Source organism: Camelus dromedarius, chromosome 15 (genome assembly GCF_036321535.1).
Source record: "Camelus dromedarius isolate mCamDro1 chromosome 15, mCamDro1.pat, whole genome shotgun sequence".
Lineage (NCBI taxonomy): Eukaryota > Metazoa > Chordata > Mammalia > Artiodactyla > Camelidae > Camelus > Camelus dromedarius.
In genome coordinates, this window is record NC_087450.1 from 50001757 (window position 1) to 50073392 (window position 71636).

Sequence of the window (71636 nt, forward strand, 5' to 3'; positions counted from 1 at the left end):
ATCAGCTAGAAGTGCTCTGACCCTCATTTCCTTAAAATGCGGTGTCATATGTCACTAACCCCTGTACTGTTCGTGCAAGCATTCATTTCTGTCCCTCTGTAGCAGCTTGTTCAAAAACAAGTAAATCAGAGGTAGCCATATTGTTGTGCAATGCAGCCAGTCCCACTGTATGTGCCATTATTGTGAATGTCCCTCCGATTGCTGCTGTTGAAAACATGGAGAGAAAAGACTGTGTTGGCTCTGCCGTATCCAGCCAGGCTGGGACGTTTCCTGTTGAGCTGGCTCACTGCAGTTCAGAGTCCCGTTTGTGATCACATTGTATATGTACAATCTGATTTTTTAAAATTTGTATTTAAGCAAGTCTTAAGTTTGTTCTTTGAAATTGGGATGTTTCTCTTCTCTTTTGTTGTGGGAGAGGCATTCTTTTCTTTAGTGCTGAGGATCAGAGAAAAAAGTTTACCTGATGTCCTCTGAATTACTAAGTAACTTTTGCACAGGTGTGTAATCTGATTCAAAGTGTTTTTATCAGAAGATTAACTGTGGCCTAATTTCACAGCTTGCAGCTTTCCTGAGTTCGAGGAAGGTTAATTCCATGCCTAAATTGGGATTGCTTCTTTCTCTTTGTATGAAAATACCTAATTATTTAAGTATTAAGCACCTTGCAGATAATTAATACCAGCAAAATTTATTTGTTCACTTGTAAAAGCAGTGATCTGACAACAAGTGAAAAATTCAGGCTGTAGAAAATGTAAGTTGTCCTCTAGTCATTCTTCCCAATCTTCTAGATCGATAACTATCTCTGTCATAACTGAGTCATTACTGGTGGAATAATGAAAAGTAGGGAAGGTTAACAATACTGTGTGACTTTGGTTATGTAATGTTGATTTTGGAGAGTTGTGTAAAGTTGTATAAAAGAGGCTGTGGTTGGCTGCTAAAATAATAGAAAATAAAATCAGAGAGCTTTATGACCAGTGAAAATCTAACATGACAATTTAAAAATATCCGTTTAGTTTATGATGCTGCATTTCAAACACACATTTAGATGGTAATGGGAGAGATGATTAAAGTTGGCCCAGTGACATTTTTCAGATAGCGGAGAAATGAGAAATGCGTTCTTCTCTTCACAGCTTTATGTTTCACTGGTGTGAATTGATGGGTTCTTGTGCTGAAGAAGTGAGCCAGTGGTCCGTGTACCGGAGCATTTATATTTCAATTCCAAACTACTTCATTTTTCTAAACCCCAAGGAATTTTACTGCAGTGAAAATTATACCTCATTACTGAATCATAAAAAAAAAGAATTAAAAAATAGGCTCTGTTCTTTTGCTCAGAGTAGAAGAATGTTTTATAAAGTGTAGAGCTAGACGACATTTCACGTGACACAGAGGAGGAACCTTGTCGAAGTCTGACCAAGCAGACAGTAGAAATGGCTAAAAACCATCTACTGCACTAAAACAATGTGGATTTTTCCCCTTCTTTATTCACTAAATGTTTTGACGTTTGTGAATGAAGTGTGTGTGTGCATATGTACAAAAACAGAACTTTTGCAAACAATTCTGCAATAGAATTTATCTTGGCTAATCATTTAAAATGCATGCCAGATAAAAAGAAACTACACTCTTGAAATACCAGTGTCCTGTTTCAATCCAGCTGTGCATCTAGGAAGGACTCCTGTTGACACTGTGCTTTAATTCAAATAGTTATCTTTCCATGGAACAATGAAGGTAAATCATTGGAGGTAAAACAGTCTTATCTGTCACATCTTGTTGGAAACTGAGGCTTGGGAAGGAAATGAATTGTGAGTGCCAGATGAGAACTAGGTTTTGAATTTCCATCAGTCAAGACTTGTGATTAAGTATTTGCCACCAAAGGTTATGAAGATGCCCACACTTAAGATACAGAGGATAAAAAAGGTATGTTCAACAAATTCATTCATTCAACAAATACGTCATGTTTGAGATGTTTGTGGGACATCCAAGTGGAGAGATTTTGGTATGCCTGGCATTAAGATGACAAAAATGAAAAGGCAGGACGTCTGCCCTTAAAATGCTCAGAATAATGAAGAGATGGGAGGCCAAATGGACAATTACAATACAGTCAGATAGTACTATAATGGGAATACATACAAAGCACACAGGTAGCTTTAAGAGCAGCAACTAAATTTGTTGAGGATGTCAGGGAAGGCTACAGAGAGGATTTTAAGTTTGTCAAACTGGTGGGAGGAGAGCATTTCTGGCAGAGAGAATGGAATCTTCAAGGACTCAGAGAAATGAAAGACTTTGAAGTATTCAGGGAACTATACAATGAATTGCGTGGCTGTAGCTGGGGTGCAAGAAGGCTCTTGCAGTAATACAGGAGAGACATGTCCAGATCAGTGGCAGTAGAGAATGGGAGGAGAAACAAGTAAAGGAGATACTTAGAAAGTAGACTTGACTGGGTTTTGTGATGGACAGGGTGCGGGAGTGAAAGAAGAAGGCTCTGTGATGACTCCTGGGATCCTGGTTTGGGCACATGGAAGACACCATTTTCTAAAATAGAGAACATATATGACAGATTAAAATTCGAGGATGAGTGAGATGATGTATTCAGTTTTGAAAATGTTGTGTTTGAGATGACTGCAGGACCTCCAGTTGGATGGCAGTTATGTATGTGGGTGAGGATCCCAAATAAGAAAATTTGGATGAAAATATAAGTGAGGAGCCATCAGCATATAGATAGAGGTTGAAGCCGTAGGAGACGTGAGTTTGGAAGTAGCAAGAACAGAGCCCAGGAGAAGACTGACATTTAAAGAATAGATAAAGCAATAGTTGTAAAGTAGGTTGCAAAGATGCTGTATGCAGGATGGGAGGAGAACTAGCAGAATGCAGTGACATAAAATTCATCAGGAGAGTAAGACCTCAAGAAAGAGGCAACACGTGTCAGTGTCAAAAGTTGAAATTAGGTCCAGCAGAATAAAGATCAATATGCTGACGCTTGATCTGTTAAATAAGTTTTGGCACCCTTAATAAAACAGTTCTTATGGGTTTTAGTGGTGGGAGAGGCTCTACACCAGATTACAATTCAGCTGAGGAATGAATGGAAGTGAGAAAATGGAAGCGATGTATACGTGAACTGCATTTTGGAAAAGTTGTAGGAAAATCAAGGAGGAATAGGGAGTGACAGTGATTCAGTATTAAAAACTTTTTAAAGTTACCAGGGATTTGATAAGTTTTATATGTGCAAATAACATAGCATGTTTTCACATGCAGTGTGAATCATTTTATATATGCATTCTTGGTTAATTCTCAGAATAATTCTGAGACGATAGTAATATTTAACATTCATTGAGTGCTTGCTATTTCCCAGTGTAGCATATGGACACTTTACATCTATTACCTCATTTAATCCTCACAAACAACTCTTAGGAGGTAATTGGTAATATCGCCCCCATTTTGTAGATGAGAATATTGAGGGACAGAGAAATAAAGTATATCTCCAGGCATACAGTTGTAAAACTACAGTCAAAATTGAACCAGAAGCCTAATTTCAGAGTCTGTGAAGTAATGAGGTAATTCTTGCCACCACTTTAAGGATGTGAAACCTGAGTCTAAGAGGTTCAACAAAGAGGCTGCCCCCTGTTAGGCCAATCAGTGAGTTTCGAAGCAGGGCGCCCACAGGCTGCCTGATTCCAGAGCCTGGAACAACCATGTTGCTGATGGAGCAGAGTCTGGAGATAAGAGAGAGGGCACAATGCGCGCAATAAGAACCTCCAGAAGCAGAAGAGGATAACAACACAGGTGAAGCAGTCACTCAGTTATCTGAAACATGTGACCAAATCTAGTACAAAACACAGGATTGGAAAGAAAGTCTTCAAGGCCAACCCTGCTGCTTTCTTAACACACCACAAGCAAAGCCAGACAGGCAAATGTATTGCTTGCCCAGAGCAGGTCAGAGTCCAGGGGGGCGTGTGAAGAGGAATGGAAGTAAACTCTCTGTCATTCACCGGCTTTTTTGCTATCGCTCAGCACTTGAGACCACCAAGAGCCCTCAGTCCCAACAGAATGGCTTCCTGTCTGCACCTCCAAACACCTCTCTGCAGGCTCTCAGAGCACCAAGACAATATTTACCCCAGCATCCTTGCCACAGAAAGGATGGGGCTTGATGCAAGGATGGATGTCTCCAGTGGATTTGTCATTGGTAGCCAGCATCTTATCTTGACTTTCCTTCTTGGGAAGCTGGTGAGATCATTCCACTCCTCCTAGATTGTCAAATTCAACTGTTGGGCTCTTTACCCAGATACTAAGGAAAGAATAATCCCTTAAACCCTGAATAAGGAGCAAAGAAGAAGAAGCAGGAGCCTAGTATTCTCTTCTACTCACTGTTATGTGTTCTGATTTTTCAGGAGGGCAAGGACAGTGCTGTATATGTCTTTCCCATGTGGCTAGCACAGTGTTGAGTTCTCAGTACGCCCAGGAAAGAACTGTTGACGAGATGAATGATAGTCATAAAAAAGAGCATAAAGCTCATAAGCACAAGATAATCTTGCATTTTGCAGCTGATCTTTTAAAAAAGCTTCACCTTCAAACCAGAAAACTGATGCTGGGAAAACAAGCACCAGTGGGTCCACAGAAATGAGTAAACAGCTTCAGTCCTTGCCTCCCAGACCTCTCTCACTCCAGGGGTTTATCACTCCCAAGCCCCTAGGAAGCTTATCATGTGACAACTACAGGAGTTAGTTGGGTGAATTAAGTTATCACCTGAAGTTGAATGATGTGTATCTAATTCTTTTCCAGTCCAGGGCCAGGCCAGGAAGGTGGGAGGCGGGTAAGAGTGAGATGGCAGAAATTAGCAAATTATTTCATTTAACTCAGTGCATCTCTAGTTTCTTCAAGACCCAACATTACTGACGGGTGAAATGAATAAACATACATCTGTACATTCACTGTTAGCTAATAATGTGTGTGTTCCCTCCAGAGAAGGATAAATGTGCTTCTTGCATCTGGTTGGCCATCATAGACAATATTTGGTCTTTTTTTTTTCAGTGACTCTGGTGAGTTTCTTAGATTTTTTTTAGTTCTCATTTTTTTAAATTAGGTGTGGTTTTTTTTTATGTTTTTAATGGAGGTCCTGGGGATTGAACCTAGGACTTCATGCATGCTAAGCACACACTCTACCACTGAGCTGTATCCTTCCCCCAACAATGTTTAGTCTTGAACTGTGAGCGTCACAGAGCTGTGTTTATTCATCTTGGACATTTCTGGAATCATAACTTGGGTTTTTCCAAGGTGTGCTGCCTAGCTTGCCCACTTGGCCACTCTGGGAAAAGAGCATGGCAGTTTCTTACAGAGGTAAACACATGCTTACCATATGACCCTGCAGTGTCCTCTTGGGCATGTGTCTTAGGGAAATAAAAACTTACGTTCCCACAAAACTCAAAATGGCTCAAAGTCTTAAACATAAGACAAGACACCATAAACCTCCTGTAAGAGAACCAGGCAAAACATTCTCTGGTATAAATCGTAGCGGTGTTCTAGAGCAGTCTACCCAGGCAATAGAAATAAAAACAAAATAAACAAATGGGACCTAATTAAACTTACAGGCTTTTGCACAGCAGAGGAAACTATAAACAAAACAAAAGGACAACGTACAGATTGGGAGAAAATATTTACAAACGATTCAACTGACAAGGGCTTAATTTCCAGAATATACAAACAGCTTATACAACTTAATAATAAAAAAGCAAACAACCCAATCCAAAAATCAGCAGAAGACATAAATATTTCTCCAATGAAGACATACAGATGGCCAATAGGCACATGAAAAAATGCTCAATATCACTAATTATCAGAGAAATGCAAATCAAAACTACAGTGAGGTGTCACCTCACACTGGTCAGTATGGCCATCATTAAAAAGTCCACAAAGGATAAATGCTGGACAGGGTGTGGAGAAAAGGGAACCCTCATACTCTGTTGGTGGGAATATAGTTTGGTGCAGCCATTATGGAAAATGGTAGGGAGATTCCTTAAAATACAGGAAGTAGACTTACCCTATGATTTAGCAATCCCACTCCTGGGCATATATCCAGAGGAAACTTTAATGTGAAAAGATACATGCACCCCAATGTTCATAGCAGAGCTATTTGCAATAATCAAGTCATGGAAGCAACTTAAATGGCCATGGACAGATGACTAGATAAAGAAGTTATGGTACTCTGTGGTAAATATGTGGTATATTTCTACAATGGAATACTACTCGGCCATAAAAAAGAATAAAATAATGCCATTTTACAGCAACACTTATCCCTTATAAGTGGAATCTAAAAAAAGGACACAAATGAACTTATTTACAGAAGAGAGACAGCCTCACAGACGTATTAAACAAAGTTATGGTTACCAGGGAGGAATGGAGATGAGGAGAGATAAATTGAGAGTTCTGGATTTGCAGATAAATACTACTATATATAAAATAGATAAGGTCCTCCTGTATAGCACAGGGAACTATGTTCAATACCTTGTAATATCCTATAATGAAAAAGAATATGAAAAAGAATATATATATAACTTAATCACTATACTGTACACCAGAACTAACACAACATTGTAAATTGACTATACCTCAATAAAAAAAAAGGACATATATAAAAAAGGACTTGAAATAAGTCCTTGTAATGGACATTTTAAAAAATGATGTATTAGTGTGGTTTTGAAATGGTAGTGACTTTCAAAAAATAACTAAAATAAAATTACAGAAGGTGAGAGCAGAGGGAATAAAGAACGAGAGAATCAGATTATTTAGTTAAACTCCTGTAATTTGAGGATGAGGTAAAAAGAAGATCCTTAGAGACCAGGAGAGTTACGCAAGGTCTGAAAGCCCAATTTATTTTCATGGCTGTATCTGGGAGAGCCACAGCCTTCAGAAGCTTTGGAACAACCTATTCGATTAGTGGAGAACTAGACGCATTTTGTCCTCTAATATTAATCTTTTAAGAAACTAAAATTTTGCAAAATATTTTTCTATATAACAAATCACAAAATCATGAGTTTCAATTCTGAATTCTTCAACATAAGAATACTCTTTATCACACCTCACTGTGAGGGTTTACTTTCCACCTAACTGGAGACCAGGGACCTGGTTAGCCCGTCTACTTCTACACTGTTCAGAAGGTTCTAAGGCAACTCAGTGTTCAGCCCAACCATGGATATTTTAATTGTATTGCAAACTTTATAATGATACTTACAGTGATATTTTTACAAATTAGAAAGAATTCTTTGTTTTTCATAAATGTTAAAGGTAGATGAAGGAGCTGATCTGATCTGAAAAATAATTTGAGAGTTTCAAGATTTCTAAGACCCTCCATTGAAAGCATAAAGATACCAAATAAGAAGCTGAAATTCATTTTACGAAATGAAAAGTTACTGTTTCTACCTCAGATGAAAAGATAAATCTCACCTAATAAAGAAAATATCATGGACATCCTTCGTGTCACGAAAAAAAAGTCTACTGGCCATTCAGTTGGCATCCAAGGAAACTTACTGCAGAAGCCCTCAAAGGTTTAGCTCTTTCATCACAGCACTTCATCTCCTTTAACCACCTCCTGTGACCCCAGCAGTTGCTGCATCTCTTCTCGGGCAATAATATTTGGTCTTATAGTTTGGCTATTCCTGTAGGTCTTACTTCCTCTACAAGAGTATAAACTAGCAGGAGAACTTTTTATTCATCTTGGGAAAATGTCTGAAGTCGACATGGTGTGTGCGTATCAGAAGATCACAGACATTTGGGAGAAGAAAGGGAACTGAATGTGGAAGTATATAATGACAGACCAATGACAGTCATACTTATGAACTGTTTACCATGCACAAGAACTATGCCCAGTACCTTATCTGTATTAACTCATTTAATAATCATAAAACCTTATCAAGTAGGAATGGTCTATTTTGATCCCCTTTTTACAGATAAGGAAACAGAGGCATAAGAGATAAAATAACATGCCCCCAGTCACATAACATGTAAGTGACAGAACTGTAGTGTAAGCCCAGACCTCTGGCTCCGGAGTGTGTGCGCTCTTAACCACTCTGCTAACGCACTTCCTAAAAGCAAGAGACACATGAGCGAAGGAAGCATCGGTACCCAGCTCTGAAAAACGTGGTGGGTTTCTGGGTCTTCTGAGATCAGCTTGTTCTGCAAGAGTAAGTTGCTCAATAGACCATCCAACCTGTGGACGCCCACCTGCCTTATTGTTGGTCTATATTGTTACCTAAAACAAAGTCTGGCTAGCCAGAGGAATTAATGGAACACATGAAAATCTTTAGAAAGGGAAGTTAACAAATATTTCAGTATATCACCACGAGCCTGTACACATCGATTTCACGCATGATATAAACACCCAGTTTTCTTAACTAGACCCATATCATCTTTCTTTCACCACTTAATACAGGACTAAGAATGCTGAAAGTCATCAATAAATCCTCTTTTGCTGTTAGTTGATTTATTGACTGATGAATAGGAGGAAGCCTTATTCTGTTTGTTTCTGAGGCCCAGCTTCGTTTATAGTCGGTACTTCGACACCCTACTCTCAGCAATTCATAGAACAAATGAACAAAATCAGCAAGAATATAAAAGAACTCAGCAACACCATCAACCAACAGGATCTGATTGACATTTATAGAAAACTACACCCAACTCAGTAGTATATACATTTTTTCAAATGATCATTGAAGCATTCACCAAAATAGGCCATACTCTGGGTCATAAACAAATCTCAGCGACTTTAAAATAATTGAAATCATGCAGGCTAAATTCTCTGACCACAATTGAAATCAGATTACTGTTGGTTTCAGTCAGACTACTCAGCTAAACAATACTATGTTATTTTTGCCTTTTTTTTTTTTTTTGTCATTTTGACCAAATATGCTGTTACTCTGCCTTTCTTCATAGCCTGGTTGGTGTTAATGGTGTCACTTTAAAAAAATCTCATAATTTCTCCCAGCATTTCTTTGAGAAGCCTGGTATCTCATGTAAAAGTCTTTTCTAATTTGTGGATTACTGCACCTATTCTTTTCTTGCAAGAGACACTTATTTCTCTGTTTCCACCCAGAACATTCACAGTATCAAAGCATCAATCTGCCCTTCCTATTTAGGCCAAGGCTGCATAGTTTCCTGAGCTAAGGGGATTGCTGGCCCACAGTTACAAGGGAGTTCAGAGTTCTCTGGGAGTCTGCCTTTGATCCCTAAGAGACAAGTTTATTCTGCTAGGAGAAAAATAGCCCCTGGAGAGCAAAAGTCAACAAGCTTTATCATTCTTCTGGGTTATTTTGCATTGTTGATAGGCTGTCAGTGTCCCAGGCCAGTTGTTTTCTGGATTTGTCCTACCCTTGGAATTACCACAGTATATCATGGCTGCCCAGAGATACGCCTTAGAGGCAGTTCTCCAACAACATCCTTCCACTGCAGCAATCGCATGGCCAAAGCCCTTCTCAGGATGCTAAGGAAGGCACTGACTCAGTGAGGCAGTTCCAAGACCATCTGGACCATAGTCCCTAGTCAGCTACTCGGTTAACAGGGTCTTCTCGAAGTTTCTCAGAGTCCTTCTCAGGAAACACAGGAAGTTGGATCTGTATCACAGCCCACTGTAAGGAGATCATATACCTTTGTTTATAGAACCCGTTCAGACTATAATGTGGACTCAAGTGTATCCCCCTAAATTCATATGTTGCTATGAACTGAATTGTGTTCCCCTCAAAGTCATATGTTGAAGCCCTAATCCCCAATGTGATAGTATTTGGAGAGAGGGCTTTGGGAGTAATTAGGTTTAGACAAGGTCCTAAGGTAGGGCCTTCATGATGGGATTAGTTTCCTTACAAGAAAAGACATCAGATCTCTCTCCCTCTCTCTCTCCCCTCCTCTTCCCACCTTCATCCCTACCCTCTACTCCCACTCCCCACCATGTGAGGGCACAGGGAGAAGGTAGCCATCTGTACTCCTGGAAGAGGACTCTCACCAGAACCTGACCATGCTGGTACCCTGATCTCAGACTTCCAACTTCCAGACTGTGAGAAAATTAATTTCTGTTGTTTAAACCCCCAGCCTATGGTATTTTGGTATGGCCGTCTGAGCAGACTAAAGCATACTTTGAAGTTCTAACCTCCAGTATCTCTGAATGTGGCTGTGTTTGGAGACAGGGTCTTTAAAGGGGTAATTAAGTCAAATGAAACCATTAGGGTGGGCCCTAATCCAATAGGACTAGTGTCCTTATAAGAAGAGGGGATCACAACCCAGACAGACACAGAGGGAAAACCACGTGAAGACGTAGAGAGGAGGAGGTGGCCACCTACAAGCCAAGGAGAAGGGTCTCAAAGGAGGCCAGCGTTGCCAAGACCTCGATCTTGGACTTCTAGCCTTCAGCCTTGTCATTCAAGTCACCCAGTCTGTTTGTTATGGGAGCCTGAGCAAACTAATACACAGGGTGTGTTGGGAGTCACTGTGGCATGTTCACTTATATGCCAACATCCCAGCCCACTAAATAACTCGAAATATAAATTAATTCAAAGATAATGGGATCTTTAAATGGTGGAGGTGATAAAGCAAATGTGAAGGAGAAGGAGGAATGGGACAGGCAACCTTAATAGAGAAACTGGAGGTTGGGGCTGAGGTTTGGTGACCAGGGCAAGAGAGTGAGTGCACTGAGCGTGAGCGCAAGAGTGAGAAGGAGAGACGTGGAGAGACTTGGGGTGAGAGAGTGGGAGGAGGAGGAGGTCCCACCCAGGAGCCCTTCCTCTCCCTCCTTGGAAGAGCTTCAGGGAGGGGAGCGCTAGCAGGGTGAAAGGAGGGCCTCTGCTCTGCCCTGAAGATGGCAGTGCGCTCACCCGCGAGTTGACCTTGGAAGCTGCTTGAGTTAAACTGACTCCCTCACCCTTCTACCTCCCTCCTCTCAGGAAGGTTCTAGCTTCTCTGAGCTGTAAGGGTGCAAATATCTCATCTGCCCTCTAACACGGAGACATGGCTCTGTTATTAGTGAAGTGAGAATGAAGTAATTATCTGGATAATTCCAGCATCCATCACCATTTTCAACTAAGATGCCCAGGTAAAAAAAAGTGTAAGAGTCAAGAGGAGTAGATGGATTTGAATTAATTGCCTCAATTTACCATTTTATATTGGACTTGTCCAAATTTAATTAGCATAAATGGCCTTTAGCTTTGCCTGTGGGTCAGCCAGTGATACAGAACACTGTCAGCCAGTGTTCCGCCAGGGGACTCCAGTCCCAGGACCTGGTTTGGAATAAGAAGACAGACACATCGTTTCATAACTGACTCATTCTTGGAGATATTTTCTGGGTGTGATACGGTGCCTCACATTCCCGAGTGTTAATCCACAGGAGTAACCCTGCAAGGCCACTGTGTGCAGGGTAAGTGTGGAGAGAGAACTGAGGTGTCTGAGCCAGTTTGTTGTTTACCTACTTAGGGGAAATGCATGAAGGCATTTAGAAGGGGGAAGTTGCAATAAACAGTATTTACATTAAGAACACATCCAAGGAGCATCGACCACAGGTGTTTCTGCGTGTCTGTGCTTCTCCCCGAAGCACAGTTCACCGGAAACCTGGATGTTACCGGAGGCGTACCCTGAGAAATGCCGCTAAGCCCCAGCTCCTTCCCTGGCAGGGGGTCGCTGCGGTGTTTTCATGTTTGCCTCTCTGAGCATCCTCCCTGGGGGTCCTCAGCTGAGGCTCAGTACCCCCATGTCATTTCTCTAACAAACGCCATAAAGAGTCCTGGCTTCCCCAATCCTCTCATTAAGAGTCAGGATGGTGGAGTATGAACCACTTGAGATGTGAAGTCAGAACACCTGCCCTTGAGTTCCAGCTCAGCTAGTTACATGCCAGGTGATCCCAGAAAGTCATTTAACTCCAGGGAGTTTCAGGTGTCTCTCCTGCGATGCCTAATATAGAACTCACAGGGTTATTAAAAAGATTAAAAGAAGTAATGGATACCAAATCCCTTCACAAACCTTAAAGCAACATGCAGCTGCTGCTCTTGCTACTGACACTCGCTCATTTCCCCAGACAAAGGTTGACGGTGTATGCCCAGCGTCACTGAGATGAACCTGATCTTGTTCACTTGCTCCTCTTACACGCTCATAATCGCCCCTTCTAGGGATCTGTAGTTGCATAAGGAAGACAGAACTCTGTGAGTTATGTAGAATTTAGCCCCAGCTTCCTTGTTTGTAAGAGTTGAAATACCTGTTTTGCAGGGTCTTTTCTTTTGAATATTAAGTCAGATAATTTATGAAAGTTAACAATCACAATGATACACTTTTGGTGCTTGATAAATACTAGTGGTTTTTTTAACGTTTATAATGACACGACTGCTGTTCTGCGGCTCGCTCCTCGGCACCTGGCAGGACTGCCATTGGTCTGCGGAGGCCCCGTCTCATTTCGTTGGTCACCTGTTTACTTCTCATCCTGGCTCCGCATCCCCACCCCCAACTCCTGATCTTCTCTTCACCCCCAAAGCAACCGTTCTAATGTGTTTGATGTCTCCTTATTTTATTTATTTATTTATTTTTATTTATTACTAGGTTTGTATGTTTCCTTGTAAAAACATGTTGAGCTGTTCTGGGTACAGAAAAGCCTCACTATCTTTAACCCTTGGATACTTTCTGGAAAAAAAAAAGGAACCATGATGCCCAGAGCATTATGGACTTTAAAAGGAACTTGAGATTTCAGCTTCAAAAAACATCTTTTTTCCTTCTGAAAAGATAAGGGCTTAGGGCTTGTCCCCACAGTGACTGTGACTCTCAGTCCCTGGTGACTGGTCACTGCCTGGAAAGCACCAGGGAGGAGCAGCACCTGATAAGGGACTGACCCTGCTCATTGAGCAAGAGGACTGATGTCATCCTCATTGGGAACAGGTCACGCCCTATTAGCAGGGAGGCAGAAGAGGTTACCCAGAGTAGAACCTAGAAATTTCCAAAAGCAAGGCTTAAAGGGACACTTACATAGACAAAACTTAACACTAAATAGATTATAGACATAAATATAACACCCCAAAGTATAAACCTCCCTGAAGAAAATATAGGAGTGAATTTTCTTGACCTTGTTTTAGGCAACGTTTCCTAGATATGACACCAAAAGAACAAGTAACAAAAGAAAAAACAGGTAAAGTAGACTTCATCAAAATTAAGAATGTACTTCAAAAGACACTGTCAAGAAAGTGAAAAGACAGCCCCCAGAATGAGAGAAAACATTTGCAAATCCATATCTAATAAAAGGCTTGTATCTAGAAGATATAAAGAACCCTTACAGCTTAATAATAAAAAGTCAAGACAACTCACTTAAAAAGTTCAAAATCGAAAGGATTTGAATAGAGATTTATCCAAAGATACACAGATTGCCAATAAGAACACAAAAAGGTGCTCAATATCATAGCCATCATGAAAATGTCAATCAAAACCACAGTGAGATATCACTTCACACCCACTAGGATGGCTATAATCAAAAAGAGAGAAAATAACAAGTGTTGGCAAGGATGCAGGGAGAGTGGAACCTTCACAACTGCTGATGGGAATGTAAAATGGTGCAGGCACTTTGGAAAAGTCTGGCTGTTCCTCAAATGATTAAACACAGAATTACCATATGACCCAGCAGTTTCACTCTTAGATCTGTCTGCTCAGGAGGAATGAAAGCATATGTCCACACAAAAACTTGTACATGAATGTCATAGCAGCACTATTCATAATAGCCACTAAGTGGAAAAAACACAAATGTCCATCAGTTGATGAATAAACTGTGGTAAATCCAAACAATGGAATATTTTTTGGCAATTAAAAAGAATAACATGCTACAAGATGGATGACCCTTGAAACTGTTATGCTAAGTTTAAAAAAAAAAAAAACAACTGTCACAGAAGGCCACAGATCATGTTATCTCATTTATATGAAATGTCCAGAATAGACCTATGGAGGCAGAAAATAGATTTGTGGCTTCTGAGGGCTGAGAGAATGGGAAATTTATGGGGTGCTGGCTAATTAGCACAGGATTTCTTTTTGAGGTGTTAAAATTTTTCAAAAAATCAATTGTGGTAATAGTTGTATAATTCTATGAATATGCTAAAAAAAATTGAATTTTACACTTGAAATGGGTGTATTTTATGGTATGAATTTTATCTCAATAAAGCTGTTAAAAAAGAGGTCCTTTTCCAAGAGGGATCTCAAAACAGCTGAAGGTGGGCATTAATTTTTAAAATAACTATTAAAAGCTAAGTGCCACCATTAAAAAGAAGAAAGACAGAGAACCCCAGACAGTAAGCAGCACATGCTTCTGCCCACTTTCTGCTTTGAACTCTCCAAGACACCGAAGCAGACTGGGTTCTGGGGAAGGTCTGACTCCTCCCCCGAGGCTGATGGAGAGCAAAGGATGTACAGATGAAAGTAACAGCAGGCCATCTGGTAATTATTTGCCCTTGACTTCAAAATCTAGGTAAAGACAGTGTCGGAGAAACTTCCATCACCAAACTGGCCCCTTTCTCAGCTTTCCTTGTAATGGGTGGTCTGACCTGGACAGAGGACAGAAATAGAGGACACCCGATATGTGACCACAAAGCGTTGCTGTCCATACACAGGATCCATCTGGTCATCTGCAGATAAACAGGCTGGAAGGTTCCCTTGTGGGGACTTTTCACTGCTGTGCTGACTGCAGCATTATGCAATGTCACAGAATTCCACATTTAGGCAGCCTGCTGATCAGGTATTCCCAGGTTGACGGGATACCCATCCTGGGAGATGAGTTAGATGTAGTGACTTTAATGGCATGAATCTCTCTGTGATTCTGTATAATTAGTTACATAACAATATTCTGAATATAAACCCACAAAAATATCAATTAAGTTTTTCACTTTTAATGAGCAGTCGATTACAAGCAAATACACTGATATCAAAGATTCATTTCCATAAAGCAATTTCCAAGCAATTTTAGGTAGTCAACATAGATTTAGTGCAATTAGAGTAGAATGAATATTCTAGATTATAAACTAGGAGGCCCAGGTTCTTGCCCTGTCTCTGCCCTTGTTTGGAAAAAACAAGAACAAAAAACCACCTCTAGCTGTGTAGGCCTCAGTTCCTCCATAAAGTGAGACTGCTATCCAGGGTCAGCCTCTGAAATCCTCCGTATGTCTGACATTCTGTGAATCCCTGTGCCTCCATTTCCTTTCACAGCTCTGGACAAGGAGAATCCAGCCCAATAATCATAGCCTTCTTTCCTACCTACAGTTATCATGCCATAGGTACTATATTTAATGCCAAATATATAATGTGCAGTTTGTAAGGTAACTCGCAGTTCAATCAAAGACTGAGTTAGCTGGCAAGCTCTGTCTCTATCCCAGGCTCAGCAAACCGTGCTCCCTCCTTTTCCCCACTTTCCCCAGCCCTCTCCGTGGACTCAGCTGGCTGGCGGGGTTACAGACTGTCAGCGCATAACACACGGTCTCAGCTTCCTGCCATTGCTCTTCCAGTGCTGCCACCCAGTCCAGCTACTCAAATCCGGCCCATCATCCAAGGTCTGCTCAAGTCCCACCTCCTGCAGGACCTCGGAGACCCACTCTGGACCACTGCAAGCCTGGCTGTGTAGACCCCACACTGGGCACTTATCTTTTTATTTTTTTTTTAATTAACTGTGATGTGTCTTTAGGCCCTTCTCATCTATCAAGCTCTCAGAAGAGAGTGCTCAGGGGCTCCCTCAGTACCTGAGAGAATCAGCAGTCACGTGGGGAGAGCGAGGCTCGCTTAGCCAGCCGGCATCTCTCCAGCAGCAGCCACTGGTCAGCCCTTTGATAGCAGTGCATTCTGAGCCTTAGTTGTGTAAGAACACAAAGCAGACTTTAAAAATCAGTAAAGAGCAGCCGACCAAAGCCAGGAAAAAAGCTTTTCAAAGGAAAAGCTAAGGTACCTCTAAGGAAGCTTATGGGTCAAGGCAAGGATGAAGCCTAAAGCTATACATGAGGAGGAACTTCCTGAGAGTCCCCAGTACCCTCAGGAGGGCTTGACCTCCCCTTATTTGGAAATCTGTTTACAATGGATGAAGGCTTATATTTCTTGCGCAGTATGAGGGCAGGTCTTTGTAGAGATAGATGCCGTCCCAGAAAATCCATCCTGCCCCGTGCCTCCAAATCCTCAGCCACAGCTCCTCACCACAGTGAAGTCTGAACGCAGGATAGCTTATGTGTCGTTTTCTTTCAGTTCCAAAGCCTTCACAGAATCAAAGTAGTCAGATTGCACTGGTTTTTAAAGGTCACCTTGTCCGGTCCACTCATCACACAGACGGGGGACTGACCCTCGGAGAGTTTGAGACTATCCCGTGATCCTGGCCTCCTGGACTCTGCCTCTCGCTCCTACTGATTCAAATTCACCACACATTTTAAATTAAGATATAAACATATGCAGCGGCACCCAAAAGTAAAACTGAGTTGCATGCGTGAAAAAAGACCCTGTGTCACCAGGACCATCTCACATTATAATCCCAGTAGTTACTCCTTAGCTACTGTCCGCCTGGCCTAGTGCGGTGCTGGTGAGAGAGAGGGAGAGGAATCCAAAGGTGAAAACTACACACCATTCTTGTCCCCCAAGCTTGTGTCTCCAGTTGGCAAGATAATATGTAAACACGTGAAAAATTAAATAGTATTAGCGGAGACAGAGGTTCAGGACAACAGTAGAAGGTCTGTAATGAAGGTCCTTTAGGATCAGTTGCCCTATGAAGAAACTGACTGATAAGAGAGCAGGGTCAGAAGCCATGAGTTTAACTGGACTGGAGCCAGAGAAAGGCCCCTCTAAGTAGGTGGGGCTGGAGCAGAACCTGGAAGGGCAGATGGGTGAGAGCGCGTAGTCAGGGAAGTGATAGCCGCAGAGCCTGACTGCACGTTGAACGGTGTTGACTTCTGACTTCTCTCCCCTGGTAAGAACTGCTGCTCAACGTTCTGACCTTATCTCTTGCATAGCAGAATAACAGGGTAGGAAAGGTTCCTTTTGCTTCCTCACCGGAGGTTAATCATCCATCAGTAGTGGCTTCATTTGGTTGACCCTGGCCCATCCCACCATCTTCCACTTGTGCCATTCACCTAAATGGACTATTTTTTTTCCTTGACACTTATTTTGTGTGTGTGTGTGTGTGCGCACGCGCATGTGCGTGTGCACTTTGTTTGTCATTGGCATGCAGTGCACTTTGTCATTGGCATGCACAGACCACACTGGGCATGGCTCCCATCTACAATTCTTAAAGTTTACTTTCTAGCTTCTGGGCATTATTTGCAATTACAATGCTGTCATGGGCAGAAAAGACATAGGCTAATTAATCATTGTCAATACTGGTTCCTATTTGCCAGATGAGGTTTTTGAACAGTAAAGCTGGAAATAATTTGTATCAGATTGTATTTCCTTGTTTTATGTCACCAAAAAGATTTATTTAGCATCCTGGTCACTGTACATAAATATCCTGGGAACAATGGGGTATGACTGAGTGGCATTGATGCATTCATTTGTATTCAGCAAGTGTATACTGAACACCTATATCAGTATATGAACTACATTGAACTCAGAATATTGGGCTGTTTTCATAGTTCCCTGAACTTGTTCAGGACCCTTCTGGTCACCTGCAGATAAACAGAATGCATAGTTTCACTTCTAGAGACTGTAACTGGGATATTCAGCATTATCTAATTCCTCGGTATTCCACTAATCAGGTGGCTTTCTAATGGTTACCGAGAGATCTGTGATTACTCAGACTGATGGTTTACCCGACAGGACTTTGCTTTCACAAGCTGATAAGTCATAGCCACTAGCTGAGATTAATCTTTGTGACATCAGAATGTGTCTCTGTTAAAGTCACTAGTCTGCTTGCTGTAGGAAGACCTCCATCCACCTCTGAAAGGACAGAATTTCAAATACCCAGGAAAGTTAGGAATTGTCAGAGACAAATGGATGCATCGTCTCAGCTATGCCTAGACCTCAACAATGCCCTGCTTCATTTCTGTCCTCTTTCTTTAGCCTTATTTCCTATTTTTGTTCTGTTAATCTCTCTTTCTATAGCCGTTGTGATTAGCTCGCTTAATAGGTACCCTACAAATATGCTTCCACTCTAATGCACACACATAATAAATGATCATTTACCACTTATTGAGTGGCTTTCTTTTTTATGAGGCATCATGCTATCAATGCAGTTATTTACATAATTGTTTCATTTAATTCTACAAAAATTCCTATGAGGAAGGTTGGTATTTTTAATCCTGTTTCAGGGATGGCTAAACAGAGATTTTGGAAAGCGAAATCACTTACCCAAGGTTACAAACCCCACGAGAAACCCAGCTAGGACTCGATCCCAGGTCTTCTTGAGTCTGACATTCCCACTGGTTTTCTTTACTTCAGCTGACCTCTCTGGCCCTGGGTTTTCTCTATTCAGTGAATACTTACACTAGAAGATTTCCAGACTCCTGACACCTTTCAGTGTCTCAATGAAGACAGGTCTCTATCCTTTGAAACTTTGAGTGTGTTTGGGAGAGAGAACTGAAAAATCTTCTACTTAAAGGAAAAGGGATGAAGGGTGATATCTGTGGTCACAAATCATACTATATTTTCAAATAGCTTGTGACAAAAGATCTAAGTGGATTTAGTAATTTAAGAAAAGAGTCTACACATTAATCCTTAACGGTATTTCTGTAAGTATACTCAGGGCAGCTGAACAATCCAGCATTTGCTCTGTTGTGCTTGTGAGCTTGTCCTTGTCAGAGGATGAGCACTGCTGGCTGACACCAGCACCAGGGTGACTCTCTAGAGGAAAGCAGGGAAAGAAAGAGAAGCTGACTCCCATGCTTCTAAGTTCTCAGGCTTTCTTCTTTAGAGATGGTGACAGCTCAGAGGCACCTAAACAACCCCCAGGTTTTCCCTGCACCAAGTTAGCAGATTCATTTTTGATTCTCAAGTCATAAAAATGATGTTCTCTATTTTTCTACAACATAATGATTCAGTATTTGTATATATTACGGAATGATCACCACAATAAGTTAACATCCGACACCATACATAGTTACCAAGAAGAGATTTTTTTTCTTTTCTTGTGATAAAGACTTTTAAGATTTACTCCCTTAGCAACTTGCAGATATGCAGTACAGCACCACTGACTGTTGTCACCATGCTGTACATTACATCCCATGACTTATTTAATGTTCCCTACTGACAGTGACTGCAGGACGGTGACTTCATCTGTCATTCAACAGAGAAAGCCTGGACTTGTGCTTAGAAATTGAAGTTAAGCATCTCCTTGTGGTTTCTTTGTAACTAAATATTTTTACCCATTCTCCTTCAAGTGAATATGCCTGGGAGCTGAACCGTTTCCTGAAATCCTGACAGCAGCTCCTCCTGTGGAAAGACAGTCCACATAAAAGAGTTCGAATAAAATGTTAGGGAAATGGAGTTTGGGTGCTATTACTATTTCCAGACACTTCACAACTCAGTGGTGAAGATATGACCAGCCTTGGGTTGAAACCTCTGTAATATCCACTTTTAACAGTATTAATATACCATGGATGCAATGCAGCTGATCACTGAAGGGAGTTTAGCTGCCCAGAGGGAATGCCTGGCTAAGGACCACAGTGCACGAATGAGGACAACTGTGGAGGCCCAAGTGCCAGGAACAAGGCAGACGTGCTTGGGGGAGTCTCCTCTAAGGGAACGGGGTCTTTATATACTGTTATATAGTATTACTGCTTTAGAACATGACCCTTCTGGAACTATCCGTGTTGGCACCAGAAGATGTAAATAACATCACAAGTAGTTTGTGACATCTGGATGCATCTCATAAATAACAAACTGTAACAAGTCCTTCTGCCGCGGGTGCCTCGCGTACCCCGGAGTCCACAGTCCCCCTTCACTGCTCCGGGCCCCCTCCCCTCCCACGCCTTCCTTCACTCTCCTCCAGCGGTTACCCCCCCCCCCAACACACACACACACACACACACACACTCTCTCTCTCTCTATTGAGCATTGCCTGCAACCTCTGTTCCCGGCTCCCCGGCAGTTTCCTGTCTACGCATCTCATCTCGTCTCCCCAGCCGGATCGGAGGTGCCTTGTGGACGGGGCCAGCCTCAGACATGTGTCCGTCCCGTCGCAGCACCGTCCCGTCAGTCGCCCTGTGGGAGTGCTCCCGCGTCAGTGAGACAGCGTTGCTGAACTAGCTGCCCGGTGCCGCGTGTCCTCCGGCAGGGAGGAGGAAGGCTGCCTCGGCGAAAGCTTCCTGTGGGAAACGGGCAGCACCTAGGAAAGAAGGGACGGCTTCGTGGAGAAAGTTCCAGGATGTTTGGAGAAACGTGCTGTGTCCGTTCATTACTCCGGTCTCCTCGCTGGCCTCCCAGCCCCTGAGGAAACCCAGAAGCAGTTCACGTAGGGAAAAACCTCCTCTCCTCACCTTCCCAAGAAGAAATTGAGGGCGGGGGACTCAGAGGCCCCAACTCACTGGGGTTTCTGGAAGATCGGGGCTCCTGGATTCCTGCTGCGACTGGGCCACGGTCCCTCAGGGAGGGTGGGGGTCAGTTCCTCACCGGGCCTCCCTCCTTCCCCTTTCTGCTCCCTCCGGATGGGCTGAATTCAGGGCAGGTGACCCACATTCACAGGTACTGGTCTGGATTGGGGTGTCCACACAAACTCGAAGTCCTCTGAAATGGCAAAGAATGAGTAGGAAGGTGTCTCCACCAAGACGCTCCCGGTGACTACAAAGTCTGCGCAGGGAGCAGGGGTGGCTCTGGCCCCTCATCTCTGGAGGCACCCCTGGGTCAGCGCAGGCTTCTCGGGGACTGAGACCCCGGGGACAGGCGAGGCCCGGAGTGGCCCTGGCTGAGTCTGAGCTGAGCCCCTCGCCCGGCCCCTCCTGCGGCTCCGAGCCGGGCCAGGTGCGGAAAAGCAAACAGGCCCGGACACCGCCCTTTGGACCTTTTGCAATTCGCCCGGCGCTCTTTCAGCCCCGGTGCCGCGGCCCTGGCCGGGCGGCCTCCCATAAATAGGGCGCGGGCGCTGGCCGCGCATTCCCGGCTCAGGGACTACTGCCTGTGGGAGCGGGTCCCTGCGCAACCAGCGAGCAGTGGGGAGGCCAGGCCCAGCCAGCGAGGGTCCGGGGGGAGCCGCCGCCCAGGTCGGCCATGGGCCCGCCGAGGCCCGCGCTGCCGCTGCTGCTGCTGCTGCTGCTGCTGGCGGCCGCCGGCGCCCGAGCCAGTGAGTGAGGCCGCCCAGCGCGGCCGGGGTGCGGGGCTGGGGGTCGGGGCGAGAATCAGAGCCCAGGGGCGGAAGCCAGGGCAGGGGAGGTGGCCGGGACAGCTTGGGCCCGGGTTAGGGGGAAAGCAGCCAGAGGGGCAGGGGTCAGGGGCACGGGACCAACTGGGTGGCTCCTCCAGCCTCAGGATGGGGTCGGGGGCGGGGGCGGAGCTGGGATTCGGTTCTTCAGAATTTGCTTCCTTCCCAAAAGATCAAAGTCCTATTCAGTGTTCCTCCCTGTCAGACCCTAAGACCCATCTGGAAGAAAGGGAAAACTCAGTTGTCTTTCTCCTTTTCTTACAGGAGATGAAGTGCAGGAAAGTGTCAGGCCCAGCTGTCCAAGTACGTCGTTGCCCAGCCCCCCAACCCATCCCTCTGCACCTCGGGTCACTGAAATGCTGTGATGCTGTGATTGGTGTACACTGTTCTGAGCCCAAGAAGCCAGTTCCTTGAGCTTCTGCCCACCTCTGAGGGGTCTCAGCTCTCTTTTACATGACCTTCCGATCTGTCCCAGAAGCTTGGTGTGGGGGGAAGGGTGGGGAAGGGACTGTCATTCTGTTGGGCCCCGGACATTTTATAGAGACATCACTGTCCTGTTTGTCAGGGGTTAATCATTAATTTGAAGCACAGGAGAGGAGGAAATGCTGACTTTAACCTTTGTGCAGAAATCCAGACCCCCACCCCTTTGTATTTACCTGACCCCTAGGGGTCAAGGAAGCTGGCCTTGCAGTGGTACCCAGTGTGCTGAGTGGGAGGCCTCTTATGGGGCAGCACTGCCATCTCGTGGGCATCTTGCATCACTGCATCTGGGTTCATGATCCAAATGTTCTTTTTCTCAAATTGTTCAGAAAATTCCTCTCAATCACAGTGGAAACCTCCAGAAATTCCTTCTTGGAGGTTTTTTAAGTGAGCCAGATACCCCTAATAATTAATGTACTTTGCCTCAGGTATTTGGTAGAACCAAAAAAGAGCCACAGAATAATGGTATTTTCAAGCTGAAAAGGCAATGAAAGATCCTTACTTTATGCTGACAACCCTCCATTTTCCAGGGAGTCTGTCTTGTAGACTTTCTGACTCTCATCACTTGACACCCCCTGCCCTGCACCTCAGATATTATATTCAAGGAATGTCAGCTCATTTAAATGTTACCCTCAGCAAAACCATAATGGAGGAGTTAAATCCATAAAGGAAAATTAAGTGTAAGGCAAAGTCAATTAAAAATAATTTGAGTTTAATTACCACTTTTGATTATCTATGCCACTACCCCTCTCTGCCCAGGAATGACTGTCCTCAGGCAAGTTATTTCTGCTCTGTGGCTGACTTAATTCCCCTCGTTGCAGAAGATGCAACACGATTCAAGCACTTCAGGAAATACGTGTACGACTACAAGGCAGAGAGTTCCAGTGGCGTCCCCGGGACTGCTGATTCAAGAAGCTCCACCAAGATCCACTGCAAGGTGTGAGGGGAGATGGAGGGGACCCTGGAACCCAGGGCTTAGCAAACCCAGCTCACACCAGGACTGTTGTAATCTTAAAGTGCTGGGAAAGTCGGCCACTTTGCTGAGAAGTTGTCCACCATTGAAAACTTTACCCACCACACGTATCTTCCCATTCGCTTCCAAGACGTAATTTGCAGCAGGTGACCCAGAACATCCGCATTGCACACCAGTAGATTTAACGTGTTGCAACGTGTCCAGTGGGTGCGCCAAGGGAGGTGGGCACCTCAGGAAAGCATTCTGGAGTGCGGTTTTTATAACCTAAGTCCAACAGTATCTGCTACTAAAAACGAATTGAAAATGAAAAATTTAAACATGTAGTTTATTCTCAAATAAAACTTTGCTTGTTGTTGAGACTGACTATACTCATATCCATGTTCCTGTGGAACAGACCTAAGGGCCTCTACTGGGGTTCATCTGGGAACGAGAACTCCGGCTGGGTCATCTTCTTCCTAGGGCTCCCGAGTCTGTGCCATCAGATAAGGTAGCCAGGAGCCACATGTGGCTGTTTATATTGAATAAAAGTAAAAATTCCGTTGCTTAGTCACAGAGCCTCAGTTCAAGTGTCCAGTAGCCACCTAGTGGCTCCCGGGTTGGATAATGCAAATGGAGAACGTTTCCATCACTGCAGAAGGTTCTTTATAAACAGTGCTGGATGACGACTAGGGCTTAAAGTCCAGCTGTCTGTGTCCACCTGTCTGTGACGCTCTGGAGGGGCCCTGATAGATACAGTTGGTTTTGGATTTTGGGTTTTTATGGTCCCATTAAGGAAACATATGCTGTTGAAGCCAATGCTAGCCTCCTGGTTTTCTTCCTAACTCTCACTCTTAGGCTGCATTTCTTCCAACCAGCTGTACCTCCTTATGACTAACGTGAGTGCATTTAGAACCAATAAAAAGATATCCTCCTTTACAAAAATGCAGAGGGGAGGACGTCAGAAACTTGGTACCCCGGGCCAGGGAAAAGGGCAGAAAGTCCTGGGCGGTGGGGGGATCTTGTGCTCTGGGTGGAGAGTCTTGATGTGCCATTACCTTCCCTTCTCAGGTCGAGCTGAAGGTCCCTCAATTCTGCAACTTTATCCTGAATACGAGCCAGTGCTCCCTGAAAGAGGTGTATGGCTTCAACCCTGACGGCAAGGCCTTGCTGAAGAAGGCCAAGAACTCCGAGGAGTTTGCTGCCGCCATGTCCAGGTAAGACGTGGGCCCGAGCACTGAAATTTCTGAGCTCTGGGCGTCACCGCACATGTTGCGTGTGAGTATGTGTGTGTCCCCTGAGGTGTGGATGTGTGTGTTTATGTTAGGCACGTATGTGAGAAGAAGTGTTTGTATTCTCTGTTCACCGTGGATCAGCTGAGCTCTCACAATAATCAAAAAGAGGGAAGCAGTATTCACCCTCCCCTAGTGAGCTTCCCCTAATTCTCATTTAAATGTGCTTCCAAAAGATCTCATGCTTTAAAAAAAATTCCTTGAGACAAGAAAGCTGAAATGATTTGTTTAAACAAGTGCGAATACGTGTTTAAAAAATAAAGCAAGGCAGTACCTGGTGGTCTTCAGAGAGGGTCCCGGGAGGACTTGTTGGTGTGGCCAAACATGGCAGGCAGTGCAGGGAAGCCGAACACCAGCTTCAAGGAGTCCAGGGAGAGCCACGGCCTGAGCCACTGTCCCGCCAGGGCCGGCATTCTGCCAGCGCACAGTGCCCGGGCCATTCCTGCTGTGTACGGCCGGCATCTCTCTGACTGGCCAGTTTCCATGTCGTACTGGTTTTCAGATTTTTTTGAATTTCACCCCTACCTCATCTCCAGGTCATAGTTTGTAGAAGTGTGTGTGGATACAGACAGTCATGGATTTGTGGATTTGGTAGCATCAGAAACTGCCCCCCTGCCTATCTTTCAATTTGTTAAACATTAGACTTAGAAGCCAGAATAGGCCTGGGTGCTTCTGCCTCTCACCAATACATCCTGTTTTATCCTAGACCCGAGGGGGAGTGCAGTGACAGAAGGGAGTATAGTTCCTTTTTGGTCCTTACCCTCCTCCAAACAAAAGGACTCCTGCTTTTTTTCCCCAAAAAATTATTTATTTAAAATTCTTATTTTAATTATCATTTATTTAATTATAGCTGAAGTTGAATTTTTTTTAAGCGTCCATTATCCATTTTTTCCTATGAAATCTATTTTTGCACATGCTCATTTTTCTATTGGAGTTTTGATCTTTTTATAAGTAGAATTTATTTTCTATTTTATGGAGATTAGGATTCTGCTATATATGTTGGAAATATTTTGTTTTCAGTTTGCTATTTTCTTATTATTGTGTTTGTATTTTTCCATGTTCAATTTTTTAATATTTATATGTAGTTAAATTTTTTTTTTCTTTTGTGATTTCCAGGATTTTGGTTTTATTTACTCCAAGATGTTTTCTTCTTGTTGTTTTATTGTATCAGCTTTTTTTGTATATATATATTTTTATTGACGTATAGTCAGTTTACAATATTGTGTTGAGGGACTCCTGCTTTTGAGCTCAAGGCTTTTTCGTAAGCCTGTATCACAGTGTCTGGAACTTTCTGAGACAGTGCAGAGCTGTGGGAAACGTGCCTGGTTTCCTTTTCTTTCTTCTGACTTGACTGGAGCAGGTGCAGCCAGACCCTTTGACACCCTCTAAGGAAGTCCCCAAAGAAAGGTCCCCAAGATCAAAGTTGACCCAAGCTTTAGATGTAGCCTGAGATCATATAAAAGAGTGAATATCGAACAAACGTATGAAAAGCTGGAACTCACTAGGGGTCAGGAAATGCAGATTAATGTAACAACAAGATATTTATCATCTTACACCCGTAAGACTATGGGAATTTAAAACAGCTGTAGCACTGGTTGTTGGCAAGCCGACGAGGAGGAGTGTACCCTCATGCGTTGAGGGTGGGAATGAGTACCACTAGTCAGTATCTATTATAATTAAATGTACTTGTAGCCCTTGACACAGCAGTTTCAAAGTCTGAGTCTGTAGCCCATGAAAAGAAAAGCAGTAATGTCTGATGATATATGCATAAGGATGTTTATTTCAGTGTTGTTTGGGTGGTGAAAAAAAAATTAAAATTAAAAAATCCAGGAAGAGAGAAAATGAATGCCATCAAATAGGGGAATGTCTCAGTAAATCATATACAACCATAGAATAGAATTTTATACAACTGTTAAAAAAGAATCTGTCAGAGCTCTATCAGCGGACTCAGAAGGATTTTCACGGAGTAGAGAAAAGCACGATAAAGAAAAGTGTACAAGTGTTAGCCACTGTATATAAAAATAGATTAAAAGAAAAACGTTTCTGCTGTATAGCACAGGGAACTATGTTCAATATCTTGTAATAACCTTTAATGAAAAAAATAGGAAAATGAATATGTATGTATATGCATCACTGGGACATTGTGCTGTGCACCAGAAATTGACACATTGTAACTAGTGGTACTTCAATTTAAAAAAAAAAAAAAGAAAAGTATATAATAAAATACCATTTGGGTAAAACAAGCAATGATGAAACCTTTCTCTGTAGATATTCTCACCCCACACTCTGTGTAGGATTGTCTGAGTGTGGGGACACAAATGGAACGCCCCGGAGGTGGTTCTGCAGGGAGCATGGCCAGAGACTGATGTAGGTAGAAAACAGACAGGGGATGGGTAAGCCAAGCCAAAGAGGGAAAGAAATGAAAGAATACCAAATGCGTACACATGTTTGTGTACCTTTTTGAAAAGGTATGTACACTGTATAGATACATGTATAAAGAAAAGATGCGAAAAGAAAAGCAAGCAAAAAGGAGGCTGCAAAGCCACGCAGCTGACATCCAACAGGTTCCCAGTGGAGAGAAGACACCCCTGTGACCGCACTCTCTCCGGGGCAGGTACGAGCTCAAGCTGGCTGTTCCTGAAGGGAAGCGAGTGGTACTTTACCCAGAGAAGGAAGAGCCTAAACACATCCTGAACATCAAGAGAGGCATCATTTCTGCCCTCCTGCTTCCCCCGGAGACAGAAGAGGCTAAACAAGTGTTATTTCTGGTGAGAAATCTCGAAAGCCAGTAAGAGAGGCCCTGGTAACTCATCTTCGCATATTGTACATGGAGTGCATCACTGACTCCGCTGCGTGGCGGGTTACACAGGAGGCCCTGTATTGCTGTGAAGCACCGTGCCCGAGGTGCCAGCTGTGCTCTGGGCCCACTGAGGGACCATCATCCCAATTAGCCTTCTCAGGTTGGGTCTACTTTTCAGCCAGTTTTGGGGGTGTCCTGATCACGCTACTCCTTTGATTTTGTTTTATTACCACAAGGCGTAACACAGTAAATAATTTTGTTTTAAACACAGAAAATAATTCAATCTGTTTGCCAGGCTCTTTTAAGAATTTCAGGTTTTGATCTGAGAGTTAAAATTGACTTCCGTCCTACGAGCATTTTTGAGCCCTTACTGTGTTCTGAGTTGTGTACGGCGCTGTACTTGGAGAACACAGAGCTGCATCCTGCAGAGGCCTCTCCTCGGGGATCGCCAGAACCACCCTTACCTGGTTTTCTCACCCCAACTCTGGCTGCCCAGGAACCAGCAATGCCCACACTCTGCCCAAGAGGATGCAACTTTCTCCTAAATCCACGTTGCTCCTGCTTTTTCTCCCAGGTTCCTTTCCCAGCCCCACCCCAAGCTCCGAAAGATGTTTCCCCACGTTGAATGCACCTGTTTTATCTTCTGCTCCCATAGGATACCGTGTATGGAAACTGCTCCAGTGACTTTACCGTTAAAACAAGGAAGGGAAATGTGACAACTGAAATATCCATCGAAAGAAACCTGGAGAATTGTGACAACTTCCAGCCCATTAGCACAGGAGTTAGCCCTCTTGCTTTGATCAGGGGCATGGTAAGTTTCACATCCGCACTGCTACTCACACTAGCTGCAGCCTCCTCATTATTTCAATTCTGGAATGTTAGAGCTAGTAGGAATCTCAGAGAAAACGTCTAGGCAAAGAAAATGCAAGGAGCAGCAGCGTGTGAAGTGTTCGTGCATGGAAGGACAGGCATGTGTAGGATCCCAGGTTATATATACTTTGTGCAGGATTAGGGGTCCATTGGGGTGGAATAAAAAGCGTCAATAGCTTGGCTCAGCTGGGGAATGCCAAGTTGCTGCGTCCCCTTGTCTAAAGCTCAATTACCAAGCTCTTTTCTTTAACTGAGTTTACCCAGTGGTACAGAACTCCCATTCCCCTACCCTCTTCCCTGAAAGTAAATGCCTTTGGCAGGAGTCTCAGGTTCAAGCCCCAGGGACTGATGAACATGCTTGTCCCCTGATCTCATTCATAGACCCGCCCCTTGTCAACCCTGATTGGCAGCAGCCAGTCCTGCCAGTACACCCTGGACCCTGAAAGCAAGCATGTGTCGGAAGCCATCTGCAAGGAGCAACACCTGTTCCTGCCTTTCTCCTACAAGTAGGTCACCTGCTGCACCCCTACTAATGACTCTGGTCATTTATGGGGTCGCTGTGAGCTGAATGCTTCTCAGATGCCTGTTCAAAGCTAGGCTGTGCCTGGGAGGGGATTGTGAAGAGATGCAAAGCAGAGCCCAACCCCATTTCCCCTTTTCAAGTTAACCGGCAGTTTGGTAGGAAAATATTAGGCGTGCAAAACAATTTGAAACCAACACAAGATATCTGAGACCCAGATTTAAGGGCTGTAGATGAGGAAACACTGGGCATCATGGCAGGCTGCCCTGGTTAGAAAGGCTTTGTGGAAGATTTGAGAATTGGACTAGAGAACGGAGTATCCAAATCCATTTTGAGCCTGGTTGGTCAACTAGTATTTATTGAGTAACTGCCGTATTCTTGGCGCTGTGCTGTGGGAGATACAAAGGAATTTCGAAGCACAGTGTTTGTCCATTCCCTCTGGGCACTCCAGAATGGCGGGGGGTTGTAAAGTACATGTGTCCTGATGGAAGGACAGCCAGCATGACCAGAAGGAGGTGGTGCTGTTCACTGGGGAGCCGAGGACAGCTGGGTTTACCTGTGGTTTGAAAGGTGAGCAGGACTTGGGTAGAAGCGGAGATGGGAGAAGCGCTGGACGTGAGAAGAATGGAGCGCCCCGGGGAGCTGGCCCTCCGGACATGATGTGCCTCCTTTGTTACCAGGAATAAGTATGGGATGATGACACAGGTTTCACAGACTCTGAAACTTGAAGACACACCCAGGATCAACAGCCGCTTCTTTGGTGAAGGTGAGACTTTATGTGCGCATGGTGACTGGGGCGGGGAGGTCTGCCCACGACGTACCCACCATGGCTGAGCTCCTTGCTGGGCCCTGGGAAATGTCGCGGCTCTCGAGGTCAGCCTGTGGGCAATTCTGGTGAGACAGTATATTCGTTTCGTAAGTTCAGATGGCAGCGGGGTAAAGGGAAGGGAGGAGCTCCCCACAGCTCCCGTGTTTTTGTAAGCAGGAAGCTGGCCCCCTAAGCCTTCCTCTGGTAGACCTGGCCGCCTCAGACACCCCGTGATAAGGCTGAAGGAACGTTAGAGATCTCCAGACCAGCCCTAGCCCTGCTCTGGCCTTGTGTTTGAATCTTTCTTATGCCTTACCTTATCGTTCTCAGCAACCAGTGATGTCATGTGGTAGCATCGTGTGCTTTTATACCCATTCTACAGAAGGGGAAATGACGCAGAGGGGCTTAGTCACGTGTTAAAGGTCACAGGCTATCGGAGGCAGTGCAAAATGGGCCTCCAGGTCTCATCTAAGCCAGGATTCCTTCTCTTGCGTGACATTTCCATGCTGACTTCATAGGTGAGAGCAGGACGAAGGAGGGGACACAAAAGGGTCTTCCTCTCTCCCACACACTGCCATTAGACCCAACTGGACGAAACAATGGGTGAGCTTCAGTGAGTCTAACCACAGCTGTAGCCACCGCATGAGCAGCAGCACCTCCTCACCAGCTCTTTTAGGCAAAAGGGTCATCTGATACCAGATTCACACAAGCCTGGATTCAATTCCAGCTCTGCCCCTTACACCCAGAAAGGTCCCAGGCTGGGCGAGTGTCTCACCTCTGGGTTCCCTTGTCTTTAAATAGAGGAATACTGCCACCCACAGGGAGAGTGCGATGAGTCAGTGAAACACAGAAGTCAGACACCGAGCACAGGATCGTTCTCTTTCCCTCTCCCCTTTGCTGACCCCTCCGCAGCCTCCAGTTTCCAGTAGACCAAGCTGTGGCTGAGATGTGAAGGTAAGCCGGAATCCCTCTGACACGCCCCTCCTTCCAGGTCCCGAGGCGGTGGGTCTTGCCTTTGAGAGCACCAAGTCCACGTCACCTCCAAAGCAGGCCGAGGCCATCCTGCAGACCCTCCAGGAGCTGCAGAAACTGCACGACTCCGAGCAGAACTCCCAGAGAGCCAACCTCTTCTATAAACTGGTGACCGAGCTGAGAGGCCTCAGCAGCGAGGCAGTCGCATCCCTCTTGCCAAAGCTCATCGAGGTGTCCAGGTATTTTTTTACCCATCACAGCTCAGTCTCTCACAGGTTATAAATTAATCGTAGACAGCTGAGACCTTGGCCAAAGAATCTCAGGGACCATTGAAATTTCAAACCAGTTAATCAATTAGTCAATCAACTAACATTTGTTGCACAAAGAAATATCAATTAAGATGTCTCGAGTTCCATGGGCAACACACACATACATACATTGCATCCAAGGTAGATATGTATTTGTGTATTAAAATAGGAGGGAAATATTTCCCACATTTTGATGGATATCTTCTAGTTCCTAGTTCTATTAGGGGTACCCTGGAAAGTTTGAGAGGAAAAGAAGTCTGCCTTCTGGAAGCTCATAGGCTAGAGGAAAGAGAATTCAGGCAAACAATACAGTGACTTCTCTTTACTTCCGTGCGCTGGCTCTTAGTGCTGTGAAGGGGAGAGAAGGGTCTCAGGACTGAAGGGGTGTTTGCCTGGCATATTCTGTGCTCTGACCAAAGGACCACAGTCCTCTGTGGGTGTTGAGTCCAGGGGGTCCTTCTTCAGACTTTCCCCCGTGGTGCTTCTCCAGTGGAAAATGATTGGAGGGAAGGCTTCCTAGTTCTAGGGATCTGAGTGGGGTTTTGGAAGTTGGTTGGATTTGGATAGTGAATAAGGGGGATTCCTGGCAGAGGGAACGCCACGGGCCAAGGATATTTTAGCTGCCTAGAAAGTGATCTTTATAACTTTCTCTGTCCTTTTCTTTTTAGCCCCATCACTTTACAAGCCTTGATTCAGTGCGGACAGCCCCAGTGTTACACTCGCATCCTCCAGTGGCTGAAGACTGAGAAAGCCAATCCTCTTCTGATAGATGTTGTGACCTACCTGGTGGCCCTGATCCCACAGCCCTCGGCCGAGAGGCTGCGGGAGATCTTTAACATGGCGAAGGAGCAGCACAGCCGGGCCACGTTCTATGCTCTGAGTCACGTGATCAACAAGTGAGTTTTATACTGCTTCTCCTCGTGGGAGCTGAGGAAGACCCCACATCTCTGTATTAAGTTTGTACCCTCCCTCCACTTGAAATTTCTGGTGCTTCCTCTTTTGTTTTTCAACTGGTCATTTTGAGAATAGTACAATGAAATGAGAAATCAGCAAACATAAATGTGTATTTTAAGATAAACTTTTGTTCTTCTGTTTATTGCTTGTATTCTGTATTCTGTTATTACTGTAAACCCAACTATTATTATTATTCTGTAGCTATCATAAGACAGACCCTGCGGGGACACAGGACCTGCTGGACATTGCTGATTACCTACTGGAACAGATTCGTGATGACTGCACTGGGAACGAAGATCACACCTACTTAATTCTGAGGGTATTTTCAGTGTTTTGTGTAATATGCATCATTTCAGAAGTACTTTTCCTGTCCACCCTTCACTTCTCCTTCTGCATCCTAATTCCCTCTTGTTTTATTTCCAATGCAGGTCATTGGAAATATTGGCAGAACTATGGAGCAGCTAACCCCGAAACTCACACCCTCCATCCTGAAATGTATCGAAAGTAGACAGCCATCACTGCTGATTCAGAAGGCTGCCATCCAGGCCCTGCGGAAAATGGAACTTAGAGACGAGGTGAAGTCCACAGACGAGGGCTGGAAGGGAAAAGTTTATTTAGATTGACAAAGATTTGGAATGAGATTCTAAATCTCATCATTGCTCTGACTTTAGTCTTCTGCTTTTTAATTGCAAATTTTAATTGCAAATTTCAACACACCTATTGACTTCCTAGCAGTATGTGGACTTGAGAGAAATATTTGACTACAGCAGGCAGAATGAGATCTTCACTACATGTGTCCTCCTGCCAGACTGACCATCACTCCCATCTTGGCAAAATATGCCTAATTTTCCTAATGCCCCTAACCTAGGATGGTCAAACTGGCACCACCAGTTTAAGTGGCAAAGACTCCAGAGCTTTGGAGACAACCTTATTTATTTATTAGCTCCAAGTTCTCACTATCCCACCCCAGCTTTACGCTCATATTGAAATAATTTATGTTAAAACAACTTTATTTTCAGTTAGTGGTAGATCTCTAGGAAGTGGTAACTTGGCCATAATGGGTGTATTTTAATGCAATTGAATTCAGCATGCATTAGATGGGTGTCTTCTGAGAACCCTTCCTTGAGCTCTTTGCTCTGGGGGAACACTGACAAGAAGGTTCAGTGCCAACATTTGAAGAATTATTATAGAGAAATTCAGCCTGCACATGGTAAGACCAGGCATGTTTGCCGGGCACGTTCTGTGTTCTGACGAGAGGACATTGATAACAGTCCTCTCTTTTGGCTCCAGGTCCGGGAAGTCCTTCTTCAGACTTTCCTCAGCAACACCTCTCCCGGGGACAAGCGACTGGCTGCCTACCTCATGCTCATGAGGGGCCCTTCCCTGTCGGATATTAACAAAATCACCGAACTTCTCCCCTTGGAACAGAATGAGCAAGTGAAGAACTTTGTGGCTTCCCACATCGCCAACATCTTAACCTCAGATGAGCTGTCTATCCAAGAGTAAGTAAGAGCAATTTTCCTCCATCTGCTCCAAAAGACTGAAATTCCAAACCTCGATTCTGATTTCACCACTGCCTGCCCTTTATAGAGTGTTTTTCTTCTGGAACAGCATCTGTGTGAAAGTGCAGCAGATCTGAGCCAAACTCTCAGGGCAAGTGAAACCCACATGGTTTGGTAGTGATTGGAAATCCATATTTACTTGCGGTAAGAGAGTAACACGATGTGGTGTCGGCTCAAAATATCCCCCTTCTTTTCATCTAGTTTGAAGAAGTTAGTGGAAGAAGCTCTGAAAAAATCTCAACTTCCAACTGTCATGGACTTCAGAAAATTTTCCCGGAACTATCACCTTTCCAAATCTATTTCTCTCCCATCACTTGACCCGTTCTCAGCCAAAATTGAAGGGAATCTTATATTTGATCCAAATGATTACCTTCCTAAAGAAAGCATGCTGAAAGCGACCCTCACAGTCTTTGGATTTGCTCCAGCGGACCTGTTCGAGGTATGTGTGAGACTGAAGCAGAGTCCGACGTTTTCCAGCACATTCTGTTCTCCCCCATAAGCAGAACGTCAGGTCAAGGGAGCCGTGAGGCAGCCACCAGAGGAACAAGAGTCATCAGGCAGTTGTACATCACTTTGAGGCCTTCTCTCTCCCTCCTCCCTCACCTTCCTGCCTCCCCGATGGGGGTCATCTGAAGCATGACTCCTTAGAATGGACGGAAATGCAGGTGACTCAGAGAAGCCCTTAGACCCAAAATCCAAGGAAGCACATGGGCTGCACAGTCAGACCGAACTGGTTCAAACCCCAGATCCACTCCCAACTCTGAATCTCTGGTTTAACTATTTATCTTCTCTGAACCTTAGCTGCTTCTTCTAGGGAAAAAAAAGGCACATAATAAGTTCTGCCATTCAAGATGCTGGTGAGATTTAAATAAGACAACTCCTGCGGAGTGCTAAGCTCAGCTCCTGCCCTGTAGTATTCACTGAATACTTGTTGAATGAAATGAACGTAAAGAGGGGAATGGGAGGCTGACAGACCACAGAGAAACCTGATGGCATTTTCTTGGTTGACTTTCTCTCTCAGATTGGTTTGGAAGGAAAAGGCTTTGAGCCAACATTGGAAGCTCTTTTTGGAAAGCAAGGATTTTTCCCAGACAGTGTCAGCAAGGCTTTGTACTGGGTTGATGGTCAAGTTCCTGATCGTGTCTCCAAGGTCTTGGTGGACCACTTTGGCTACAGCAAAGATGATAGACGTGAGCAGGTATGTTGTTGGTTTTTTTTTAAGTTTCCTCTCAAGGAAAGCTTTCGGTGTCAATGCAGAAACATTTTTACCTAAGCCTGGAAGTCATCAAGGAATGATCTAACTGACAAATATGGCTGTTGTCAATCAGTCTAGTGGGAAGAAGAGCCAGAATCCTCTGCAGCCATGGGCCTCCTGGAGATTGAATTCATGTTGAATTCAGTCGCATCAGAGTGTGAACTCTGGGGCATGGGTTTGAACCTTGCGCTCTCCAAGCTCTGCATACCTATGCAAGTTGCTTGATGTTATGTCTCTCTGTTTCAGCATCCCCAGAATGCTAATGATAATCCATACCCTTCACAAGGATGTTTAAAGACTAAATGAAAAAATGTAAAATGCTAACCAGAGTGCCTGACTCCAGTACTGATTATTCAATAAGCAGATACTATCATACTTTTTAAATTCATGCTTTCATTGTTATTAACTACTTTCTTTGGCTCTTACCCTCATCTGTGCCCTAGCTTATGGGAGCACAATCCTCTTTGGTGCCAGCATAAGCCTCCACTGAAGGAGTAGAAAATAGATTGTATAACCTGAAACTTCTTATTCCTTAACTTTCTGCTACCCAAAGCATGGTCTAGTCATTGGCATCATATCACCAGAGCTTGTTAGAAATGCAGGTTCTCAGGCCCCTCTGGGCTCTACTGAATCAGAATCTGCATTTTCATGAGATCCCCAGGTGACTGGGATGCACATTTCAGTTTGAGAAGCAGGATGATAATTTGCTCCTAGATGCTCACAAATGGTCCTACCTCCATCTCCTGTTTACTTACCTCCACTCGAGGCTGAGGGTCTTCGATCTGTTTTGGGTCTGTGATCACTCTTTTCTTTCTCAATGCCTAAGAGTCAGCCTGTGGAATTCTTATCTCTAAGAATAACTTATGTAGAGAAGAACTTATCTAAATCAGGTATTTTCAAGCTTTTGGCTAATGTATATGGCAGCTAAGCTTTCCCGAGAAACCCCAAGTGTTCTTCCCTAGTCAAAGGAAAGAGGGAAGAAGCAGGGGAGGGGGGAGAGGCAGAGGATATTCTAATCTTGGGGGGCCATAGGGATCCTGGGATCCTGGAGAGCAGAGATTACACTGACTATGCCTACATCATTCAAGTTAAGAACAGTGTGGAAGCACCACTGTCCCTGACAAGACCTGTTTCTTCATCTCAGTTTGGAGGAGCTATCTTTTGATGACAGGTGGGAGCCTGATCTCAGTGTCTGCCTTGCGTCCCCATTTCCTTGAGTGTTTGTGTCTAGGCCCATCACAGCTGCAGCAGATGGAACCCACATCAGCAATCTAAAGTTGTTTGTCAGTGCTAACAGCTGACTAGACATTTTGTTGTTAAAATCCCAGGACATGGTCAATGGAATTATGCTCAATGTGGACAAGCTGATCAAAGACTTGAAATCCAAAGAACTCCCAGAAGCCAGAGCCTACCTCCACATCTTGGGAGAGGAGCTTGGCTTTGTCAAGCTGCATGACCTCCAGCTCCTGGGGAGGCTGCTGCTGAATGGTGTCCATACTCTGCAGGGGATCCCCCAGTTGGTAAGTGGGCCAGGCCCCATCAAAGGGTGATAAGATTAGCCTGTGCTCTTTTGGGGTCTCCCAGACTCCCTTATGGTCCCAGCCACGCCAACCAGAGAAAGTACTTGTTCTTCCTTCAAAGAGGCAGGTTTCCCTTGAATTTCAGGGAAGAAAATTCTTGGATTGCAAGGAATCCATAACATTTAGAAATGGAGCTAGTCATCATGTTAGATGTATTTTTTTTTTAATTGAAGTATATAGTCAGTTATAATGTGTCAATTTCTGGTATACAGCACAATGTCCCAGTCACGCATATACATAAATATATTTGTTTTCATAGTCTTTTTTTATTAAAGGTTATTACAAGATAGTGAATATAGTTCCCTGTGATTGGATAGATGTATCTTTTAAGAGGATTTATTTGTTCATCTGGAAAACAATGTTAAGTGTATCTCCCTCTACCTAAGCCACAGGTTTCTTTTAATATTGAAATGATGTAATGATTAAGAAAGAATGTGTGTGGCAAACTAAAATCTGCTATCTAAATATGAACTATAGTTTTTATAGTTATTCATTTATTAAGAAGGGAGAAAATAACCAAATATACTCCCTAAGGTGCAGTGAATAATAATGTGGCTTTAATAAAACAGATCTCAATTTACTTTCCAGATGTGTTATAAAAAAACAAAAAGCAATGCATACTGATATGTACATCATTTAAATTAAGCTCATCAGTTTTAAAAAAATTGGTTTTTACCATAATATATTGTGCTGCAAATAAACCTTCATTTACATTTAGACTCCAGAAAACTAGAATTAAGCCATGCCATGCAATGATACTTAAAGTTCATAAATCTCAGAGGCCCAGAAATATTCTGAAGTGCTTTCTGAATCACCAGTTGAAAATGACATGATATCTACCCACGGCAATTTTTTGTTTCCCAATTTGTTGAAAGTTATAGTTATTCATCTATTAAACTATTTGGCTAATTAAAATATGCTGGTCCCTTCCTTTCTGGATAAAGAAGAATAACTATTGTCTGATGTGTGGGAGGTTGCATTTCACGAAGCACCCTTTGGTGAGGCTTACTTTTACTCTCCCCTGTCGGATCTACAGATTAGAGAGACCATAAGGAAAGGCTCAAAGAATGACTTATTTCTTCACTACATCTTCATGGACAATGCCTTTGAACTCCCCACTGGCCTTGGATTACAACTGCAAGTGTCCTCCTCCGGAGTCATCACTCCTGGAATGAAGGCTGGGGTGAAACTGGAAGTAGCCAATGTAAGACTCTGCTCACCTTTTGAGTCCTTCAGGGCAGGTGTGCGTGCAATCTAAAAATATGTTTCCAATTCAAGATGAAGTGCATCATCATTGTAATCACCTCATTAACTTTTACGGAAAACCTTAGGGTTCCCCTAGGGCGCCCCACCTCACTCACTCCACTTGGGCGTGGCAGTCGAGAGGTTTCTGTTATCTTTTTATCTTGCTGTGCTTTAAGTTGACTTGGCCACTTCCCAGTCCTGGGTGCACATTCTGGCCCTGGAGGATTGAGAACTTGGCTTTTGTCCTACAAACAAATCTCCATAATGTTTCCCCTGGTGTGAGTGATCCAGGGATGTCTGCCCAGGGGTGGGAAGGGTGGTTGATCTGACCGCAGGGGACAGGTTATTTAACAAAGACGAGTAGGCCGTTTTTTGACTTACAGATGCAGGCAGAACTGGTGACAAAGCCTTCTGTGACTGTGGAGTTGGTGACAAATATGGGTGTCATCATTCCGGACTTTGCCAGGAGTGGGGTCCAAATGAACACCAACTTCTTCCATGAGACAGGCCTGGAGGCGCGGCTGGCCATGAAGGCCAGGCAGCTGAGGTTCATCATTCCTTCTCCTAAGAGGCCAGTCAAGCTCTTCAGTGGCAGGTAATTCTTTCAGTCAGATCTGAAGCAACAGTTTGAAAGAGAGAATTAATTAGTTTATTGGGGGGGGGGTGTTTTTGTTTCTTCGGTTTTTATTGCTGGTCAGGGGGGACTAGGTTTATTTACTTATTTATTTTAATGGAAGTATTGGGGATCAAACCCAGGACCTCATGCATGCTAAGCATGTGTTCTACCACTGAGCTATACCCTCCCCACCGAAAGAGAGAAGTAAGACTACAGGACTTGGCCAGGCCAGACAGCCAACTGAGATGATTCAGGCCCCAGTGGATGGGGGGGCAGGGGTATGGGGGCAAAGGCGGGGAATGGAGAGAGGGATAAGGCACTGGATTACCTATTTTTAACCTGGCCTAGATCCACTACATAAGGGTCCGCAATTTTTCACATTTTACTAAGGTGAGACTTAAGATCTCCTGCTTAGGTAGTTGCTATTAGGTTGTGTGTTTTTTGTTGTTTTTGAGAATGAAAAAAAAAACACTAGCTGTAGAGAAGTCATCCTTGGGAAATGAACATTGTTCCCAGGAAGATACCAAAGGATGTACCAATCTGTGGCGGCTAGTTCGGTGGGAAAAGCATGGAAGTCCCCATCCCCTGATCATGAGAGGCAGGCTCACATGGAGAGCTCCATTCTCAAACATCCATTCACCTTAGTTTCCATATTTTGGACACATTAGCTTGTTGATTCACATGTAATAAAAACAGTGCTTAATTGCCTAATATAGAAGCATGTTGAATGAGATGCACGAGGTCCCTGACCTAGAGCCTCCAGCTTACAGGAGGGCTGAGGTAGGGGAAGCATTGGAGGACCATGAAATTCTGTGTCGTGGAACCTGTGGCAGTGAGAGAAAGCTTTCTGAAGAAAGCCCCCTGAGCTGAGCCCTGGAAGCTGTGTCAGAGGTACCCAGACAAAAGAGGAAGGCATGAGCGTTCCCGGGCAAAGGGAAGAGTACGTGCAGCAGCCTGAAGGGGAACGTAAAGCGGTCGGGGAACTACAAGAAACTCCGTGTGGTCAAGAGTGTGGGGCGCACAGTGAGGGAGGCCATGCCGGGCTGGCCAGGGGCAGCCCGCAGGGCCACCTTAAGGAGTTTGGACTCTTCTGAAGGCAGAAGGGCTTAACATGGGTGCATAAATACAATAAGGCTGGTGTTTCAGGAAACTCTGATCCCAGAGTGGAAGGTGGGGGGACAGGAAGCGTGGCTGGTGACAGGGAGTCCCACTGAGAACCTGCTATGATCGCCCACGGGAGAGGTGAATGCGGTCCGTGCCAGACGAGGCCCAGGTGGGCAGAGGAGTGAGCTCACCCGGGACTCCGCAGGGGGTAGGAACGGGAGCACTCGGTGATTGACTGGGCATGGGGCCAGGAAGGAGGCGAGGAAAAAGAAAGAGGAAAGAGGGACTGAAGAGGGAGAGTGGCTGGCGTGGAGGATGATGACAAATTCAGTTTTCAGTGTGCCGCCTGGCAGGCCTGTGAGACGGCTGATTACAGCATCCAGCTGAGAGTCGGGCCCGTGGGCCTGAGCTCAGAAAAAAGGTTCAATTTCTATATACAGCTTTGGGACTCATCGGCACACAGAGGTTGCTGAAGTTAGTGATCAGCACGTAGAGACTGATGCAGGGACTGGGACAGAAACGTGGAGAAGATACACACGTGAAGGGAAGAGGCATAAGCGAAGAGCGAGAAGAGGTGACCAGAGAGGCAGGAGAACCAAGGCCATCAGGGGCGTAGAAGCCCAGGAGTGGCCCCACAGGGAGGCCATAGCTGGCACTTAGGGCTTCAGCCCGCCCACCAGCACAGCCTGGTCTTAGGGCACCTCTAAAATGAGGACCCAGCACTGAGAAAAGAACATGAAAGCATCCTTGGATGAAACCAGGACACTGTTGAACTTTTTTGCACTTTCGTACTTTTTAAGTAATTGGGAGGAGGTTACCATCGTCTTTTTCAGAAGTTTCAGATGGTAAAGTCTTAATCTGGCCATAAGGGAGCAGCTCTACTGAATGCTTCCGAGATCAAGAAAGAGTGTCCATTGGAGGCGACTGGAGAGGCTGTTGGAAGCAGCTCCAGAGGCACCTGTTCAGTAAGAAGGCTGTTGAAAGTGGAGGCTGCAAAGGCTGGGAAGTTTCTTGATTGTGAGGGAGACCACAGGAGGCTAGAAGCGAAGGCAAGGGGTGTTGTGTGTATGCACGTGTGTGTGTGTACACAATGCAAGAAGAGACTTGAGTGTGTTTAATGCTGGTGCAAAGAAGCTGGTAGTGAGAGATTTCAGATGAAAGAGAAGTAGGCCACCCCTTATCCCGCACCTTGGGCAGGAAGGGGCACACCCACGGTCAGGTCCCAGTGATCGTCCTTACCTCTCTGGGCCTGTTTCCTCTGTAAAAGGACACTCTTAATGCCTACCGTTGTGGAAATTACAGATAACAGATGTAACGAACTTAGTGCAGTCAGTGCCTTAGTGCAAGTTGTTTTGGGAAACGTAAGAGTCACTGTGATTGTTGCCTTGTTGATGTTCTTACTGTTCTTTGATTCTGGGTAAATCAAAGAATTTGAAGTGGGTGTGGCCAGGAGGGAGATGGAGGGCAGGATAAAGAAGGGGGCATTTGCATGGGGAGAATTGGTGATGTTCATTTTGGTTCATGACTTGAAGATAACTCAGGTTTTTTTCCCTTTCTTCACTAGTAACACATTGCATTTGGTCTCTACCACCAAAACGGAAGTGATCCCACCTCTAATTGAGAACAGGCAGTCCTGGTTGACTTGCAAGCCCTTCTTTACTGGCCTGGACTACTGCACCTCGGGCGCTTACTCCAATGCCAGCTCCACAGACTCTTCCCCCTACTACCCGCTGACAGGGGACACCAGGTCAGAGATGCTCAATGTCCTCACCCAGCATCCACTCACTTTCTTCATTATGGCCACCTATCAGGGCCAACGGAAAATGTATGTTGGAGGTGCTGTGTCACCAGCCACAGGAATTTGCACTGTCCTTTGATTATTTAGAACAGTGGACCTCTGTCCAGCACACCTGAAGGGTACCCACATTCCTACCTGCCCTTTGATTCTAGGACAGGGTGTCTCCATAGGTGGGGAGGGGAAGGGCAGTGTTGGAAGGTGAGGCGTCATGATCCCTAAGGGAGGTCTTAGCTCAAAAGATAAATAACCAAGATGATTATTTCAACTCTCTCAGGGAATGGTACCCATTGTCAATTGAGAATCACTCCTTTAAAAGCATCTCTTTGTAGGTGATACCCCATTTCCCTCCCTCAGGCATTTGAGGAGCCATCTCAGTATGGACGGATACTGATTTGCTCCTAATTCAGTATCCACATCTCTGAGCCTCCAGACACACTGTCATGATCCTTCCTGGAGCCCACTCCCACCTCTTGTTCTCAGCTTTGCTGACACACCAGCCAGCTTCTGCTCTGCTGGTTCAGAAACCCGGGGCATCCTGGGATCTGTCCTTGCCTCGGGCTTTTGGAGAGACTGAAAGGGCTTTATCATTAGTTAAGGACAAGAGACAGTGTTAAATAAGGACCATATTTTTGTTGCAATTGAGGCTGAGTTGTTTGGGGGGACAATCATATCACCATTGACAGCTCTAACCTTACACACCGTGTGCATTATAACATCTTTAGATTTGCACTGGAACTGAAGCCAACAGGAGAAGTAGAGCAGTATTCTGCCAGCATGTCCTACGAACTCCAGAGAGACGGTGAAGCCTTGGTGGACATGCTAAAGTTCGTAACACAGGCAGAAGGCAAGTATCCCGGAGAGGGCGCCTTTCTTCTCTGCCCTCAGTCCTGGCCCAGGACTCACAATGAGAACATACTTATTTAATGTAATCAACAAATATTTACTGAGTGCCAGGTAAAAGTCAAAACTGTTCTAAGAGGTGAGGCTAAAACAGTGAACAATGGAGATAAGGTCACTGCTTTTGTGGAGTTTATAGTAAATAACCAAACAGGTCAGTATTCAGAATGTCGGATTGGTGCTGGGCAGAAGAATAGAGCACAGAGGGGTCTAGGGAATGTTAGGCGTGGCAGCAAGGAGGAAGGATGGGGGAAGGCAGTGCCACTTGGAATGATAAGGGGAAACTCTCACTGGTAAAGGGAGCATAAAATAAAGACCTGAAGGAAGTCATGGGATAAGCCATATGGAAAAGTGTTACAGGCTGAAGGGCCAGCAGGTGCAAAGGCCCTGAGGCAGGTGCATGGTTGCTGTGTCTGGGGAAAGGGAAGAAAGCCAGCATGGCTGAAGCAGAGAGTGGAGGGAAGAAAGTAGTAGATGAAGTCAGAGAGATAGGAGGTGGTGGGGGAGGGATGGTCCGTAGGCTGTGGTAAGGGTGTTGGCTTTTACAATGAGTGAAACAAGAAGCTACTATTTTTTTAATTTAAGTATAGTTGATTTACAATAGTGTGTTAGTTTCAAGTGTATAGAAAGTGATTCAGTTATATATGTTTTTTTTCTTCAGATTCTTTTCCATTATAGGCTATTACAAGACACTGAATATAGTTCCCTGTGCTATCCAATAGGTCCTTATTGTTTATCTATCTTAAACATAGTAGTTTGTATCCGTTAATGCCAAACTCCTAATTTATCCCTCCCCTCCTTCCCTTTGGGTAAACGAAAGTTTGTTTTCTATGTCTGTGAGTCTGCTTATGTATTACAAATAGTTTATATCATTTTTTTTAGATTTCACATATAAGTAATACATGGTATTTGTCTTTCCTTGTCTGACTTACTTTACTTAGTATGATGATCTCTAGGTCCATCCATGTTGCTGCAAATGGCATTATTTCACTGTTTTTTTATGGCTGAGTAGTATTCCATTGCATACATATGCCATGTCTCCTCTAACCACTCATCTGTTGATGGACACTTAGGTTGCTTTCATGTCTTGGCTATTGTAAAATAGTGCTGCTGTTGGGGTGCATGCATCTTTTTGAATTAAGAGTTTTCATCTTTCCTAGGCATATGCCCAGAAGTGGGATTGCTAAATCATATGGTAACTCTATTTTTAGTTTTTTAAGGAACCTCCATACTGTCCTCCATAGTGACTGCACCAATTTACAGTCCCACCTACAGTGTAGGAGGGTTCCCTTTTCTCCACCCTCTTCAGCATTTATTTTTTGTAGACTTTTTAATGATGGCCATTCTGACCTGTGTGAGGTGACACCCCACTGTAGTTTTGATTTGCATTTCTCTAATAATTAGCAATATTGAGCATCTTTTCTTGTGCCTGTTGGCCATCTGAATGTCTTCTTTGAAGAAATGTCTATTTAGATCTTCTGTCCATTTTGTGATTAGGTTGTTTGGTTTTTGATATTGAGCTGTATGAGCTATTTATATATTTTGGAAATTAATTCCTTGTCAGTTGCATCATTTGCAAATATTTTCTCCCATCCTGTAGGTTGTCTTTTCCTTTTGCTTATGGTTTCCTTTGCTGTGCAGAAGCTTATAAGTTTGGTTAGGTCCCACTTGTTTATTTTTGAAGACGCCACTGTTTGATTTATGTTTATGTGGAGGAAAGACTTTAGGGGCACCAGGGCAGGGAAACCAGTATGTAGGCTGTCACAATAGTCCAGGCCAGAGATGGTGGCTCTGGATTAGAGTGGTGGCAACGGGGATCTGAGAAGTGGTTGGATTCTGGTCATATTTTGAAGATTAGGTGGACAAAATTTGCTGAGACTGTGGATTGGGACAACTATAAGAGAAAAAAGGCAGCCAGGACAGCTCTAAGTTTTAGGCCCAAGCAACTAAAGAATGGGGTTGCCATTTACTGAGATGGAAAAGGCTACTGGAGGAGCAGGTTTTAGGGGATGGGGAAACTTAGATGCTCACTTTGGAAGATTTTTTACCTAGATTTTTTACCTGTATGTCACACAATTAAATGAGAAAAACAGAACCCACAGGAGAGGGGGTGCATGCAAGGGATACATACTGAAAAAAAGTGTCATGTGACAAGAAAAGATATAAAATGGGTACTTTTTTTTTTCAATTTATAGTGCATGTTTGATAGTCCATTTATTTCAGACCATTGCATATTCTACTCCATACTATGGTCACTCCTATTTTGATTTCCTTCTATTTCCTTTAATATTTTACTTCACCTTATCCTCCATTTCATTCCTTTTCTCATATAACATATTTTTCTTTTCTTCCATATGCCATTAGATATTTCCATTTTGCATTCCATTCCATTTTTCCATTATATTCCATTCATCTTTCCATTTGATAGCCTGTTCAAGTCCACATTCCATTTTATTCCAATTTCCACTAAAATCAGTCTCAATTTCTTTACATTCTGCATTCCATTTCAAATCCATTTTCCACTCCATATTAACACTTCAAATACCATTCCATTCTATTTTTGTTGTGTCTCAGTCCAGTTGCTCATCCATTCCACTAAATGTCCCGTTTCATTTGGCCAAAATTGCTGTAATAGCAACTCTCAGGAGAACCACTTACCAAAATTTTTATCAAAGAATTACAGATGTGTATGGTCTGTATCAAAAATTTCCTTTTCTGGGAATTTATCCACAACAAGGTCACATTTGAGGATAGGGACAATTTTTAGTAAAAAGGATATGTCTTACATTAATGTGTTATAGAGTGAAAAGTTGGAAACAACATAAAGGTTGATCAATACAGCAGTATTTGAAAATGTAAGCTTCCTCCATAAAAGGAATATTTTGTAGTTATGCAATGGCCTTGGGAAAATATATAGTTATTAACATGGAAAGTGTGTTTTCTGGACTTTCTGGAAACCTGAGAATCCCATGACAAAGGAAGCGAGGAACCGGGAAGGGTTTGTAGGTAGAGGGTCCTATAAAGATGTCATGTTCCCCTGACACAGAAGGACTCCAAGCCCGTATTGTTCCTCGAACACGCTGAGTGTTTCTCTTATCGGAACCTTTTGCATTTCCGGTTCCCACTGCCCGGAATGCTCTCGCCCACCCCCAGGAGGCAGCATGGCTCAGCCTCTCTCTTTGTTCAAGTCTCTGCCCACACACTCCCTTATCGGAACTCTGACCACCACACATGAAAGGGCACCTCTTCTGTCCCTTTCTAGCCTTCATCATCTTACCCAGTTTTACTTTTCTTCCTAACATTTATTACCACCTGACATAAATAATGTACTTTCTTATTGTCTGTACACCTCCCACGAGAATGTCAGCTCTAGGAGGGTAGGGACTCCCAGTGCCCAGAGCAGTGCCTAGCACGTGATAAGCCATAAGTAAATATTTACAAATGTGCGAGTACCACTGGGTTAAAAGTTTAAGGTTAAATCCTGAACTGTGTCCTCTTTTAAGCACATTAAGTACTTGGGGGTTTCTCTGCCTTTTTCTCTCTTTCCTTCCTAAACATGGTTTCTGAATACACGCCTTGGTTTTCTTGTACATACTTCCAGGTATGAAGCAAACCGAGGCTACTCTGATGTTCAGATATAATCGGCAGAGTAAGACTCTGTCCAGTGAAATCCAAATCCCAGATTTTGACGTTGACCTTGGAACAGTCCTCAGAGTTAGTGATGACTCCGCTAAGGAAAAACAGTCTTACAGGCTCACCCTGGACTTTCAGAACAAGAAGATCACTGAGGTCACCCTCACCGGCCACATAAGGTAAGGAAGGCTCAAGGGGGTCTAACCTGAGCTGCGGGCCTTCGTGGCTCTTTCCTCTCTTCCTTTTCAGCTTTAGAGCTGACCAGACCAGGGGCATCCCTGGTCTACAGTCTGAGAGGCAGACAGAGCCCTCAACATTCTGACCCTCTGCACACATCCAGCTGGACCTTCCTTCCATGCACTGGGTACTTACTGTTCATCAGGCAGTGCGCTGGGTGCTTTAAAGAAACTATCTCAGTGAGTCACAACAAACTGCAAGGCAGGTATGAGTTTCCCTGTTTTATGGATAAGGAAATGGTAGCTCAGAGGAGTTTAATAATTTGGCCAAGGCAATGGAGATGGTAAATGGGAGAGCAGGGTTCAAACAGTTTTTGAAAACTTTTTCTCCTACACCTCCTCAGAAAGACCTGAATTTGTGCTGAGTTGGCTCTAGAAGTTAATGAGTTTAATCTTGGGTCATTTCTCTAACCATTCATGTGGCAGGTATTCATTGTCCCAGATGGAACTTTTGTTTAATCCTGCGTATCCCCTTGGAATGAACAAAGTTACTGATGTCAACTGTTTTTTTTCAATAGTTATGACAGGAAGGAAGAAGGCAAAATCAAAGGTGTTATTTCCATACCCCGTTGGCAAGCAGAAGCCAGAAGTGAGGTCCTCACCCAGTGGTCTCCCTCCAAACTACTCCTCCAGATGGACTCATCCGCTACAGCATACGGCTCAACGATTTCCAAGAAGCTGGCATGGCGTTACGGTGTGTACTTCCTCCCAACCTGAGCACTTCCGAGAGCACCGAGTGCTTGAATGCGGTGTTGGGAGCCACAGGTGGGGCCTCACCCGCTACTACTGACGACTGTTTCATGTGTGTGTGTTTGCAGATGAAGAGAAGATTGAATTTGAGTGGAACACAGGCTCCAACGTGGACACCAAAAAAGCAGCTTCCAGCTTCCCCGTGGACCTCTTTGATTTTTCTAAAAGCTTGTATACGTATGCCAGCCGTCTCTTGAATCACAGAGTTCCTCCAACAGACATGACTTTCCAGGACATGAGTTCTAAATTAATAGATGTAAGTACAAACCAGTCAATAAGTACAAATTTATAAAGTGCTAATTTTATAGGTGAGAGTATCCAAGGGTGGATAAAGGCAGGCTTCGTGCCCCCAGGGAATTCCTGGGGGAGAAAAAGAAACACTCATGAGTGCATAGTTACCCAGTTACACAGCTATATGTGATAAATATCAAGTGAATACTACCAAGCAGAAGCATTTCCTGTGCCTAAAATATCACAGGGAGCTTCAGGACACTGGATAGGGGTTTGACTATGTTATATGTTCCTTTTATAAAATACAGGAAGAGATTAATGACAACCGAAATTCATAATTTTTTATGATTTATTTTTTTAACTTTCAATACATCATCCTGCTTAATGATCGATCTACCAAATATGGATCAGCACCTAATGTTCATTGTGATTTGATGCCCATCCATGTCCACTGCTCTGAAAAGCTGTATTATTTTGTAGGCAACAAATATATGGCTTCTGGAGGCATCTAGGAATCTTCCTTATGGCCAGAAGCTACGAGATCATCTCAGTGGCCTACAAGAGTTGTACCTCCAGAAAATGGAATTGCCAGACTTCCACATCCCAGAAAAGCTCTTCTTGAAAAGGTAAAAATAAAGGATCCCGAAAAGTTTCTTGAACCAGGGAAAGTAAATGGAAGATTTTACTTAGCATGATTTAGACTTTTTCAAATTTACATTTTAAAGGAAATGAGCATTTTAAGGAGATTAGTAACTGTAGCATAAATACTGTGGCAGAGGTCAGATATGTGAACGCCAACCCAGTCAAAAACAAAAAACAAACCTAAGAAATTGGGGGATTCTGGTACTTTCACCCTAACATGTTTTATTTATTCACTACAACCTGAATTTGAAAACCATTCGGTTTTCCTCCACTGTAAGTGAACTCCTCGTCTATTCAGAATCAGGATATACTCATAATTGTGAAGAATTTAGGAGTGTCTAGCAGGATTGTTGACTCGCTGTTGAGCTCAGAGGTTCAGAGCAGCCACGGGGCGTGGAATGAAGGCAGATTCTGAGAGGATGTGTCACTTTAGCAGTATGGCATCATCCTTATGGGGAAGTCAGATTCTAAAATGCTCAGGCCCCTTCCATACTTACATGTGATGCTTTGATTCCTGTCGTGAAAATTTAAAATCTTAGCATGAGCTGAATAGTCTGTCCTGGATTGTAGACTCTGTGTTATCTTCAGGGTTAAGAGAACAAGTGCCCTGTGTCACACGGGCCTTTCTGTAGTCTGTGGCTGAGCAGTAATAGACCAAATAAGTGTGCGAAAGGGCCAGAAGTCCACCAAAGCACTCATCCAGAGGAGACAGGAAGGCAAGAGAAACAGCCGGCAGCTTCAGAGGCACCTCTTCCTTCACCACTAGAGTTTCTGACCAGCAGTATTCTCTGTGCTGTGCTTTTCAAGGCAGGACCACGGGGCTTTTCAAGCATCCCCCTGCTGAACGTCAGGATCCTGGCCAGGCAGCATCCTGTCCTTCATGGAGTCACGCAGTGAACAGTTTATTTGTTTACAGCACTTAAACTCTGCCATCCTGCTTTCTTCTTATGAGCTGTGTAACAGTCCATTGGATGTGCATAGTATTGAAAAGATTGCAAAGTGCTTTTAGATATTTTTTTTTCTTGTTTCATATCCAAGGCCAGCTCTGTGAGACCAGCAGAAATGGTCTGTTATCCTCACTGCACAGATAACGTCACTGAGACCCAGAAAGGCAAATTCCCTAACATGGTATCACCAATGAGTGGATGCTAATGCTGTAACCCAAGATTACTGACTCCCACACCTGTGCGCTTTCCACATATCAAGTTGCCTCTTCAGTTTAGCAAATATATATCAAGTGCAGTCCTCTGTGCAGTACTAGACTCGGTGCAGTGAGAAGATAAAAACTGGATAAAGTGTAATGTTCCCCCCAGGAAGACACTGTGTAGACACTGACAAATGAACAAATAAGTATTACTCACATAAGCAGAATTATGACATACTCTTTAAAATCGGTGTAAAGGATAGTGTTGCTGCAACAACAAGGGAAGTTAACTATGACTTAGACAGGATGGCAGTAATAAGGACACAGCTCTTGGAAGGCTTTTGAATGGATGTGAGTGTTTGATAGGTTAGGTTAAAGCCAAGGGACTCCAGGCGCGGCGAGGAGCAGGAGGAGCAGTGCAGTATGGGACTGGAGCGGGGCACGTGCACTACTGCTCAGAAGGTCGGGAGGCAGAGAACTTGCTGCTTGCTGACTGTGGGGACACTGTCTCTGCTCTTCATTTCAGTGACGGTCGGATCAAATACACCTTGAACAAGCACAGTATGAAAATCGAGATCCCTTTGCCTTTTGGTGGCAAATCCTCCAAAGATCTAAAGATGTTCAAGACTGTTTGGACACCAGCCCTCAACTTCAAGTCTGTGGGATTCTACCTGCCACCTCGAGAGTTCCAAGTCCCCACTTTTGCCATTCCCAGATTGTACCCACTGCAGGTGCCTCTCTTGGGTGTTCTAGACCTCTCTGCAAATGTCTACAGCAACTTGTACAACTGGTCCGCCTCCTATACTGGCGGCAACACCAGCACAGACCACTTGAGCCTTCAGGCTCAGTATCACATGAAGGCTGATTCCGTGGTCGACCTGCTCTCCTACAGTGTGCAAGGTGAGCTTCGCTCGAGGAGAGGGTGCACAGAGCTGATTCACTGCAGGTTCCAGGGACAGCCTCCTCTACAAAGGGGAAAGCTTGGGCTTTCTTACAGATATTTTTCTTGCAGTTGGAAGTCTACTCTTTTTCACTTCTCTCTCCCTCTCTCTCTCGCACCAAAAATACTTACTAAACACACAGTATGTATCGAGTATTCTAGTAGGCAATAAGAGAAAACAGAAAGCTAAACTGGCAATAAGAAGTCAATGTGAGAGGTACCATGAATGGGGTCTAGTGTATAAGGTATAGTGGAGGCACTTGACAAGGGAACCCAGCAAGGTCTATAGTGGTCAGGGAAGGCTTCCTGGAGGAATGCCTTTTGCTATCAGATTTTATGCTACTGTTTTAGGCGGGGGAGACTATGACACAACTGACTCAGACCAGTGGGACTTCATTATTGAAAGATTTTCAATATAGAAATTGTTCTGAAAATGTGTTATGTAATTTAACCAGTATGTTTTGATTTTTATGTTAGGATCTGGAAAAACAGCCTATGACCACAGGAATACTCTCACCTTATCAGGTGATGGGTCTCTTCACCACAAATTTCTGGATTCAAATGTCAAATTCAGTCACATGGAAAAAAATGGAAAGAATCCAGCCTCAAAAAGTTTGCTAATGTTCGATGCCTCTAGTGCCTGGGGACCACAGATATCTGCTTCAGTCCATTTGGACTCAAAAAAGAAACAGCATTTGTATGTCAAAGAAGTCAAGATCAATGGGCATCTTGGAGCCTCTTCGTTCTATGCTAAAGGCGCATATGGCCTGTCTTATCAGAGGGACCCCACCACTGGCCGGCTAAGTGGAGAATCCAATCTGAGGTTTAATTCCTCCTACCTCCAGGGCACCAACCAGATAATAGGAAGCTACGAAGATGGAACCGTCTCCCTTACCTCCACGTCGGATCTGCAAGGTGGCATCATGAAAAATACCGCTTCCCTGAGATACGAGAACTATGAGCTGACCCTGAAATCCGACACCAATGGGAAGTATGAGGACTTCGCCACTTCTAACAAGGTGGATCTGACCTTCTCTAAGCAAAGTGCCCTGCTGCGTTCTGAGTATCACGCTGACTACAGGTCACTGAGGTTCTTCACCCTGCTTTCTGGCTCACTAAACTCTCATGGCCTTGAATTGAATGCTGACATCTTGAGCACGGACAAAATCAATAGTGGGGCTCACAAGGCAACACTGAGGATTTCCCAAGATGGAGTGTCTACCAGCGCAACAACCAACTTGAAGTATAGTCCCCTGGTGCTGGAGAATGAATTCAATGCGGCACTCAGCCTCTCTGGAGCATCTATGAAATTAACAACAAACGGCCGCTTCAGGGAACACAATGCAAAATTCAATTTAGATGGAAAAGCTGCCCTCACGGAGGTATCACTGGGAAGCGCTTATCAGGCCATGATTCTGGGTGTCGACAGCAAAAACATTTTTAACTTCAGAATCAACCAGGAGGGGCTTAAGCTTTCAAATGACATGATGGGCTCATATGCTGAAATGAAACTTGACTACACAAACAACCTGAACATTGCAGGGTTATCACTCGACTTCTCTTCCAAACTGGACAACATTTATAGCTCTGACAAGTATTATAAGCAAAATTTTAATCTAAAGCTGCAGCCCTATTCTCTGGTGACTACTTTAAACAGTGACTTGAAACTCAGTGCTCTGGATGTGACCAACACTGGCAAATTACGGCTAGAGCCCCTGAAGCTGAATGTGGGCGGGACCATAAAAGGAACTTATCAAAATAATGAAATAAAACACATCTACACTATTTCTTATGCTGACTTATCAGCAAGTTATAAAGCAGACACTGTAGCTAAGGGGCAGGGAACAGAGTTTAGCCACCGGCTCAACACAAACATCGCTGGGCTAGCTTCAGCCATTGACATCAGTACAAACTACAATTCGGACTCACTGCACTTCAGCAATGTTTTCCGCTCTGTGATGGCCCCATTCACAGTGACCGTCGACACACATACAAATGGCAACGGGAAACTGGTTCTCTGGGGACAACACACTGGGCAACTGTATAGCAAACTTCTGTTGAAAGCAGAACCTCTGGCCTTTACTTTCTCTCATGATTACAGAGGCTCCACAAGTCACCGTCTCATGTCCAACAGGAGCATGAGTACTGCTCTTGATCACAAAGTCAGTGCCCTGCTCACGCTGGCCGAGCAGACAGGCACCTGGAGACTCAAGACACAGTTGAACCAAAATGAATACAGCCAGGAATTGGATGCTTACAACACTAAAGACAAAGTTGGTGTTGAGCTCAGTGGACGAGCCCTGGCTGACCTCACTATGCTGGACATCCCTATCACGGTACCATTTTTACTCAACAAGCCCGTCAATGTAATTGATGCTTTAAAGATGAGGGATGCTGTTGACCAGCCCCAAAAATTCACTATTGTTGCTTCTGTGAAATATGATAAGAACCAAGATGTGCACACCATCAACCTCCCATTCTTTAAAATCCTGCCACAATATTTTGAGAAGACTCGGGGAGCAGTTATAGTTACACTGGAAGCTATACAGAGAGAACTGAAACGCATCAATATTGATCAACCCATGACAAAATACGTAGCAGTTCTGGGCAGACTTCCACAGCAAGTTAATGATTATCTGAATGCATTCAATTGGGAGAGACAAGTTTTGAGTGCCAAGGAGAAACTAACTGCTTTCACAAAAAATTACAGAATTTCAGAAAATGATTTACAAATGGCATTAGACAATGCCAAAATCAAGCTTAATGAGAAACTATCTCAACTACAAACATATGTGATACAATTTGATCAGTATATTAAAGATAATTATGATTTACATGATTTTAAGGCAGCTATTGCTAAGATTATTGATCAAATCATTGAAAAATTGAAAATTCTTGATGAACATTATCATATCCGTGTAAATTTAGTAAAGAAAACCCATGATCTATATTTGTTTATTGAAAAGATTAATTTTAACAAAATTGGAAGTAGTACTGCATCTTGGGTTCAAAATATGGATACTGAGTATCAAATCAGAATCCAGATACAAGAAAAATTACAACGGTTCAAGACACAGATTCAGAATATAGACATCCAACACCTTGCTGAAAGGTTAAAACAACTGGTTGAAGCTATTGATGTCAGAGTGCTTTTAGATCAGTTGAGAACTACAATTCCATTTCGAAGAATAAAGGAGATTATTGAATATATCAAATACTGTGTTGTAAGTCTGTTTGAAGATTTTGAAGTAACTGAGGAAATCAATGCTTTCAGAGGCATGGTCCATGAGTTAATTAAGATGCATGAAATAGACCAACACATCCAGATTTTAATGAATAAATCAGTGCAGCTGGTCCACCAATACAAGTTGCAGGAGACTGTTCAGAAGCTAAGCAGTGTCCTCCAACAAGTCAAGATCGAAGATCATGTTGAGAAATTGACTGGGTTTATTGATGCTGCTCTCAAACAGCTTGAAGCATTATCTTTTAAACAAGTTGTTGAAGAAGTAAACAAATTCCTCGACATGTTGGTAAAGACATTAAGGTCATTTGATTACCACCAGTTTGTAGATAAAACCAATAATCAAATTTGTGAGGTGACTCAGAGAATCAATGGTGAAATTCAGGCTCTGGAACTTCCACAGAAAGCTAAAGCACTGAAACTGTTTGCAGAGGACGTGAAGTCCGTGGTCTCAGCCTATATGGAAAACCTAGGTGCCACCAAAATAACTGTATTCTTTGATTGGCTACAGGGGACTTTAAATTCCACGTCTGTAGTTCACATGAAAGCCAAATTCCAAGAGATCCTGGAAGACACACGAGACCGAATGTATCAAATGGATTTGCAGCGGGAAGCTCAGCGATACCTGTTCCTAGTTGGCCAGGTTTACAACACACTTGTCACTTACATTTCTGATTGGTGGAGTCTTGCTGCTAAGAACCTGACTGACTTTGCAGAACAGTATTCTATCCAAGACTGGGCTGAAAACCTGAAAGCATTGGTAGAACAAGGGTTCACTGTTCCCGAAATCCAGACCACCTTCGGGACCATACCTGCCTTTGAAGTCAGTCTCCATGCCCTTCAGGAGGCTACATACCAGACTCCTGACTTCACAGTCCCCCTGACAGATCTGAAGATTCCATCGGTTCAGATAAACTTCAAAAAGTTGAAAGATATAAAAATCCCATCCAGATTTGCCACTCCAGAATTTACTGTCCTCAATACCTTCCACATCCCTTCATTTACAATTGACTTGGTAGAAATAAAAGCAAAGATCATCAGAACCATTGACCAAATGCTGAACAGTGAGCTGCAGTGGCCAGTCCCGGAAGTGTACCTGAGGGATCTGAACGGGGTGGACACTATTCTTGCTAGAATCACTCTGCCAGACTTCCACTTACCAGAAATCACAGTGCCAGAATTTGTAATTCCAAATCTCAACCTTACAGATTTCCAAGTTTCTGACCTTCGCATACCAGAATTCCAGCTTCCCCACATCTCACACACTATTGAAGTACCTACTTTTGGTAAGCTGTATGGCCTTTTGAAAATCCAGTCTCCCCTTTTCGTATTAGATGCAAATGCTAACATTCAGAATGCAACTGCTTCAGCTAGTAAGGCAGAGATTGAAGCTTCCTTCACTGCCGAAGGAAAATCCAAATTAGAAGTCCTCAATTTTGATTTCCAAGCAAATGCACAACTGTCAGACCCTAAGATTAAGCCACTGGTTCTGAAGGAGACTGTGAGGTTCTCCAGCAAGTACCTGAAAACAGAGCATGAGAGTGAAGTGCTATTTTTTGGGAAGGTTATTGAGGGAAAATCAAACACAGTGGCAGGTTTACACACAGAAAAAAATACACTGGAGCTTAGTAATGGTGTGCTCGTCAAGATAACTAATCAGCTTACCCTGGACAGCAACACAAACTACTTCCACAAATTGAACATCCCCAAACTGGACTTCTCCAGTCAGGCTGACCTGCGCAATGAAATCAAGACTCTGTTGGAAGCTAGACACATAGCATGGACTTCTTCTGGAACAGGATCCTGGAAATTGGCACGCCACAAGTTCTCAGATGAGGGAACACATGAATCACAAATTCGCTTTACTGTGGAGGGACCCATCACTTCCTTTGGATTGTCTAATAAGATATATAGCAAATACCTAAGAGTAAACCAAAGTATGGTTTATGAATCTGGCTTCCTCAACTTTTCTAAATTTGAAGTCCAGTCACAAGCCGAATGCCAGTATGTGGGCCGAAGTGTTCTCACTGCCAAAGGCATGGTCCTGCTTGGAGAAGGGAAGGCAGAGATAACTGGCAACCATGATGCTCATTTAAATGGAAAAGTTATTGGAACTTTGAAAAATTCACTTTTCTTTTCATCCCAGCCATATGAGATTACTGCATCCACAAACAACGAAGGAAATTTGAGAGTTAGTTTTCCATTAAAACTAACGGGCAAGATAGACTTCCTGAACAACTATGCACTGTCTCTGAGTCCTAGTGCCCAGCAAGCAAGTTGGCAAGCAAGTGCCAGGTTCAACCACTATAAGTACAATCAAAATTTCTCTGCTGTAAACAATGAGAAAATCACTGAGGCCTACGTAGGAATAAATGGAGAAGCCAACCTGGATTTCTTAAACATTCCTTTAACAATCCCTGAAGTGACTCTACCTTACATAAGGCTCACAACTCCCCAGGTGAAGGATATCTCCTTATGGGAAAAGACAGGCTTGAAAGGATTCTTGAAAACAACAAAGCAGTCCTTTGATCTAAGTGTGAAGGCTCAGTATAAGAAAAACAAAGACATGCATTCCATCTCAGTTCCTTTGGATGCATTTTATGCACTTATCAATCATAACATCCATTCCTTCAACAGGCATTTTGAGAAAGTCAGAAACAAGGCCTTATATTTTTTTAACAAATCGTATAATGAAGCAAAAACTACATTTGATAAGTACAAGGTTGAAAAATCCCTCAACGAGCAGCCCAAGACCTTTCAAATTCCTGGATATACTATTCCAGTTATCAACATCGAAGTGTCTCCGTTCACCATGGAGATGTTGCCGTACGGCTATGTGATCCCAAAAGAGATTAGCACTCCCAGCATCACCATTCCAGGCTCTGGTGTCTATGTGCCCTCATACACATTAGTCCTGCCGTTCCTAGAGCTGCCAGCCCTTCATGTCCCCAGGAATCTTCTTGAGCTTTCTCTCCCAGAGCTCAAGGGATTGAGTACCCCAAACAAAATTTTAATTCCAGCCATGGGCAATATTACCTATGACTTTTCCTTTAAATCAAGTGTCATCACACTGAATACCAATGTTGGACTTTATAACCAATCAGATATTGTTGCTCATTTTCTTACTTCCTCTTCTTCTGTCATCAATGCCCTGCAGTACAAATTAGAGGGCACCTCAAGTGTGACAAGGAAAAGAGGGTTGAAGTTAGCCACAGCTTTGTCTCTGAGTAATAACAGATTCGTGGCAGGCAGTCATGACAGTACCATTAGCTTCACCAAGAAAAGCGTGGATGCATCAGTGACAACTACTGCAAGAGTCCACATTCCAATTCTGAGAATGAATTTCAAGCAAGAGCTTAACGGAAATACCAAGTCAAAACCTACTGTCTCTTCATCCATTGAATTAAAGTATAATTTCAATTCCCCCAAACTGTACTCTACTGCTATGGGGGCAGTTGACCATAAGCTCAGCTTAGAAAGCCTCACCTCTTACTTTTCTATTGAGTCATCTACCAAAGGAGATGTCAAGGGTTCTGTCCTTTCACGGGAATATTCAGGAATTATTGCCAGTGAGGCCAGCACTTATTTGAATTCCAAAGGTACTCGATCTTCTGTGAAGCTGCAAGGAGCTTCCAAAGTTGATGGTATCTGGAACATTGAAGTAAAAGAAAGTTATGCTGGAGAAGCCACTTTTCAACGCATATATGCCATCTGGGAACACAATATGAAAAACCACTTACAGCTAAAGGGCCTCATTTTAACATCCGGAGAGCAAACAAGCAAAGCCACCCTGGAGCTCTCCCTGTGGAAAATAGAAGCCCTTGTTCAGGTCCATGCACGTCAGCCCAATTCCCTCCTTAATGTCAATTACCTTGGCCAGGAAGTGTCCCTGCATGCCAACACTGAGAACCAGAAAATCAGCTGGAAAAGTCAGGTCCAGGTTCATTCTGGGTCTCTCCAGAACAATGTACAGCTTTCCAATGACAAAGAAGAGGCACTCCTTGACATCACAGGCTCCTTGGAAGGGTACCTGTGGTTCCTCAAAGACGTTATCCTGCCAGTTTATGACAAGAGCTTATGGGACCTCCTAAAGCTGGATGTAACCACCAGCATTGATAGGAAACAGTACCTCCGAGCTTCAGTTGCCCTTGTGTACACCAAAAACCCCAATGGCTATTCTTTTGCTATCCCTATGCAAGAACTGGATGATAAATTTATTATTCCTGGGCTGAAACTGGATAATCTAAATTCCGTTCTTGTCACACCTGCATTCCACATCCCCTTTACAGATCTTCAGGTTCCATCCTACACACTTGACTTTGGTGAAATAAAAATCTACAAGAAGCTAAGTACACTGCCATTTGCCCTCAACATCCCAGCACTACTCAAAGTGAAATTCCCCAAAGTTGATGTTGGGATAACACAATATTCCAAACCAGAAGCCTCCTCAGTTCCCTTTTTTGAGATAACTGTGCCTGCAACTCAGTTAACTGTGTCCCACTTCACCCTTCCAAAAAGTATTTCTGTTGGCAGTGCTGTTTTATACCTAAATGAGGTGACCAGCAACACTGCAGGCTTCAAGCAGCTGACTGTCAACATGCCTGAGCAGACTATTGAAGTTCCTTCCATTAAGTTCTCTGTACCTGCTGGAATTTTCATCCCTTCCTTTGGAACACTGACTGCACGCTTCAGGGTGGCCTCTCCCTTGTACAATGCCAGTTGGAGTGCTGGTTTGAAAAACAAAGAAGATCATGTTGAAACATTCCTGTATTCCACATGCAGCTCAACCATTCAGTTCCTGGAATATGACCTCTATGGTAAGGAAATTTCCTGACTCCCCTCCTACAGGCTATATTTTTTCAGTGAGACTTGTGAATAAATAAGTATGCATTTAGATTATGACTAGAAGCAAAATTGATCTCTCTAGCCCAATTTGAAAGAAGAGGGAAGGTGATACAGAAGGTTATACATGTACAAACCATCCTGTAGAAAACCTACTGACATTCCAAAGGAATAGGTTCAAGGAAAATAGATTTTTCTGTAATCATTTTAGGACGAATAATATCTCCTATTTTTTTAAAAATAAGGACTGCGTGTTTCAAACATATAAGTAAGGCATTTAGTTAAGACAGAATTCCCCATATTTTCACAATAAAAATGTTTTTGTCCTGCAATTACTAATCTAATGAAATACAAACTCTCTCCCATTCAGTTGTAGGAACACACAAAATCGAAGATGGCATGTTAGTCTCTAATACTACAGGAACATTTGCACACCGTGACATCAGTGCAGAATATCAGGAAGATGGCCAATATCAAGAACTCAGGTATGGAAGTTTCATTTTCACCTCTTGTCCAGTCACTGTGATGTTTGCCACTTCCATAGCCCTTTCATGATGGCTCATCTGCTTTTCTGCTTTCAGGTACTGGGATGCAAAGGTTCTTCTTAACATCACTAGCCCAACACTGACTGATGTCCGTCTGCGCTACGAAGAGGGTGAGAACCACCTCTCCTCCTCGGTAGCCTCCCCAGCCATAGGCACCGTGGGCATCGACTTGGAAGATAATGATACCTTGTGGAAACTGAACCTCTACTACCAACCTCAGGTGAGTCCCATCTAAGGGGCCACACACCCCAAGAGCAAGTAGAGAATATGGGCAGATAAATTTAAGTCAGTACTAAGCGTTAGCTTGGGGCTTTCCCAAACTAGGTAAAACACAAGCAGTGAGCAAGCTGAACTTCTTTTGTGGGGAACTATTGTCCAGAAAGTATTGGGAGTCTTTTATTGATTTTATTAGATGCACACATGACCTCATATTAGCACTATTATTTTATTACATTTGGGCAAACCTAGAAAGATGAGGATTATGCCTCATCACCTAAATCATGGACATACTCTGCCATATGCTGAGTACAATTTTCAGATCATGGTTTCTGGAGTATTGGAAGCTTAAAAATTCTTCTCCACAATAGTTAGGTGAGATATGCCAAATTTCTCTCATGTACTTTATAAGCTCTGCCAGGGCCACATTAATGATGCTTTAGGAGAGGAGAAGAAATAATCAGGTTCTATTCCTGAAGTTTGTCATAGGCTTGGAGGATGGATGGCTTGTGATACTGATCTTCTAAGTCTCTGCTACATGGGCTCTGGACTTTTTTCTTTTTTTGCTACTTCTCCTTTCTCTAAGTTAGTCTTTTCCTGTGTCTTTCTTCCCTTCTCTTCCCCCTTCTCTTCCTCCTCTTCTAATCTTCAGTCCTAGAAAGGCCTTAATGTTAAACTCTGTAAATGCCTTGCATAATGTTATCCTTTCTGGGGCATATGTTAAAGAGGAATTAACAAGAGTGGACTTGCTGAACCATAAGACAAACACATGAAAGATAAATCCCCATCAGGATATGAATGATCCTCTGGTCTTTACTTTTAACTGCTAATGAAGTTTTAGTGTAGTCTATTATGTAATCAAGATAATTGAAAATATGTTCTTTTCATCCTTGTTTGCTGGCTTTAGTCCTCTCCAGATGAAAGATTCAACATATTCAAAATTGAGATGAGGGATGAGGAATCAGATGAGGAATTTCAGATCAAAGTTAACTGGGAAGAAGCAGCAGTGTCCGAATTGCTAAGCTCTCTCAAGGACAGTGTGCCCAAGGCCACAGGGGCCTTTTATGACTATGTCAACAAGTACCACCGGGAGTACACAGGACTTGATCTGAAAGATGCTTCTTTAAAACTGAGAAGAAGTTTGCAGAGCAGCGCTGATCAGGCCTATCAAGAGGCTGTGAGGCAGACGGATGAGGTGGACATGAGGCTCCAAAGGCTAGCCAGAGGCACCACTAAAACCTACCAGCAGTGGAAGGACAAGGCCCAGAGTCTGTACCAGGAACTGTTGGCTCAGGAGGACCAAGGTGACTTCCAGAGACTCCAGAATAGGGTGTTTGACAGCTTAATAGGAGTTGCTCAGGAAACTAATGTGACAGTCAAGCGTGTGACTGACTCATTCATTGATTTCCTGAAGTTCATCAGATTCCAGCTCCCAGGAAGAGCTGAGAACTACACTGGAGATGAACTGTGCAGTATGGTCATCATGGAAGTAGGAAAGGTACTGTCCCAGGTACATTCAAAAATCTGGAGTGGGTTAGAAATACTGTTTTCCTATTTCCAAGACCTGATGCAGAAATCTGAATTAATCAAGGACCAAAAGATTACATTTCCTTTTGGTTCGATGAGTTATCAACTGATAGATTTAATCTCGGAGTATGGGAAGCTGCTGAAACTTTTATCAGAAGAGGTCCAAAAGGCATTTACTGACCTCCAGTCTGTCAAGATTACAGAGCTGCTAAGTGATCTTCAGAGATTTTTACAAAGCATTTTCCAAGAGATAGAAGAAGAACTTCAACACTTAAAGGAGAAATTTCCTTATCTCATTAATGATACCCAAGACAAGACCAACACAACCTTCAACATACATATTCCATTTGCTTTTAGACTCCTGAAAGAAAACCCAGACCTTAACTTTGGTGATTTTAATGAACTTGTTCAAAACACACTTCAGGAAGCTTTTCAAGAGTTACAGCATCTTCATCAGTACATAAAGGATCTTCGCAAAGAATATTTTGATCCAAGTATGGTTGGCTGGACAGTGAAATATTATGAACTTGAAGAAAAGATTATCAGCCTGATCAAGAACCTAGTAGGTGTCCTTAAGGATTTGCATTCCAGATGCACTGTCGGTGCTGCTCAGCTGTCACGTCAAGTTGAGCGATTTGTGCAGAAAGATATCCAGGAACATCTTAGCATCCTTGCCGATGCAGGTGGAAAAGGGAAAGAGAAGATTGCAGAGCTTTCTACCAGTGCTCAGGAAATAATTAAAAGCTGGGCTGTTGCAATGAAGGAAATCATTTCTGATTACCACCAGCAGTTCACATATAAACTACAGAATTTTTCAGACTACCTCTCTGATTACTATGAAAAATTCATTGCTGAGTCTAAAAGATTGATTGACCTGTCCATTCAAAAATACCACGTTTTTCTGAGATGTATCATGGATTTACTAAAAAAGCTACAATCGGCCACAGAAGATAACATAAGCCCCTACATAAAGGTTGCTCCAGGAGGATTTACTATCACCTTCTAATTTTTTATAGCAATTCTCATTTATTCTTCTGCTCCTATTAAGTTTTCACACAGTAGGGGAAAAATTCAAACTGTATGTATTAATATAACCATACAGCAAGCCAGCCCTGTATCAGAAGCACATATGAACTGAACCTGCTGGCATCAGAGCTCTGGAGGGCTCTGGACTCTGGGAAATGACATTTTTTTGCAAGTTAAAGAAAAACCAACGTCTGAGTTATTTTGCTAAACTTTGGGAGAGTGAGAACAAATAAATAAATTCTTTATGGTGTATCATACCACTCAGTGTGACTCATTCATATTGAAAGATAGCAAAATGAGAGTATTTATTCAAATGTCTGACATTTCAAAACCTCTAGAGGAACACACAGTCTTTTGATAGAGTAAATGGGGAAAGGGAGAGTTTGAGGAGGGGAAATATTTTGCCGCCTGAAAAAAAGTAACTGATCTCAGGGATTATATTTGCCAAGTGAGAATGGAAAACTGTTTGCAAGGCTTTCACAGAATTTGATCCATCGGAGCATCTCATTCTATGCCACCAGTTCTTCCTCACCAACCAGTCTGCCTTTGCCAGGCAGGGTTCTCTGCTAGGCTGCGAGATAAACCAGTCTGCAGACTTTTATTTCACTCGCCTGCCAAGAGTGAAGAAGGAATGACTGAGAAGTCCTAGCCCCACAGGCTTCATGGCAGAAGGGATCCCAGAAGGCTCCCTGCAGCTCAGCCAGAATCCATTCAAGGCAAAGGAGGTAAGGGTGGGAGAGGAGGCGTGGGACGTATGTTCCTAACGTTTCTGGGACCAAGCATGCATTTATGCTCTTGAATTTCTTTATTTCTCCAAACTTAATGTGCAACCATCCTAAGTGTAATCAAAACCCAAAGGTTTCCCCTGCCATACCCACTCACCTCAAATTCTGATTTTAAACACTGGCAACATCCAGTCAGAACATCCAAGATGCGCTCTGGTAAGGGGAGGCTGCAAAGAAGCTGTGCAGCCCAGCTGTCACTAATACCATTGGGAAGTTAGCTTTCCCACTTTGATTTCAGTGGCACTGGAGGACAAAGGAAGGTTGTAACCTTTGGGGAATAGGAAATTGGACATCCACCCACCCAAGTCCTACATGAGGCCTGTTTTGGAAAAGGCCCCTTTTATCCAAAAATACCTTCAACCACCACCTTTCTTTCATAAGGCCTTCACATTTCCTTGATGATGTCCACTCAAATGTACAAGCATTACCCAGAAAGAAAACACATTAGCCTATTGCTATCTTAGCAGGATTCTTCTGTCTGGAACTGAGGAGCCAGAAAGAGTCATAAGGAGGTGGAATACATGATAGTGTATGGATCTGGTACTCAAGAGTCTTTTAGCAGATGGATGGATGGATAGTTGAGTGAATGAATGAGTAAATGAAGGGTCATATCTGAGAGTGAGAGAAAGGGGACAGTGAGGCCCAGGTCCCAGAGCATCACATGAGCAATTCCAGGCATAGCTCTACGAGACTCCCTGATGAGCTGTGAGCAGCAAGAATCTACTGAGTGTTCACACTGAAAGGAGGCCTGGGATTATGGCTTAATTTGGAGGGAAAGGAGGAGTCCAAGATTCCTGGTGCTCATGTGATGATCAACCTGTTTCTGGGGCATGAGAAGAGGGAAAAAGTAGACACAAATTGAAAATGGTCACGTAATCACCCAGTTCCCTGACTGACATCCCTTATGTGAGGTGCCCCTGGCTGGCCTAGAATATCTTTATCATGCTCAATAAAGTTAGAAGGGATTCTCGGGAGGACTTGGACTTTGCTTGCCCTCCTCCTTGGTCTTCCCTGCATATCAGGATGCTTCTCTGGGTTCCATTAATGGCTACATTCCCTACTATCTTGTTGCTTTGGGCAAGTTATTTTCCCCCTGTGAGCTTCAGTTTTCTTATCTACAAAATGAGGATAATCTCTCTCCTGCCTGCCTTGAAAGGCTATTCATGAAAATCAGTTGAAATAATGCATATGAAAGAGTTTTATAACCTTTAATGTTGTATAGAAACAAAGTGCCATTATTATTAGATGATTATTTAAACGAGTTAATGGCAAGGAGAGAGAATGGAGGCAAGGAGACTGAGCCAGTTTAGTGAATATTTATTTGATGCTTCTATGGGCTAAGCACAAAGGCTCTACAGAGGAGACAAAGTTCAGTGAGATGCAATTCCTGGATGTCTGTCTGTCCAACTGTTTATCAGAAGTGGAATGTGTTGTCTCATGATGAGTATAAACAAAGTACTATGAGAGTTTATAACAGGAAAGGATGAGAATCAAGAAGTTTTCATGGAGATGACTGGTACATTGTGCTGTACACCAGAAACTGACACATTGTAACTGACTGTACTTCAATAAAAGTTTTTAAAGTTTTCATGGAGAAAGTTTAAATGGATAAGGGATAAAGGGCATTGCAGAAGAAAAGCATGAGCAAAGAAAGATAGGTTGAAAGCGACCAGAGCACAAGAAAAGTCGAGGTGAGACAGGACTGGAAAAGCAAGTTGCCATTATTGCAGAGGTCCTGAAAGCTGGAACAAAAGGGTGATACTCTCTTTGCTGGAGAGGGCATCCAATGAAGATTTTTGAGCAGGAGGGTGTTTTGATTTGTGATTTAAGAAAACTGGTATGGCAGCTTCTGCAGGATGAATTGTAGTGGGATGAATCTGGATACGAGACTATGCCAAGGTCCAAGTAAAAGATGCTAAGCACCCCAGCCAAGTCATTGATGTTGGGAGCCCCAGGAGGGGCTGGTTACAAGAAGCATCATGAAGGCATAACTGACAGGGCTGGAGGGCTGATGGCTTAGAACAGAAGGGATGGGTGCCAAAGCTATTAGAAGAGCTGGAGCTGCCTTGGTAATTCACTGGAGCGGAAAATTGGAGAGGTTGCTGGAGTAACCCAAAGAACAAGGAAGAAGAATGAGTAAAGCCGACTTCAGAGTTATGAAATTTTGAACCTGCATAACTTGAAGACCTATCAGGCATCAGTGTGTTGGGGGGACATTATTAATATAAGGCATGGACTCATAGACAATCACAGCTGGAAAAGGACCATGCAATCACACGGGGAATTTCAAATTACAGTGTTGTGTCCAAGCAGAAATATCTAGCAGGCTATTAAATTGGAGATGTGGGCTAGAGAAAAAATAGCCACAAGAATAGGGACAACGGAGAACTTTAACCAATTGTATTGACTTTATGTCCTTATACATATCTTTAGGAACATAACAAGAAAACACAGTTTTTCCTCTTCTACAATTAATTGGCCTATTGACCTGAGAGTGAGCCAACATGTACACGTCCTAAGGACATCCTGTGAGATGACGTGAAAGTACTACTATAAACACAGATATTGCTCCCGTAAAACAAATATCCAAAGTTTAAAACCAAAGAAGAAGTGAAATAATGGCGCCCAGCCCAGGTCCTTGGACCTTTGGAAGCGTGAGCAAGCTGTGTGCTTTGGTTTGACTCCCAGGTCCTGCCTTAGACCAGTGGTGCTGTCCACAGAATAAACCTTGTAGTAAATGAGTCCATGAGAGTGGGCACCACCAGGTGCATCTGGAAGAGCTCCCTCCATTCTCTTCACTCTTCACTTGAAGGCTGGTCATTTGAGGAACCCATCTGCTCTTTATTGGTGAGATGAGCAAAGCCCCCTCTGACTTCTTATTCTAGGTCCCTCTTCTGGCTCTAATTTATGACTTAGTCCCCATTCAGTCAGAGAAGGGGCCAAGCTGGCCTTCAAATGGGGCCTGTAACATGGGAGCCAGAGTAGACAAACAGATGTTCCCTCTAAAAGTGTCTAATAACCAGAGATAAATGTGCAGAAACAGACCCTACCTCTTAGCTCATCTCCTTGTCTTGCTGTTTCACATTAAGAGGTCAGCTGCAACTCCCTTCAAGCACTCCATTTGTTGGTGGGATGGTTGGGTGGTCACCAACAAATAACATTCCAGGGCCTCATAAAAGTTGGTGGAGTAGGTACACATGTTTCTAGGAGGAGAGGGTCCTGCCCTTCTCCCCACCGTACAAACTGGCTCACGCCTCCTTTGAGTCTGAGCAGTGCTCGGGTCAGTGATACCCAGGGCACAAGGCACTAAGTTATGACCCTTGAGTAAATTTCACCCCCCGACTAGCACCACCAAGGCCCAGTTTCAAGTGAGAGGGACAACTCAGGACTTGGAGGTGGCCTGGTCTGTGAACTGAAGACTCGTGTCCCCACCCTTGTTTCTAAGCTCTGGTGGCCATTCCATGCTGCATGAGTACCTGGCCACACGGAGCAGAGGCATCCACAGTTTAGATTCTAGGCTAGAGAGTAGCCTGAGGAAAGGGCAGCATGGTCAACAACCCAGCCCCCCAATTCTCCCTGGCTCCTCAAGTGAACTCTCCACTCCTTTCTTCTCCTCCATCAAGCGGGTCCCACTCAGGCTGGCACGTAGTTCCCTATGGAGCAATGAGGCCCAACACAGCTCTGGGAATCTTGTACCAGGACTGGGCTAGGTTGGTTGGAGCCAGGGTCATTAGAACACTCCTGGAATTACATGATGCATTGGAAGTTCACAGAAAGGACAATAGAAAAGAGGGCAGAGTACTGCCTGTAATTCTGGTGAGCTGAGGTCAGGAAGCCTGGGGCAGCCACTATTTCCCTCTTCTCAAAGAAGGCCTAAGCTCTGGGGCCAAATTCAGGCTTCACCATTCATGATTTATGTAATCTCAGGAAGGTTACTTGATTTTTCTAGTTTCGTCTTTAAAATGGGAATCACAAAAGAAGAACAGATTGAAGCACTCTGAGCAGGAACAGAGAGGGGTTCCCTCTCACATTACAGGGTTGTAATCAAGATAAAATGAAATCATCTTTTTTCATTTTAGGTTATAACACAACATTATAAATCAACTATACTTCAATTTTTTTTAAATACCCACACAGCCCCCACTCCCAAAAGGATAAAATGAAATCATGGATGTAGTACCTTGCACACAGAGTAGATAAACTGATTACATCATATTGATAGAAGTTAAAAGGAATGAAGTGTAATTACAATTAACACACAACTATTTAGAGGAATTTTACCAACATAAATGGCGTAAGAAGGTAAGTCCCAGATTAAACACAGTATGGTACCCTTTTAATAGAGTTACAATCAACTAAAATCAAACAATTTATTTTCTGGAATGATAGTTTTAAAGAAAAGGAATGATAAACTCAGGATTCTGACTTGGTTACATCTGGTGGAGAGAGGCAGGGGAAAGGATGGTTGTATTAGACTTTTCCAGAGAAACAGAACCAATAGGATATATATAGAAAGAGAGATAACCAGAGATTTATTATACCAATTATCTAGAAGATAGAGGCCAAGAAGTCCCACGATCTACCATTTGCAACCTGGAGAACCAGGAAAGACTTTGGTGTCTGAGTCTGAAGGCCTGAGAATCTGGGGGCCAGTGGTGTAAGCCCTAGTCAGAGTCTGAAGGCCCAGGAACCAGGAACACTATTGTCCAAGGGCAGGGGAAGATGGAGAGAGCAATTCACCCTTCTCTGCCTTTTGTTCTGTTCAGGCCTCAAGAGATCGGATGGTGCCCACTTGCACTGGTGAGGCCCACCTGTTCAACTCAGTTGACCGATTCAAATGCTAATCTCTTCTGGAAACACTCACAGACACACCCAGAAATAATTTTACCAGCTACTGGGTATCCCTTAGCTCAGTCAAGTTGACACATAGAGTTAACCATCACAATGGGCGAGGGCACACAGGAAGATGTGAGTGTTGTCGTGCTTTCTCTCTCATGCTGGGTGATGAGTCTGAGAGCATTTATTATGTTATTAATTTACTTAATCATATTATTTTTATTATATAAAAAAAGTAAAAAGAGAAAAGAAAAACCTTCAAGTGCCTGGGACATATTAAGTACTTAATTTAATTTGTGATTCCCTTTCTGTCTTTATGGCATTAACCTGGGAATTTGGGATGGACAACCCCTCACTTTTCATTTTAAAAAAAAATTTATCGAATTTTTGGGGGGAGGATAGTTAGGTTTATTTTATTTTATTTTTTTAATGGCAGTACTGGGGATTGAACCTAGGACCTCGTGCATGCCAAGCACATGCTCTACCACTGAACTATACCCTCCTCCTTCTTATCAAAAGGAAATTACTTTATATCTTCACCAGCTATTCAATAAGCCCCTTCTCTTGGCTAGGAACTCTCCTAAGCATTCAGGGCATAGAAATGAACAAGGCTTTGCAGTGGGATGCTGGGAGAGTCCCAGATGAGAAGGACTCACAGGGACCCTAGGGTCCCAGGGGGAAGTAGGGGCAGGGAGGAGAGAGAGAGAGTAGCCATGGGATCCTGGGGAAGTCACTTCACCTCTCAGTCTTCAGTTTCTTCATCAGAAGATGGGAACACAACAGTAATGAACCCCAGAGGAACCAAACGAGTCTGGGTCCTCCTGCACTATCAAAACTTTCTTATCTCCAGGACTGGTTCTTTTAATTCTCTCAGGAAAATCCTTCAAGGCCCAGCAAAAATGGCCCTTAGTCCTTGACGCCTTCTCTGGTCATCTCTGACGCACACCCAGGCCATGTGCTTGCACTGTTCCTCTTCCTCGCTGACCCATGTCTCTACCCCAGACCAAACTCTGTGATCAGCCAGGCTACTGCAATGGGCTTCTGCTCAGACCTTGTCAGTTTTCTTCTATGTTCCACCTTAAGCCTGCGTAGTTTAAGAGCCCAGCCTCTTTTGAGGCTCCCCTGAGTTTGCCAAAACAATGATTCCCTTCTATGAACTCCTCTGAGACAACCCAGTCAGCATTGCTGTGGGATGTTTGTTGACTGACTGACTGACCATTGCATTGAAGTGGTACTTACAGGCTTTTTCTCTCATAAAAGGTTTTGGGGTGGAAGGAGGAAGGGGCTGAAAATCCTTGAGACTGATGTCAGTCCTTTGGAGAGAGACTATCCATGTCCTCCGAGGAGGCTGAGCTGCTGGGGGTGCTCAGGGTGGTGGGGGCGTGAAGCGTCTCCCATCTTTCCTCCACAAGCCTGTCCCAGCCCTGGAACTGCCTCCGCCCACCCTCTAGAACTAGCCTCCTCCCTCCTAACTCCTGACCCGCTTCCAGCCTGCCCGCTGCCTTCCCAGCCTCCGCCCAGCCACCTCTACTTCCCCTCCTCCAAGATGACTGGGTGTGTATTTTAATTAATCAGGCCAGTCCATTTGGTCCATTTTTAGTGCTTTTCCTACTGTACCTTCTTTCTCTGGTGTCTTAGGTCACTTCCTCTGCCTGTTTAATTACCTTGACCTCTAGTCAGGGGTCTTAACACCAGGGTAACGGATAATGGAAGACTGCCCTCAGTGACTGCGGTCTGATACTTTGGACAACCTTCTCTTCCCTCTGGGTCCTTGCTCCCATGACACATTCCATGTTTTTACCCTTCAGCTTTTCCTCTCCCTCCCTGGCACCCTGCCTCCCCATTCACAGGACCCCTCGGCCACACAGGGCTGAGTTCTGTTCTGTAACGGGCACAGATGCAAACTGAGGGTGCAGGTCTCCCCTCAGCTCTGTGTAGGGGGCAAAGCCACAGAGCTAGGATGAAAGGCACATACAGCCCCAACTCCCGGTAGCACCAGAGGCAGGGAATAATCCAAACACAGGACACACCAACCTCAACTCCTCTCTCCTTCTCCGAGGGCCGCTCAGCATCTTCAGGCGCCCCACAGGGCCGTCCAGTCCTGGCAAACCCCAGTGGAAATCTGGCCTCCCAGGGGTTCTCCCTCGGGCCAGTGGAGCAGTCTCTGTCTCCAAGGGGGGCCTCTACTTGGAAGAGTTCCTCCACGGCAGTCAGGAGGCTGCGACCCGGGCTCCATCTCTGCTGCTGACTGAATGCCTCTGTGAACCTGGGCAGGTCACCAGCCATCTCGCCTGACGGTCCTCCCAGGACTGACAGCCTGTGGGTCCAGTATGACCATGGTGTGCCCTACCTTAAGCAGATTCAATATACACAGACTACAAGCCTGAAACTCACTATGCAACCAGGTGTGGGCTGCCTGGATGTGCCCACATTATCCAGACTCCAAGGTCTTCCTCCTCTTTACTATCTGAATCAACCCACTGCACTCCAGCCCTTCCCACGGTCCCCTAACACGTGGCTGTCCTGTAAGCCATCTGCTCCCATTTCTCTAGTGCTCTCTTTCCCTCCTTTGACTTTCCCCAGGTTCCCACACTCTGTCTGCCCCACCCAACAGAGGAAGACTCCTGTCCCTGTAGAAGGCAGAACAATTTGACTCTTCTGTGGTTATGTCTGGGAAGGCAGTGGAGCCTCCTGTTTTATAACCCAAAGGCCCGTTGACCTATTTTCCTTTAAGACAAAACAGTCTTCTTACCAGGAAACAAATTGCCTTCCTTTTAGGCCAACAGACTCCAACTGCAGCCAGCTTTAAAATGTTTTCTTCCCATCTTTCACAAACTAATAGGGGAATGATTCATCCTATAATGTTTTTAAAAGAATCTGTTTATCAAAAATTCTTCACACAATTTTCCTGGGACAGGGTAGATGGGTGAAGAGACCCCCCCACCAAGTATTTGCCTTCTCCCAAGAGGCTAAGATGAGAAACTTGCACAAGAGAGATGTAGTGAAATCTTCAGTTTTGTTGCAAGAGATGAGTCCTGTGGATGCAGGTTCCTGGTTAGAACATTCTCTGCACATTCCTTTTCAGTGTCTAAGGGAAGGAAACAGGTGATGGATGGCGGAGGGTAGTGTTTGCAGGCAGTTTTTCTGCTGCAAAGAGTCACTTATATTGGAAGGTGATTTCTGAGCCAATCACACCCCTGCCTCACTTTACACATTCACTAGACTCAAGAAAACCCTTTATATAGGTGTTCGCTTTGATAAATCAAAGAATATTTGAAATTTACAATATAAGAGAATCTGATGGGCAAGATTCTTGTAAAGCAATTTCCTCTTATCCTGTGAGCCATTCTTCCTAAAGTGAATGTTCTTTGCAAGTTTTGGGGTTTTATGGAGTTTTCTTCAATCAGGGTGGTACCCAGCCAGGTCCCACTGAGGCCACTGGAAGACAGTATGTGGTAAATACACCAGGTGGCAGGAAGGACTTGGTTCTACTGTTACAGAAGTATTTCTGTTCTGGGAAATATCCAATCAAGAGAGATCAAGCAGGTTACTTGGTTTGTACATATGGTACCTTTCCTCACAGAGGCCTAGACTGACGTGGAGGCAGGAGATGTTTCCTGTCACCTCATCATCACTGACACGTACACGAGGGCAAGGTCACCCTGGGGAGTCAGGCAAAGGATCCAGGTGCCTCCTTCACCTCCAATTTGTGCTCCTCCTATCCCCTTGGCTACACATCATACTTTGCCACCCACCCCTAGACTTTGCTCACTCTTTTCCCCAAGCATAGAACACTCCCCTCACGCTCTAAGAAACCATTCAGAGCCCTGTGAGGTCCCACCTCCTCTAGGAAAATTTCCAAGACTTGCCAGCCTCTCCTGAGCTCCATCAGCCTTGACCGTCTGTCTGCCCACAGTGCCCATTGTTCTCCATCAAGCCCCATGTTCCCTCTGGGCCTGACATAGCCTTGTCTCACCGCAGTACTTCAGCACAGCCCAGGGGCCTCTCCTTAGATGGGGGGCAAGGTTCCCCGCTCCCCTCAGGCCACTGTGGGGACAGAATTTGGTTGTGCTTCCCCAAAGGAAGGTATGACAGCACACCCCAACCCTGAAAGTGGCCCTGCTTCGGGCCAGCCAGCAATTTCTTTGTAGTGGAGAGGGCAGGTCGGGTGGAAACAAGATTGGACTTAGGGATCAGGGGGACAGGGTTCTGGTCCCAGCTCCTCCTCTCTCATACTTTTGACCTGTGTCTGGGAAGTCACATAACCTCCCTGAGCCTCCATGTCTTTACCTGATAAAAATCCCTCTCCCAGGAACATGGTGAAGTGCCTGCTGAAGGCATCGCACACTCAACCTGCACATTGCTGGGCACACAGGAGATGTGTGGATGAGGATGGTCCACGCTTTCCCAGAATGCTGAGCTCTCCCCTGCTGGGCTTTGACTGGGAGCTGGCCTGGCTCACCCGCCACCCAGCACGGCCGGCTTCTTTGCACCATCTTGATTCCTGCAGAAACTTTCTCTTGTTGGACAGAACACACGCTTCCCGTCAGCTTTTATTTCTGTGAGGGCTTGCTTACGAGCAGGGCATTCTGTTCTTGGAATTTCTTGTTAAAATATTTCATTTAATTAAGTTTTTACAACCAGCTCTGCTTTGTGTCTGTCAGAAGGTAGGGGCCAGGGCCGCCCTCTCCTCAGCTCTCTGGGAGGCTGAGTCACAGAGACTCTGGGGAGAGCCAAGCCCAGGTCTGGAGGCTGGGTCCCTCAGTATCCAGACGTGCAGCCACCAAAGCTGGGATTGTCAACAGGTGGACACCTACAACAGGCCCCTCGGAGACCCGGGTGCCACCAGAAACCCGGTGGAATTCTCTCTCGGTCCAGGAACTGCCCTTGTCTAAGCTGCAAACACAGTCCAGAGCAAGCACACTGCAGACAATCACAGCCACCTCTCAGCATCCCCAAAACTCCAGTCAAGACCCATGCCTTGTCCACTTCCTTCCCAGGACCCCTCCTTCACCCACTCCTCTGGCCTGTTCAAGCCTAGCTCAATTCCTTCTCCACTGAGGGCCTCCCAAAGTCCCTCCCAGAAGTGCCTCCCTCCTCCAGCCACACCAGGCCACAGTGGGGTCACCCCTGTCTCCCACATGGGCCCTGGCTCAGGGCCTTGCTGTGGGGGCCCCGGGAGATGCTCAACTCAACATGCCCGTCCACCTCCCCACAGAGCCCAGCTACCACTGGGCGGGGATCTGTGGTCAAGGAGGTGAGACAGAAGGTGCTGTTCTCCCACACTTGTGTTTTGAAAGGTGACAGACCATGCACACCTAACAGCAGACACAAGGTCACTTAGAACACGAGGGAGGGGAGGGGCCCAGTGAGCAGGTGGGTTTGTGCAGCTGTACCCAGTACCCAGCATGGAGCCAGGTAAACTCTACACAACAAACCAGCAACCGCTTCCCTGTTAGTCTCTGGTGTTCCCTAGTGAAGCTCCCCCAGAGCTTCTGGAAAGCAGGACTCTGGCTGAGGGCACAGAGGTGGTAAGCTGTTCTGTGCCTTCCCAGCTCGCCCTCAGGCTAAGGCTGGGCCCTGGCCTGCCTTGGGGGCACTGGAGGCTGAGGTTCTGCTCCCTCCACAGGCTCCTTCCCTCTGGCTCCTTGCCTCTCCTGACCCGGCCTGTACCTGCCCCAAGGGAACCACCACCATGGCCCCTGGATAATTCCAAGCTCCCGGTGGCGTTGCTAAG

The 71636-nt window shown here is 44.3% G+C and overlaps 1 protein-coding gene across 1 annotated transcript; it reads left to right on the forward strand.

Annotated features, from left to right (window-relative positions):
- The first annotated feature begins 21144 nt into the window (after positions 1–21144).
- On the forward strand, positions 21145–60530 carry APOB (apolipoprotein B). Its single transcript, XM_031466641.2, has 29 exons — positions 21145–21217; positions 21560–21598; positions 22597–22712; positions 23796–23941; positions 26631–26784; positions 27472–27627; positions 28068–28192; positions 28887–28972; positions 30006–30225; positions 30963–31190; positions 31450–31567; positions 31677–31823; positions 32539–32750; positions 33012–33249; positions 33832–34008; positions 35394–35585; positions 36682–36849; positions 37274–37485; positions 40175–40357; positions 41131–41252; positions 44907–45117; positions 45693–45868; positions 45993–46180; positions 46636–46781; positions 48468–48841; positions 49359–56939; positions 57335–57449; positions 57546–57729; positions 58633–60530. The coding sequence occupies exons 1-29, from the start codon at positions 21145–21147 to the stop codon at positions 60256–60258; spliced, it is 13713 nt and encodes a 4570-aa protein (XP_031322501.2). The 3' UTR covers positions 60259–60530.
- Positions 60531–71636: the final 11106 nt, after the last annotated feature.

What these genes read in the sequence shown, in the direction of transcription:
- APOB (XM_031466641.2), top strand. Translation starts at nt 21,145, where the DNA reads ATGGGCCCGCCGAGGCCCGCGCTGCCGCTGCTGCTGCTGCTGCTGCTG. An exon ending in TGAAACTGGAAGTAGCCAAT is followed by an intron (nt 36,850 to 37,273) that starts GTAAGACTCTGC and finishes TTTGACTTACAG; the next exon opens with ATGCAGGCAGAACTGGTGAC. An exon ending in TGAGTTCTAAATTAATAGAT is followed by an intron (nt 46,181 to 46,635) that starts GTAAGTACAAAC and finishes ATTATTTTGTAG; the next exon opens with GCAACAAATATATGGCTTCT.